Source organism: Coturnix japonica, chromosome Z, assembly GCF_054131305.1.
Source record: "Coturnix japonica strain WE chromosome Z, WE-NBRP24, whole genome shotgun sequence".
NCBI classification, from domain to species: domain Eukaryota; kingdom Metazoa; phylum Chordata; class Aves; order Galliformes; family Phasianidae; genus Coturnix; species Coturnix japonica.
Window position 1 is genome coordinate 69,736,397 of NC_140702.1, and position 70,070 is coordinate 69,806,466.

Sequence of the window (70,070 nt, forward strand, 5' to 3'; positions counted from 1 at the left end):
GCAAGAGAAGTGGGAGCTTGGCACGCACACCATCCTTCCAACACCCCATCCCAGCAGCAAGGGATCACAGCACTGCCACAGCTGAAACAAAAAGGTTGTGCGAGTTTCCTGCTAGTACTCAGTGTGATCAAATCTACCACTGAGCAACACCGTGAGCCCCCATTCCCCTCAGCAGAGGTAAACCTCTAACCCCAACCTTCCCCTATCTGTGTGCCACCCTGCCTGCTTTGCACACCCCCATGCACGCACTGCATCTTGTGACCTCCTTTGCATTCATAGACATGTACACACCATCCCTGAGAACACATACGTGCCTACACCTACCACAGACATCCCTTTGTGTGCACCTGTGTGCAACCCCAACCCCTGTATGCCACCCTGTCCATGCACTCACCACGGGCCCTCCAGCATCACTGCTGCCTCCTCTGGTACCATAACCGCAGAAGCTTCTTCAGAGCTCATTAGCAAGGACTTCCTTCCTCCTCTCAGCAGCTGCTCCTGCACTCATCTTCCAGCTTCCAGCACCAGCTGACCTGCAAGACAGAGAAAGGAAAGGTGGGATTCATGCAAACGCAGAAGCCCAGGGCTGCAACACCACCACGTATGGCAGCCTCGGGAAGTCAGCTGCAACTACAGCATTTGGCAGCATGGAAACAGGCACTCTAAAGTCATTGCCACAATCAGAAATAGGCACTGAAATCACTCACTTCACTGCAGGTGGTTACCTCCAAATTCTTTTGCTTTTGGGAAAATGTGGACACAGAATTGAAGGACACCAGAAAAGTGACATCTACTTCCCCGCAGGTGGTTAAGCTTGCAAGGAGGACTTGAGCAAGAAAAGCTTCTCAGCTCCTTGTAAGGCACTAAGTGATGGGATGATTACCCATACCTGCAGAAATCCTGACCTCTGACATAGGTAGGTGAGTAACACAAAACCTGTGTCCTTGGTTCTCAGCCTTACCTTCTCATGCTGTTCATCTTGCTCTGCAGCTCCTGCTCTGAATAGTCTTCTAATGTTCCCACGTGACAGGTAGAAAATGAAGACACAGCCCCTGCCACCAAGGTCAGCTCTGCAGCACACATTACCTGAGGAGCACTTGGCTTCTCATGCAAAATGCACAGTGCAAGGAAGATTGTTGCATGTTGCACTTCTTCTCCTTGCTCAGAAATTAATTTTCCTACACAGAAAATGGGAAAAAAAAATAAAAAAAAATAAAAAAAAATAGCCTGACACAAAGCAGACATGATTGTTACTATGGAATTCTGGAGGGCAAGGGATTTGCCCTCTATATGAAGAAGCTGACTGCAAAGGACTAAGAACAGCCATGATCACGTTGAGAACTTCCGGGTAAAATTAGAAACTGAACCAACAATGAGCTTCTGGAGGTGAGGGTCTGCTCCAGGCTGCCTGGTCAAGGGAGCCTGTTGATGGGCCCTGCTTACTGCAGCTACCAGAAGCACCGCGCTCACTGACTCTCAACTTGATGGAGGATTCCAGTCAGGACGAGAAATCAGCATGGCTGGCTGCAAGCTATCTGAGAGACTGCTGGAGTGCACTGAGAATAACTCTGTGGCCCAAGCATTAAGCACACCAAGCGGAAGAGAAGCATTACTGGACATGGTGCACACCAGGGGTTAAGACTGGAGGTGGTCAGGGCTGTAGTGACCATGCCTTCCTAGAGTTCCTCATCTCAAGGTATGTGGGCCTGGCAAAAAGCAAAGTCGGGACCCTGAGCTTCAGGAGAGTCAGCTGCAGGCTGTTCCAAGAATTATTGGAAAAAACCCACTGGAAAACTGCTTTTAGGACTGGAAAAGAGATGGTAAATTTCTCCGAAATACTTTCTCAGAGCTGGAGCTCCAAGCTCCATCCTGAACACACAAAATCCAGCAGAGGAGGCAGTAAAGAAGCATTGCTGAACTTGCTGGTTACAGGGAGCAACAAGAAGGAAATGGAGAAACAGTGAAAACAGAGACATCCAGCCCGCTTGCTTTGGTGGCCTTCTACAGTGGAGTGACAGCATCAGCGGGGAAAGGAAAAGCAACTGACATCACTCAGCCAGACTTTTGCAAGGCCTTCATTATTGAGTAGGTTACCTGATAGCACTCAAGGTGAAAAAATCTACCACTGAGCAACACCGTGAGCACCCACTAACCCCAGCCTTCCACCTATCCATGTGCACATGCATATACGTGCACCACTCTGCTGCTTTTGCACACCCATGTGCATGTGCTGCATCATGTGTCCTCATTTGCATTCACAGACATGTGAAGACCATCCCTGGGAATGCATATGTACCAACACCCACCAGAAAACATCCCTTTGTGTGCACCTGTGTGCAACCCAGCTCCTCAGCACACCCCTGTGCAAGCATACATTTTTGCCACCGCGTCCACACACTATCCATGTGTTCACACACACTAACGTGTCCACATCCCTTAGTGCAGCCCTGTGCGCACACACACAGGCACATGTGTAACCCCTTCCTTTCACTCCCAAAGTGCACGCACACACCGGTACCACAATATCCTTGCGCAACTCCAACACTCTGCACACCCCTGGGCACGCACATATATGTGCATGCTCATCCTTGCACACATACACACTAACCTTCACACACCTGAGCAACCCCAATGGTTTGTACACTCAGAAACACAAACATGTACAACAACACCTGTGCACAAATCCACACACACACACACACACACACACAGACTCGTGGAACCCCACTGATTTGCTCAATTCTGTGCACACTCACGTGTGTCATGCAATGATTTCCCAGCCAGTCCTCGTGGGGTCTCTTACTTAGGACGGGAGTGCAGGCGAAAAGCCAGAAGCTGTCTGCATTCCATGCTGCCTGCTGGGCAAGTTTGTTGGCGATGGCTGGGTTGCTTTGCTTTTCCTTGGGAGGTGGAAAGGAGCTTTGGGTTGGAGGCGTATCCCATGCCAGAGCATCCCGATGGCACGCGTGGGATCAGCAGGTCTGTCAGAGAAGTGGGTGAGGTTGCACACCAAACTGCAGCAGAGGAAGGGGAGGAGATCCCAGTGCAGTACTGCACCATGCTGAGCCAAGCTGGGCAGCTTGTTCCTGGCTCAGCAGTGCCAGCAGAAAAGAAGCAGGGAAAGAAATCAAGGAGGGGGGGTACCATCAAACGCAGTCGGTGCATGCCTGTGCAGACCCGAAGACCCAGAGCTTGCGGGTTGTTTCTGCTTTTGTAGCATTCGTGTGCTGTAGCTGAGCAAAAGGTTCCGCTGCCTGAATCTTCTTCTGCAAGAGCCGCCTAACGGTAAATGACTGCAGGGACGGAGGATGTGACAGAATGCATTTGCCTCCACGACAGCGTAGTTACACTTGGTCTACAGTGTGAGAGAGGCAGGCAGTACTGCCTGATGTTGGTCAGGGTGAGCTCCTCCTGCAGCAGCGTAATGATGGCAGGGCTGGAGATGATCTGCAGAGCCGGCTCAGAGGTGGGAGCTGACACGGCGGGAGGACAGAGGTGTTAGTGAGCAGCCACAATGTCAAAGAGCATCAAATGCCCCTGAAAAGCATCACAAAGCCACAGCCAGGAAGCTTGGGGTTTCCATGAACAGAATCCAGGATGCTAGAGATTATTTGCACCCATACACAGCGGTAGCAGAGCTCTCGCTGCAGGCATCCCAAAGTCAGGCAAAATGGGAACACACCCAGAGCTCTGCCGCATGCACCCCACAGCCAGAGCGCTGCAAGCTGAGCTGCCTTGCCGTTTCTTGCACTCATCCCAGTCACTGCGAATGAAGATTCAGAATGCAATCAAGGCGTTGACTGAGAACGAGTGTGCCTTTATTCAATAGGAGAAAGGAGGGGATGATGTGTGAGGTCTGGAGGAATGATGGGACTCATCCTTTCTTGTCATCATGAGAGTGGCTCTGAGCTCGTGCTGTTGCCCGGAGCCTCAGACTGTTGGCCTGATTCTACTCCCCCCTCCAAGACACTTGGCTTCTCCTCACTGATGCTGACCTGAGCCTGCATGGTGGTGCTGCTGTCGGGGCACTCGGGTTGTGCTTGGGCTGGGCTGCAATCTAAAGGCATTGGGTCCGGGCTGGTGCCTGTGGTGTCTGGCAGGCCCAGGTCAGCAGCTTCAGCAGGGATGGGATGAATGAGGGCTTCCACTTGGATGACATTCTTCTCTCCATCCCTGCTGTCACATGGAAGGCTGTCGTTTGAAGTGCAGCAACCCGTGCTTCCTAACAGTTCTCCATTGATGGAAGCACAGGATGCATCATCATCACATGCCCTGCGTCTTCGTGGTAGACGAGGGCTCGATTCACCTAGGAAAGAGTACATGTACAAGGGTTAGTGTCCAATGTTCACAAGATGAATCATGAAAGAGGTTCTTGACATTTGGCTATGTAGTAGTGATGGGCAGAAGCAAATAGGCTTCTAGCAACAGTGTCACTGTCTTGAAAGTGAGCCTCGTGCTGGTCCAGCTCGTGTGTTGACAAGAGACTCATTTGGGAAAGACGGGGGTCAACTGAAGACGTCAGGCACGGGCCTGAATGCCAGAAGGAGGTATGTGCTCACTGAAAGCATGAATTCTACCTGTGTTGCTGACAAGCAGTGATTTGTAAGCTGGATTTGCACCCTTACCTGCCAGGACCACGACTTCTGCTTCTGAGGCACTGCGCTGCAGTTGGCGTTCCGCCACAGGGGATGATGGTTTGCCCAGGCAGAAGCAGGAACGCCAACTGCCAGCTCGTGACTCCTTCCACTTGCAGGGCACACTTGGTCTGGAGAGAGAAAATAGATCATGATGTCAGTCATGGTGCAGGGAAAGGGAAGAGCTGCACCAAGCCCTTGCCAACAGTTGCCCGTTCCTGGCACTGCCTGCACTGCACTGCCTGGTTTCTGGTGAAACAAAGCTTAGAAATGCGCTCTTTTTCAAACAGCAGAGGACGCTTCCATTCCCACAGCTCAGCCCTGAAGTCCTGCTGGCTACATTCCTCACAACCATGTCAAGCAAGATGCGGAGCATGTGAGCAAAGGCTCCACAGCCGGACAGGACAGGAGTCATAATATCAGGCAGACATAATATCTTTCTGAGGAACCGTGCAGCCATAAGGGAAGTTCAAAAGCATCTCTGACTCTTAACGCTAATAACTCCTCGGCCTCAGCTCACTGCCATCTTTAATTTCTAATGCCAGCAACTCCGACCAACAGGTCTGCTTACAGGAGAAATGCAATTGATTTCAGGCACGCGGCCTGGAAATCTGGAAATCCCCAGTGCTTTCTGATACAGCCAGCACAGGCCAGGAAAGACGTCAGAGTGGCTGTCTGCATCTCGTGACTGCCTGCCCAACCAGGAAGGAAAGGAACCCTTGTGTGGCTCCGTTGACCCCCTCGGGCAACTGTATGTTTGTTGAGTCCTCGGAGATATAATGGAGAAAAATTAAACCGATAAAACCCACCCGACCAATGATGATAGGGGCTGGAAAGGGAAGTCCTCTTTACCTTTCAGATGGAAAATCAATGACCGTGTGGAATCTCCCCGATACAGCTGCGGGCCCTTCCTCCACCTCAATGTCATCGCAGTTCTGTGCCACAGCAGGAGAGCTGCTCTGGCCTCTTCTCCGAGCCTGTGCCTCCTGCAGGGTGAGCAGTTGTGTGACAGTAGGAGACTCCCACGCAGACTTGGACCCCGACAGAGAACTGTGCCCTGCAAGGGAAAACCACAGGTAAGACAGAGGATCAGAAAGCAGCAGCACAGCCACCCCAGTTCTGCATTTTTCCCAGACTCGCTTATTCGAACCACTGGAAGAAGAGGAGCTCAAAATAACCGTGTGCTCAGAGTTATGCTCGCGGCAAAGGACACAGTCATAAATAAGAGCAGCTCACTGTATCAAAACAGGCAAACAAAAACCCTAGAAAAACTAGGGGGCAAGGAACTCAGAAAGCTTTGCTGCCACACTTCAATCAAGCTTCACCTGCTTGCAAAGCACCTTAAGGGCAGTATCAATTTTTTCCTTGTAAGGTTTGGGTTTGGACACACTCAGGATCAAGTAACAGGCACCATATTCTAATCTAAGTCCAGAAGTTTGTTGTCTCCTCAACAGTAAGAGCATTTTCAAAGGCCTGGATTGGATCAAGGTGTCATATCAACTTCAAGATAATGGAGGAAGACTCTCACCTGCTCCCTCTCCCTTGGCTGGTGTGGATTTGGAGCCGAAGAGAACATCTGCGTGGCTTATGAGGAGTTCCACAACAGCTGTCTGTGTCTGCAGCTCCATGCAGGCAGCTTCTCCACTGGTGGTCACAGACTGGCTCCGCTGGGATCTGAAGAAAAGACAGATCTCACAAGTCATTTCCCCAAGATCATTTCTCCAAGTCTGAATTTGTGCATCAAAAAACTGTCAAGTTGGGCTCTGCAGACTTCCGCAGTGGGCAAACAGCCATGCCACTGACAAAATTCTCCTGGATGATCAGGGGGACAACAGACCCATCTAAACATGAGAGCAGAAATTGTCATCTAGAGATTGTGCCCCTGGGGTTTAGGGAGAGCAGAAGTAACGATCGTGTTGAAACGGGAAAATAAGTTTACCTTAAGAGGTTTGGAGCCCACACAATTGCTAAATTCTTAGCATGCATGTTGGTGATAGAGCAGTTCCTGGCCAGAGACAGCAAGTGCCTCATGAGATACTCCAGTGTCCTGGAAAACAAGAGAGGCAGATGTTCAGCACCAAAAAGCAAGCCGTGCTGCCGTGCACAAAACAAACCTCAGTTCTTGCTAGTGGTTGTCATTGCTACCATCCCTGAATATGAAGGAGGTAAAACATTCCCAGTGCCACCATGCTGCAGCACCAAGCCCCGCAAAGCACAGCCACAGCCATCGGCTGCACCAACCGTGCCCCCGTGCCAAGGAACTGACCCAATCAATTGACCCGATGCAGCCTTCAGCCGCTTCAGCGTGCACAGGCATGATGTTGCCAGTGTGAGACAACACCTGGAATTGCATCATCAGCCTCTGAAAGGCAGCAGGGTTGAGCTCAGCAGACCAAGCACCGCACTGACCTGTAGTGAGGAGCGGGCAGCTGCTGGATGGCGTCCTGCATTCTCATCAACCGCTCCTCCTCTGTAGTAGCACAAGCAGCGTCCTGGAAAAAGGCAGCAAGGGACTCAGACACCAGTCAGGCTGGATAGCAGCCACAGTCTTGGGAATCATGGGGGCAGCGCAATGGTGGTCAGCACTGAGGCAGACTTGACGCCTTCCAAGAGACACGCAGCCTGTGCAATCAAGGCCAAGCAGTGCAAGCTCTGGGGGGCTTTACTGCCTGATTGCACAGTGCAGCTCCTTGCAGCAGGCATTCGTCTCCAAGTCCACTTTGCTATTAACCCCATTCTACCAATAGTTGGGGAGCAGCAAAAGAAAGGGAATTCTCACAAGCATTGTGAATAGCTTAAATAAGCACCTCCTGGCACCACCAAAAGTGGCATCAGTGAGAGGCGGGATGTGGCAAAGACATGCCTCATGGGGCTAACAGAAACAGGACCTCAGAGCTGGGGCACAGCTGCAACCACTAGCCAGGTCGCCCAGGGAAGAAGTACAAGCCACTTCCAAGACACTGCCCTGAGCTTACCGAGAACTTGTCATACATCTGGTCGGTCAGCAGAGGGTTCGGGAGCTCCCTGAAGTACATCTTGCAGAGGGAGCTCACACTGTGAATGTCTCGGATGCTTAGCTCGGGAACCTGCTCCGAATCAAATTCATGGCTGCAGAGAAGGACACAGAATTGGGCAGAGGGCTTTGAGAAAGACAAAAACAAGTCCAAAGCCACACAAAATACAGGCAGGAAATGGAAGGGGTTCCTCCGAACGCCTGCAGCATGGCACGTGCCCCTACTGACAGCTGCGTCAGTTGCAGCACTCTTACCGTAGTTGCTGGATCTTGGACGCGACGCCGGAACGACGGTATATTCCCTGCACCACGCCATGCTGCTCGATGAACTGAGCGCAGCTCTGGAGGACCTGGGGGACTACAGAAGAAGAGCCAGCGGTTAGCTGAGCTTCTGACTCAAGTCCTGGTTCAGGCCGTGCTCTTCTCACATCCCATCCTCTAAGCCCAGCCGGGCTACCGCTTGCTTCCTCCTTAGAGGAGAAAGCTGGCAGAGACAGCTGTGAGAAAACTGCACAGAGATGTGTTCTTGGCTTTCCAGAATTGCCACGACCTATCAACAGCCTGGAGAAAGAAATTCTGGCAAAGCTACAGACACTGCAAGTCCCATCACAGCTCCCTCGGGAATGGAGGAATCCAGTCTCACATCCAGAAGAGCTAGGAAATGGATGCAGTGTGCTCTTGTTGGCCAGAAGGCTTCCTACGTTTTCAGGCTTACACAATTGCTGGATATGATCTCCCTTTCATCTTTAGATGCCCAACGGAGGAAGATCTCAGGAATGGGCTGCTCCTTACCATCACGGCCAGAGCGGAGAAGGTGCTCCCCCAGGTCGCACCCAAACACCCCTTCCTTCTCTGGCTCCGGCTGCTTTGCTCTCCTGGGACGGGTTTTCACCACAGAACGAAGAAAGGTGTTGAACTTGCCCCGTTTCTTTGGCACTGCGCAACAAAACAAAGAAACCAGTTCATTGCAGGCTTGGATCAATTGGACGAGGCCGAGTGTAACAGATTCAACAGAGCACGTAACAACGGGAATAACATTCCCAACAAGAAATACACGCAAGAACGGATTTTCCCTGTCCCTACAAGTGCCCAAGGCCAGGTCGGAAGGGGCCCCGCACAGCCTGCTCTCGTCTCCTACAAAATGCAGAGGCTGGTGACCCAGACTTAGGCAGGGGCCTTGGAGCCTAAGGATCCTTTAGGCCCCTTTCCAATCCCAAGCCATTCAAGGAGGATTCTGTGACTTCCCCAAGCCCAATAATAAACACAGTGGGATTGGGCCAGATCTCTGTGTGTTCCAATGCAGCTTAATGCAGTCCTCTTGCTAAGCTTGCTCAACTCGGGCGTTGACGAACATACTGAAAGCCACGCTCTGACCCCATTTTACTAACCCGCATTATCAAATGTAACATGTGTACCTGGCTTTGGCAACGAATTGACCAGGGACTCGGGAACTTTTCCGCTAATGAGTTCCACGCACTCACAGGGGAAATTTCCAACCTGTAACAAGAACAAAAAGACAGATGGACATTAGCCCGAGCCCAGAGCCAAAGGGAAAGTCCTCTGACATCGACACAGGGCAACCATGCCATCCCGTGCAGGCAGAGCAGCTCCAAGCTGAGATTCTTGACTCTACTGAAGTTGCGCTCTCTAGTCGGAAGCATGTGCCTACCTCAAAGCCACGCTTGCCTCTCCACCAGGGACTCATCTCCTTTGGTGGCATTGCAATAACGCACACCAAGTCTCCTACCTGCAAGAGATTGAAACGTCAATCCCAGCTTCAGCACAGCTGGCAGGAAAGCACAACTCAAATAACTGCCTTCTTCTGCGCCGCAGAATATCCTAAAGCTTGACAGCAATTGCACCAGTGCTGCCCCCATGGCATTTTCCCTTCCAAAACTGAACTTGGAGGTACAGGAGTTACACAACATACACAATGCAGCCGTGCAGTAGGAAACGGGTCTCAAAAGCAGCAGGCTCTCTGCCAAAGGCAATGGAGAGCTTCAGTTTAACCACGGGCATCTGTTAGCAGGGCTGTCTGAACACATCTGCACACTTCACACACCGGTCTGCTGTTGCTCAGAGACCAGGCTCCCATAACTGGGCAGCATCTGCTTGATCAGAGAGTTCAAATGCCCAATCAAACCATATTTGAGAGATGGCCCAACTCCTCCCAACCCAGCCCAAGTCTAAGCTGGAACCAAACCTTCCGAGCTTCACCTCACGAGACATTCTCAAGGTGGCTGAGAATATTCCTGAGGCGTTCACACCTTCTACCCTCCTGTGCATGACAACAAGGAATGCCTGTAACTGCTTACCTCCAGGGAGAGTTCCTCTGGCGCCTGGGCGACGTAGCGCTTAATAACATGGGCTGCCGCAATTGCTGGAACGTTAAGAGATGACACCGCACGCTCCAGCTGCGGCTTCCTCATGTTATCAGCCTGCAAAACAGAGCACAGGCCGTGGTCAGGTGCTGAACACTAAAAAGGAGGATTTCAAGGTGAGGAGCACATCTGCAGAGAAAGTTGCAGGAAATGCGCTCCGTCCTTATCAGGAGCACTTCAGAAAGATCTGCATGTCTCCTAACAGTTCTTTCTCTTCCTGCTGTGCAGCGGGATCGCCAGGCCATGCAAAGATGCATCTCTCTCTACACAGACTAATCAGCAATGGCGCTGGCGCAGACAGGTGACCTGGCCCTCTTTTTGGCCCATTCTTTCCTGCAGGGGAGTACATCTACAGCTCCCTCTGCTGGCTCAACACAGGGAACAAAGACCAGCTAGAGCTTCATACTGTACCTCCGTTCCCACCACGTCAGGCTCAGGGCTGATCTTACTGCACACAGCGCCCATCACAGCACGTGTGACTAGCTGGAACAGAACAGAAACACACTTCTGTTTTCTCTATTCACACAGCACATTATGGAGAGACTTCTTCACAACTACCCTTGCATACCCTGCGGCACAGGCAGGTGTTTGAGAAACCACCCCTTGCTTCAGTCTATTCCAACATGCCAGCCTATTAGGCAACACTGTACCAAGTTGCAATCCCTCTGCCAGCAGATGGGGACTCTGGCATAGAGCAGCAGACGCATTCGTCCAGAGTGCTCTGACAGTGCGATAGCGGGGCATTAGACAGCACCCTTCTGAGGGCTGAGCTGGAGGGCAGTGAAGAAACCCACTGCATGCAAAACGATGTGGGGGGACAAAACATGGCACGTACCTGGCAGAGAGATCACCACAAGGTATCTGCAGCAGTTCCTTGTCACTTTGCTCAGATGTTCTGAGAGCCAAAGCTGCTCCAAGGCAGTGGGTGGAGAGTGGGGAGAGAAAAGAGCAGGTCAGTGACCAGGGCTAAGACAGCCATGCAGGAACGCACACAGCACAACCGTCCCTTCCACTTGCTGTAAGACATGCTAAGTCTCAGGCTACGTGATGCCTGTCTGCCCAGCAACTTTACGATGCTTCCACGATTGAGCAAAGACGACGACGGAGGAAGCATGGGATGGGTACTGCCTTTACGGATACCCCCTTTGGAACGTGTGTGCTGGGGGAAGATTACTTCTGATGGTCAAGAGTAAGCAATAGGGTGCTGTGAGCTCTGACAGCCAGCAGTTCTCAACACCTCACTGCCCACCCCTCCATCCCATGCTAGCTTAGCTTACCTACAAGATGCTGCACAAGATGGTGTGAAGACAAAGGTACTCAATCAACAGTCAAGAGCAACAAGCCAACCAACCACTCCAACCACTAACTCGCCCACAAAGGAACACGGAACACACCGCTCCTCCCCTCATTCCAGCCGCTTATGATGTCACCAAGGGCCACCAGCCTGGTCCACCATGACCCCCCACAAGGGGGGAGGCAAAACCACGTGGTCACATCTGATTCCAACACAGCACCACAATATTCCCGAACTCAGTGTGGGGTTGGCTCCTGACTGAAGATTCACCCAAGTCTGTGTTCCACTCCGCTTCACCTCAGGGTCTAAAAGAAGCACAGACAGATATGATTAGAAGATCCTTTGCGCAGATGTAAGCGCAGGGTGCACGCATATTCTTTTTAGCAAGAAATACTACTTGAGAATCCACAGATAGTTTTTTGAGAAGTAGTATGAAAGATGAACAGAAAGTAAATAGATTCATTAAAATAACCTAGTTAATCCTCTCCCCATCAAAAAGGAAGCTTTCTGGGCACTGTAAGCAGCAGTTCTGAGAACACTTTGCACCACAAATTGCAGCACATACATTTTTGTCCTACGGGCCCCTCGCTTCTATCATTAGTGTCAGATTCAGTCAGGTTAAAATACATGGATCAGAACAGCCATTCAGTTCTGCTGAGGCAGGATCCCACTGCTGGGTTGTCCCCCAGTCCCACTCCCTGTTTTTCCTAGCACGGGTGGGGAAAGGAACTGCAAGTGGTATCACCTACCCAGACTTCTGCAGGGCCTTCATTCAGTCTCCCATTACAGGGAGAAGCAGGAGAGCTCTCATGGCACAATGCTCGAGGCTGGAGAAATCAAGGCTGCCTCTAAGATGGTGCTTTCAAGCAACACGAGGAATTGGACGTAGGACTTGAAACACAGGGTAACGTGAAAAAGCCACCAGTCCCCATGAATGTGGCTGTTCACAGAGAAAACAGCTGCGCGCTTTCCATCAGTGTGATGTTCACCCAACAAAGCACTCAGCCAGCAGATGCATCCAGCATCTGAGCACCCCTTTGGAGATGGTTTTCTTAACATTGAAGCTGAATCTTCCCTCATACAACCTGCAGCAGCGTAATGATGGCAGGGCTGGAGATGATCTGCAGAGCCGGCTCAGAGGTGGGAGCTGACACGGCGGGAGGACAGAGGTGTTAGTGAGCAGCCACAATGTCAAAGAGCATCAAATGCCCCTGAAAAGCATCACAAAGCCACAGCCAGGAAGCTTGGGGTTTCCATGAACAGAATCCAGGATGCTAGAGATTATTTGCACCCATACACAGCGGTAGCAGAGCTCTCGCTGCAGGCATCCCAAAGTCAGGCAAAATGGGAACACACCCAGAGCTCTGCCGCACGCACCCCACAGCCAGAGCGCTGCAAGCTGAGCTGCCTTGCTGTTTCTTGCACTCATCCCAGTCACTGCGAATGAAGATTCAGAATGCAATCAAGGCGTTGACTGAGAACGAGTGTGCCTTTATTCAATAGGAGAAAGGAGGGGATGATGTGTGAGGTCTGGAGGAATGATGGGACTCATCCTTTCTTGTCATCATGAGAGTGGCTCTGAGCTCGTGCTGTTGCCCGGAGCCTCAGACTGTTGGCCTGATTCTACTCCCCCCTCCAAGACACTTGGCTTCTCCTCACTGATGCTGACCTGAGCCTGCATGGTGGTGCTGCTGTCGGGGCACTCGGGTTGTGCTTGGGCTGGGCTGCACTCTAAAGGCATTGGGTCCGGGCTGGTGCCTGTGGTGTCTGGCAGGCCCAGGTCAGCAGCTTCAGCAGGGATGGGATGAATGAGGGCTTCCACTTGGATGACACTCTTCTCTCCATCCCTGCTGTCACATGGAAGGCTGTCGTTTGAAGTGCAGCAACCCGTGCTTCCTAACAGTTCTCCATTGATGGAAGCACAGGATGCATCATCATCACATGCCCTGCGTCTTCGTGGTAGACGAGGGCTCGATTCACCTAGGAAAGAGTACATGTACAAGGGTTAGTGTCCAATGTTCACAAGATGAATCATGAAAGAGGTTCTTGACATTTGGCTATGTAGTAGTGATGGGCAGAAGCAAATAGGCTTCTAGCAACAGTGTCACTGTCTTGAAAGTGAGCCTCGTGCTGGTCCAGCTCGTGTGTTGACAAGAGACTCATTTGGGAAAGACGGGGGTCAACTGAAGACGTCAGGCACGGGCCTGAATGCCAGAAGGAGGTATGTGCTCACTGAAAGCATGAATTCTACCTGTGTTGCTGACAAGCAGTGATTTGTAAGCTGGATTTGCACCCTTACCTGCCAGGACCACGACTTCTGCTTCTGAGGCACTGCGCTGCAGTTGGCGTTCCGCCACAGGGGATGATGGTTTGCCCAGGCAGAAGCAGGAACGCCAACTGCCAGCTCGTGACTCCTTCCACTTGCAGGGCACACTTGGTCTGGAGAGAGAAAATAGATCATGATGTCAGTCATGGTGCAGGGAAAGGGAAGAGCTGCACCAAGCCCTTGCCAACAGTTGCCCGTTCCTGGCACTGCCTGCACTGCACTGCCTTGTTTCTGCTGAAACAAAGCTTAGAAATGCGCTCTTTTTCAAACAGCAGAGGACGCTTCCATTCCCACAGCTCAGCCCTGAAGTCCTGCTGGCTACATTCCTCACAACCATGTCAAGCAAGATGCGGAGCATGTGAGCAAAGGCTCCACAGCCGGACAGGACAGGAGTCATAATATCAGGCAGACATAATATCTTTCTGAGGAACCGTGCAGCCATAAGGGAAGTTCAAAAGCATCTCTGACTCTTAACGCTAATAACTCCTCGGCCTCAGCTCACTGCCATCTTTAATTTCTAATGCCAGCAACTCCGACCAACAGGTCTGCTTACAGGAGAAATGCAATTGATTTCAGGCACGCGGCCTGGAAATCTGGAAATCCCCAGTGCTTTCTGATACAGCCAGCACAGGCCAGGAAAGACGTCAGAGTGGCTGTCTGCATCTTGTGACTGCCTGCCCAACCAGGAAGGAAAGGAACCCTTGTGTGGCTCCGTTGACCCCCTCGGGCAACTGTATGTTTGTTGAGTCCTCGGAGATATAATGGAGAAAAATTAAACCGATAAAACCCACCCGACCAATGATGATAGGGGCTGGAAAGGGAAGTCCTCTTTACCTTTCAGATGGAAAATCAATGACCGTGTGGAATCTCCCCGATACAGCTGCGGGCCCTTCCTCCACCTCAATGTCATCGCAGTTCTGTGCCACAGCAGGAGAGCTGCTCTGGCCTCTTCTCCGAGCCTGTGCCTCCTGCAGGGTGAGCAGTTGTGTGACAGTAGGAGACTCCCACGCAGACTTGGACCCCGACAGAGAACTGTGCCCTGCAAGGGAAAACCACAGGTAAGACAGAGGATCAGAAAGCAGCAGCACAGCCACCCCAGTTCTGCATTTTTCTCAGACTCGCTTATTCGAACCACTGGAAGAAGAGGAGCTCAAAATAACCGTGTGCTCAGAGTTATGCTCGCGGCAAAGGACACAGTCATAAATAAGAGCAGCTCACTGTATCAAAACAGGCAAACAAAAACCCTAGAAAAACTAGGGGGCAAGGAACTCAGAAAGCTTTGCTGCCACACTTCAATCAAGCTTCACCTGCTTGCAAAGCACCTTAAGGGCAGTATCAATTTTTTCCTTGTAAGGTTTGGGTTTGGACACACTCAGGATCAAGTAACAGGCACCATATTCTAATCTAAGTCCAGAAGTTTGTTGTCTCCTCAACAGTAAGAGCATTTTCAAAGGCCTGGATTGGATCAAGGTGTCATATCAACTTCAAGATAATGGAGGAAGACTCTCACCTGCTCCCTCTCCCTTGGCTGGTGTGGATTTGGAGCCGAAGAGAACATCTGCGTGGCTTATGAGGAGTTCCACAACAGCTGTCTGTGTCTGCAGCTCCATGCAGGCAGCTTCTCCACTGGTGGTCACAGACTGGCTCCGCTGGGATCTGAAGAAAAGACAGATCTCACAAGTCATTTCCCCAAGATCATTTCTCCAAGTCTGAATTTGTGCATCAAAAAACTGTCAAGTTGGGCTCTGCAGACTTCCGCAGTGGGCAAACAGCCATGCCACTGACAAAATTCTCCTGAATGATCAGGGGGACAACAGACCCATCTAAACATGAGAGCAGAAATTGTCATCTAGAGATTGTGCCCCTGGGGTTTAGGGAGAGCAGAAGTAACGATCGTGTTGAAACGGGAAAATAAGTTTACCTTAAGAGGTTTGGAGCCCACACAATTGCTAAATTCTTAGCATGCATGTTGGTAATAGAGCAGTTCCTGGCCAGAGACAGCAAGTGCCTCATGAGATACTCCAGTGTCCTGGAAAACAAGAGAGGCAGATGTTCAGCACCAAAAAGCAAGCCGTGCTGCCGTGCACAAAACAAACCTCAGTTCTTGCTAGTGGTTGTCATTGCTACCATCCCTGAATATGAAGGAGGTAAAACATTCCCAGTGCCACCATGCTGCAGCACCAAGCCCCGCAAAGCACAGCCACAGCCATCGGCTGCACCAACCGTGCCCCCGTGCCAAGGAACTGACCCAATCAATTGACCCGATGCAGCCTTCAGCCGCTTCAGCGTGCACAGGCATGATGTTGCCAGTGTGAGACAACACCTGGAATTGCATCATCAGCCTCTGAAAGGCAGCAGGGTTGAGCTCAGCAGACCAAGCACCGCACTGACCTGTAGTGAGGAGCGGGCAGCTGCTGGATGGCGTCCTGCATTCTCATCAACCGCTCCTCCTCTGTAGTAGCACAAGCAGCGTCCTGGAAAAAGGCAGCAAGGGACTCAGACACCAGTCAGGCTGGATAGCAGCCACAGTCTTGGGAATCATGGGGGCAGCGCAATGGTGGTCAGCACTGAGGCAGACTTGACGCCTTCCAAGAGACACGCAGCCTGTGCAATCAAGGCCAAGCAGTGCAAGCTCTGGGGGGCTTTACTGCCTGATTGCACAGTGCAGCTCCTTGCAGCAGGCATTCGTCTCCAAGTCCACTTTGCTATTAACCCCATTCTACCAATAGTTGGGGAGCAGCAAAAGAAAGGGAATTCTCACAAGCATTGTGAATAGCTTAAATAAGCACCTCCTGGCACCACCAAAAGTGGCATCAGTGAGAGGCGGGATGTGGCAAAGACATGCCTCATGGGGCTAACAGAAACAGGACCTCAGAGCTGGGGCACAGCTGCAACCACTAGCCAGGACGCCCAGGGAAGAAGTACAAGCCATTTCCAAGACACTGCCCTGAGCTTACCGAGAACTTGTCATACATCTGGTCGGTCAGCAGAGGGTTCGGGAGCTCCCTGAAGTACATCTTGCAGAGGGAGCTCACACTGTGAATGTCTCGGATGCTTAGCTCGGGAACCTGCTCCGAATCAAATTCATGGCTGCAGAGAAGGACACAGAATTGGGCAGAGGGCTTTGAGAAAGACAAAAACAAGTCCAAAGCCACACAAAATACAGGCAGGAAATGGAAGGGGTTCCTCCGAACGCCTGCAGCATGGCACGTGCCCCTACTGACAGCTGCGTCAGTTGCAGCACTCTTACCGTAGTTGCTGGATCTTGGACGCGACGCCGGAACGACGGTATATTCCCTGCACCACGCCATGCTGCTCGATGAACTGAGCGCAGCTCTGGAGGACCTGGGGGACTACAGAAGAAGAGCCAGCGGTTAGCTGAGCTTCTGACTCAAGTCCTGGTTCAGGCCGTGCTCTTCTCACATCCCATCCTCTAAGCCCAGCCAGGCTACCGCTTGCTTCCTCCTTAGAGGAGAAAGCTGGCAGAGACAGCTGTGAGAAAACTGCACAGAGATGTGTTCTTGGCTTTCCAGAATTGCCACGACCTATCAACAGCCTGGAGAAAGAAATTCTGGCAAAGCTACAGACACTGCAAGTCCCATCACAGCTCCCTCGGGAATGGAGGAATCCAGTCTCACATCCAGAAGAGCTAGGAAATGGATGCAGTGTGCTCTTGTTGGCCAGAAGGCTTCCTACGTTTTCAGGCTTACACAATTGCTGGATATGATCTCCCTTTCATCTTTAGATGCCCAACGGAGGAAGATCTCAGGAATGGGCTGCTCCTTACCATCACGGCCAGAGCGGAGAAGGTGCTCCCCCAGGTCGCACCCAAACACCCCTTCCTTCTCTGGCTCCGGCTGCTTTGCTCTCCTGGGACGGGTTTTCACCACAGAACGAAGAAAGGTGTTGAACTTGCCCCGTTTCTTTGGCACTGCGCAACAAAACAAAGAAACCAGTTCATTGCAGGCTTGGATCAATTGGACGAGGCCGAGTGTAACAGATTCAACAGAGCACGTAACAACGGGAATAACATTCCCAACAAGAAATACACGCAAGAACGGATTTTCCCTGTCCCTACAAGTGCCCAAGGCCAGGTCGGAAGGGGCCCCGCACAGCCTGCTCTCGTCTCCTACAAAATGCAGAGGCTGGTGACCCAGACTTAGGCAGGGGCCTTGGAGCCTAAGGATCCTTTAGGCCCCTTTCCAATCCCAAGCCATTCAAGGAGGATTCTGTGACTTCCCCAAGCCCAATAATAAACACAGTGGGATTGGGCCAGATCTCTGTGTGTTCCAATGCAGCTTAATGCAGTCCTCTTGCTAAGCTTGCTCAACTCGGGCGTTGACGAACATACTGAAAGCCACGCTCTGACCCCATTTTACTAACCCGCATTATCAAATGTAACATGTGTACCTGGCTTTGGCAACGAATTGACCAGGGACTCGGGAACTTTTCCGCTAATGAGTTCCACGCACTCACAGGGGAAATTTCCAACCTGTAACAAGAACAAAAAGACAGATGGACATTAGCCCGAGCCCAGAGCCAAAGGGAAAGTCCTCTGACATCGACACAGGGCAACCATGCCATCCCGTGCAGGCAGAGCAGCTCCAAGCTGAGATTCTTGACTCTACTGAAGTTGCGCTCTCTAGTCGGAAGCATGTGCCTACCTCAAAGCCACGCTTGCCTCTCCACCAGGGACTCATCTCCTTTGGTGGCATTGCAATAACGCACACCAAGTCTCCTACCTGCAAGAGATTGAAACGTCAATCCCAGCTTCAGCACAGCTGGCAGGAAAGCACAACTCAAATAACTGCCTTCTTCTGCGCCGCAGAATATCCTAAAGCTTGACAGCAATTGCACCAGTGCTGCCCCCATGGCATTTTCCCTTCCAAAACTGAACTTGGAGGTACAGGAGTTACACAACATACACAATGCAGCCGTGCAGTAGGAAACGGGTCTCAAAAGCAGCAGGCTCTCTGCCAAAGGCAATGGAGAGCTTCAGTTTAACCACGGGCATCTGTTAGCAGGGCTGTCTGAACACATCTGCACACTTCACACACCGGTCTGCTGTTGCTCAGAGACCAGGCTCCCATAACTGGGCAGCATCTGCTTGATCAGAGAGTTCAAATGCCCAATCAAACCATATTTGAGAGATGGCCCAACTCCTCCCAACCCAGCCCAAGTCTAAGCTGGAACCAAACCTTCCGAGCTTCACCTCACGAGACATTCTCAAGGTGGCTGAGAATATTCCTGAGGCGTTCACACCTTCTACCCTCCTGTGCATGACAACAAGGAATGCCTGTAACTGCTTACCTCCAGGGAGAGTTCCTCTGGCGCCTGGGCGACGTAGCGCTTAATAACATGGGCTGCCGCAATTGCTGGAACGTTAAGAGATGACACCGCACGCTCCAGCTGCGGCTTCCTCATGTTATCAGCCTGCAAAACAGAGCACAGGCCGTGGTCAGGTGCTGAACACTAAAAAGGAGGATTTCAAGGTGAGGAGCACATCTGCAGAGAAAGTTGCAGGAAATGCGCTCCGTCCTTATCAGGAGCACTTCAGAAAGATCTGCATGTCTCCTAACAGTTCTTTCTCTTCCTGCTGTGCAGCGGGATCGCCAGGCCATGCAAAGATGCATCTCTCTCTACACAGACTAATCAGCAATGGCGCTGGCGCAGACAGGTGACCTGGCCCTCTTTTTGGCCCATTCTTTCCTGCAGGGGAGTACATCTACAGCTCCCTCTGCTGGCTCAACACAGGGAACAAAGACCAGCTAGAGCTTCATACTGTACCTCCGTTCCCACCACGTCAGGCTCAGGGCTGATCTTACTGCACACAGCGCCCATCACAGCACGTGTGACTAGCTGGAACAGAACAGAAACACACTTCTGTTTTCTCTATTCACACAGCACATTATGGAGAGACTTCTTCACAACTACCCTTGCATACCCTGCGGCACAGGCAGGTGTTTGAGAAACCACCCCTTGCTTCAGTCTATTCCAACATGCCAGCCTATTAGGCAACACTGTACCAAGTTGCAATCCCTCTGCCAGCAGATGGGGACTCTGGCATAGAGCAGCAGACGCATTCGTCCAGAGTGCTCTGACAGTGCGATAGCGGGGCATTAGACAGCACCCTTCTGAGGGCTGAGCTGGAGGGCAGTGAAGAAACCCACTGCATGCAAAACGATGTGGGGGGACAAAACATGGCACGTACCTGGCAGAGAGATCACCACAAGGTATCTGCAGCAGTTCCTTGTCACTTTGCTCAGATGTTCTGAGAGCCAAAGCTGCTCCAAGGCAGTGGGTGGAGAGTGGGGAGAGAAAAGAGCAGGTCAGTGACCAGGGCTAAGACAGCCATGCAGGAACGCACACAGCACAACCGTCCCTTCCACTTGCTGTAAGACATGCTAAGTCTCAGGCTACGTGATGCCTGTCTGCCCAGCAACTTTACGATGCTTCCACGATTGAGCAAAGACGACGACGGAGGAAGCATGGGATGGGTACTGCCTTTACGGATACCCCCTTTGGAACGTGTGTGCTGGGGGAAGATTACTTCTGATGGTCAAGAGTAAGCAATAGGGTGCTGTGAGCTCTGACAGCCAGCAGTTCTCAACACCTCACTGCCCACCCCTCCATCCCATGCTAGCTTAGCTTACCTACAAGATGCTGCACAAGATGGTGTGAAGACAAAGGTACTCAATCAACAGTCAAGAGCAACAAGCCAACCAACCACTCCAACCACTAACTCGCCCACAAAGGAACACGGAACACACCGCTCCTCCCCTCATTCCAGCCGCTTATGATGTCACCAAGGGCCACCAGCCTGGTCCACCATGACCCCCCACAAGGGGGGAGGCAAAACCACGTGGTCACATCTGATTCCAACGCAGCACCACAATATTCCCGAACTCAGTGTGGGGTTGGCTCCTGACTGAAGATTCACCCAAGTCTGTGTTCCACTCCGCTTCACCTCAGGGTCTAAAAGAAGCACAGACAGATATGATTAGAAGATCCTTTGCGCAGATGTAAGCGCAGGGTGCACGCATATTCTTTTTAGCAAGAAATACTACTTGAGAATCCACAGATAGTTTTTTGAGAAGTAGTATGAAAGATGAACAGAAAGTAAATAGATTCATTAAAATAACCTAGTTAATCCTCTCCCCATCAAAAAGGAAGCTTTCTGGGCACTGTAAGCAGCAGTTCTGAGAACACTTTGCACCACAAATTGCAGCACATACATTTTTGTCCTACGGGCCCCTCGCTTCTATCATTAGTGTCAGATTCAGTCAGGTTAAAATACATGGATCAGAACAGCCATTCAGTTCTGCTGAGACAGGATCCCACTGCTGGGTTGTCCCCCAGTCCCACTCCCTGTTTTTCCTAGCACGGGTGGGGAAAGGAACTGCAAGTGGTATCACCTACCCAGACTTCTGCAGGGCCTTCATTCAGTCTCCCATTACAGGGAGAAGCAGGAGAGCTCTCATGGCACAATGCTCGAGGCTGGAGAAATCAAGGCTGCCTCTAAGATGGTGCTTTCAAGCAACACGAGGAATTGGACGTAGGACTTGAAACACAGGGTAACGTGAAAAAGCCACCAGTCCCCATGAATGTGGCTGTTCACAGAGAAAACAGCTGCGCGCTTTCCATCAGTGTGATGTTCACCCAACAAAGCACTCAGCCAGCAGATGCATCCAGCATCTGAGCACCCCTTTGGAGATGGTTTTCTTAACATTGAAGCTGAATCTTCCCTCATACAACCTGCAGCAGCGTAATGATGGCAGGGCTGGAGATGATCTGCAGAGCCGGCTCAGAGGTGGGAGCTGACACGGCGGGAGGACAGAGGTGTTAGTGAGCAGCCACAATGTCAAAGAGCATCAAATGCCCCTGAAAAGCATCACAAAGCCACAGCCAGGAAGCTTGGGGTTTCCATGAACAGAATCCAGGATGCTAGAGATTATTTGCACCCATACACAGCGGTAGCAGAGCTCTCGCTGCAGGCATCCCAAAGTCAGGCAAAATGGGAACACACCCAGAGCTCTGCCGCACGCACCCCACAGCCAGAGCGCTGCAAGCTGAGCTGCCTTGCTGTTTCTTGCACTCATCCCAGTCACTGCGAATGAAGATTCAGAATGCAATCAAGGCGTTGACTGAGAACGAGTGTGCCTTTATTCAATAGGAGAAAGGAGGGGATGATGTGTGAGGTCTGGAGGAATGATGGGACTCATCCTTTCTTGTCATCATGAGAGTGGCTCTGAGCTCGTGCTGTTGCCCGGAGCCTCAGACTGTTGGCCTGATTCTACTCCCCCCTCCAAGACACTTGGCTTCTCCTCACTGATGCTGACCTGAGCCTGCATGGTGGTGCTGCTGTCGGGGCACTCGGGTTGTGCTTGGGCTGGGCTGCACTCTAAAGGCATTGGGTCCGGGCTGGTGCCTGTGGTGTCTGGCAGGCCCAGGTCAGCAGCTTCAGCAGGGATGGGATGAATGAGGGCTTCCACTTGGATGACACTCTTCTCTCCATCCCTGCTGTCACATGGAAGGCTGTCGTTTGAAGTGCAGCAACCCGTGCTTCCTAACAGTTCTCCATTGATGGAAGCACAGGATGCATCATCATCACATGCCCTGCGTCTTCGTGGTAGACGAGGGCTCGATTCACCTAGGAAAGAGTACATGTACAAGGGTTAGTGTCCAATGTTCGCAAGATGAATCATGAAAGAGGTTCTTGACATTTGGCTATGTAGTAGTGATGGGCAGAAGCAAATAGGCTTCTAGCAACAGTGTCACTGTCTTGAAAGTGAGCCTCGTGCTGGTCCAGCTCGTGTGTTGACAAGAGACTCATTTGGGAAAGACGGGGGTCAACTGAAGACGTCAGGCACGGGCCTGAATGCCAGAAGGAGGTATGTGCTCACTGAAAGCATGAATTCTACCTGTGTTGCTGACAAGCAGTGATTTGTAAGCTGGATTTGCACCCTTACCTGCCAGGACCACGACTTCTGCTTCTGAGGCACTGCGCTGCAGTTGGCGTTCCGCCACAGGGGATGATGGTTTGCCCAGGCAGAAGCAGGAACGCCAACTGCCAGCTCGTGACTCCTTCCACTTGCAGGGCACACTTGGTCTGGAGAGAGAAAATAGATCATGATGTCAGTCATGGTGCAGGGAAAGGGAAGAGCTGCACCAAGCCCTTGCCAACAGTTGCCCGTTCCTGGCACTGCCTGCACTGCACTGCCTGGTTTCTGCTGAAACAAAGCTTAGAAATGCGCTCTTTTTCAAACAGCAGAGGACGCTTCCATTCCCACAGCTCAGCCCTGAAGTCCTGCTGGCTACATTCCTCACAACCATGTCAAGCAAGATGCGGAGCATGTGAGCAAAGGCTCCACAGCCGGACAGGACAGGAGTCATAATATCAGGCAGACATAATATCTTTCTGAGGAACCGTGCAGCCATAAGGGAAGTTCAAAAGCATCTCTGACTCTTAACGCTAATAACTCCTCGGCCTCAGCTCACTGCCATCTTTAATTTCTAATGCCAGCAACTCCGACCAACAGGTCTGCTTACAGGAGAAATGCAATTGATTTCAGGCACGCGGCCTGGAAATCTGGAAATCCCCAGTGCTTTCTGATACAGCCAGCACAGGCCAGGAAAGACGTCAGAGTGGCTGTCTGCATCTCGTGACTGCCTGCCCAACCAGGAAGGAAAGGAACCCTTGTGTGGCTCCGTTGACCCCCTCGGGCAACTGTATGTTTGTTGAGTCCTCGGAGATATAATGGAGAAAAATTAAACCGATAAAACCCACCCGACCAATGATGATAGGGGCTGGAAAGGGAAGTCCTCTTTACCTTTCAGATGGAAAATCAATGACCGTGTGGAATCTCCCCGATACAGCTGCGGGCCCTTCCTCCACCTCAATGTCATCGCAGTTCTGTGCCACAGCAGGAGAGCTGCTCTGGCCTCTTCTCCGAGCCTGTGCCTCCTGCAGGGTGAGCAGTTGTGTGACAGTAGGAGACTCCCACGCAGACTTGGACCCCGACAGAGAACTGTGCCCTGCAAGGGAAAACCACAGGTAAGACAGAGGATCAGAAAGCAGCAGCACAGCCACCCCAGTTCTGCATTTTTCTCAGACTCGCTTATTCGAACCACTGGAAGAAGAGGAGCTCAAAATAACCGTGTGCTCAGAGTTATGCTCGCGGCAAAGGACACAGTCATAAATAAGAGCAGCTCACTGTATCAAAACAGGCAAACAAAAACCCTAGAAAAACTAGGGGGCAAGGAACTCAGAAAGCTTTGCTGCCACACTTCAATCAAGCTTCACCTGCTTGCAAAGCACCTTAAGGGCAGTATCAATTTTTTCCTTGTAAGGTTTGGGTTTGGACACACTCAGGATCAAGTAACAGGCACCATATTCTAATCTAAGTCCAGAAGTTTGTTGTCTCCTCAACAGTAAGAGCATTTTCAAAGGCCTGGATTGGATCAAGGTGTCATATCAACTTCAAGATAATGGAGGAAGACTCTCACCTGCTCCCTCTCCCTTGGCTGGTGTGGATTTGGAGCCGAAGAGAACATCTGCGTGGCTTATGAGGAGTTCCACAACAGCTGTCTGTGTCTGCAGCTCCATGCAGGCAGCTTCTCCACTGGTGGTCACAGACTGGCTCCGCTGGGATCTGAAGAAAAGACAGATCTCACAAGTCATTTCCCCAAGATCATTTCTCCAAGTCTGAATTTGTGCATCAAAAAACTGTCAAGTTGGGCTCTGCAGACTTCCGCAGTGGGCAAACAGCCATGCCACTGACAAAATTCTCCTGGATGATCAGGGGGACAACAGACCCATCTAAACATGAGAGCAGAAATTGTCATCTAGAGATTGTGCCCCTGGGGTTTAGGGAGAGCAGAAGTAACGATCGTGTTGAAACGGGAAAATAAGTTTACCTTAAGAGGTTTGGAGCCCACACAATTGCTAAATTCTTAGCATGCATGTTGGTGATAGAGCAGTTCCTGGCCAGAGACAGCAAGTGCCTCATGAGATACTCCAGTGTCCTGGAAAACAAGAGAGGCAGATGTTCAGCACCAAAAAGCAAGCCGTGCTGCCGTGCACAAAACAAACCTCAGTTCTTGCTAGTGGTTGTCATTGCTACCATCCCTGAATATGAAGGAGGTAAAACATTCCCAGTGCCACCATGCTGCAGCACCAAGCCCCGCAAAGCACAGCCACAGCCATCGGCTGCACCAACCGTGCCCCCGTGCCAAGGAACTGACCCAATCAATTGACCCGATGCAGCCTTCAGCCGCTTCAGCGTGCACAGGCATGATGTTGCCAGTGTGAGACAACACCTGGAATTGCATCATCAGCCTCTGAAAGGCAGCAGGGTTGAGCTCAGCAGACCAAGCACCGCACTGACCTGTAGTGAGGAGCGGGCAGCTGCTGGATGGCGTCCTGCATTCTCATCAACCGCTCCTCCTCTGTAGTAGCACAAGCAGCATCCTGGAAAAAGGCAGCAAGGGACTCAGACACCAGTCAGGCTGGATAGCAGCCACAGTCTTGGGAATCATGGGGGCAGCGCAATGGTGGTCAGCACTGAGGCAGACTTGACGCCTTCCAAGAGACACGCAGCCTGTGCAATCAAGGCCAAGCAGTGCAAGCTCTGGGGGGCTTTACTGCCTGATTGCACAGTGCAGCTCCTTGCAGCAGGCATTCGTCTCCAAGTCCACTTTGCTATTAACCCCATTCTACCAATAGTTGGGGAGCAGCAAAAGAAAGGGAATTCTCACAAGCATTGTGAATAGCTTAAATAAGCACCTCCTGGCACCACCAAAAGTGGCATCAGTGAGAGGCGGGATGTGGCAAAGACATGCCTCATGGGGCTAACAGAAACAGGACCTCAGAGCTGGGGCACAGCTGCAACCACTAGCCAGGACGCCCAGGGAAGAAGTACAAGCCATTTCCAAGACACTGCCCTGAGCTTACCGAGAACTTGTCATACATCTGGTCGGTCAGCAGAGGGTTCGGGAGCTCCCTGAAGTACATCTTGCAGAGGGAGCTCACACTGTGAATGTCTCGGATGCTTAGCTCGGGAACCTGCTCCGAATCAAATTCATGGCTGCAGAGAAGGACACAGAATTGGGCAGAGGGCTTTGAGAAAGACAAAAACAAGTCCAAAGCCACACAAAATACAGGCAGGAAATGGAAGGGGTTCCTCCGAACGCCTGCAGCATGGCACGTGCCCCTACTGACAGCTGCGTCAGTTGCAGCACTCTTACCGTAGTTGCTGGATCTTGGATGCGACGCCGGAACGACGGTATATTCCCTGCACCACGCCATGCTGCTCGATGAACTGAGCGCAGCTCTGGAGGACCTGGGGGACTACAGAAGAAGAGCCAGCGGTTAGCTGAGCTTCTGACTCAAGTCCTGGTTCAGGCCGTGCTCTTCTCACATCCCATCCTCTAAGCCCAGCCGGGCTACCGCTTGCTTCCTCCTTAGAGGAGAAAGCTGGCAGAGACAGCTGTGAGAAAACTGCACAGAGATGTGTTCTTGGCTTTCCAGAATTGCCACGACCTATCAACAGCCTGGAGAAAGAAATTCTGGCAAAGCTACAGACACTGCAAGTCCCATCACAGCTCCCTCGGGAATGGAGGAATCCAGTCTCACATCCAGAAGAGCTAGGAAATGGATGCAGTGTGCTCTTGTTGGCCAGAAGGCTTCCTACGTTTTCAGGCTTACACAATTGCTGGATATGATCTCCCTTTCATCTTTAGATGCCCAACGGAGGAAGATCTCAGGAATGGGCTGCTCCTTACCATCACGGCCAGAGCGGAGAAGGTGCTCCCCCAGGTCGCACCCAAACACCCCTTCCTTCTCTGGCTCCGGCTGCTTTGCTCTCCTGGGACGGGCTTTCACCACAGAACGAAGAAAGGTGTTGAACTTGCCCCGTTTCTTTGGCACTGCGCAACAAAACAAAGAAACCAGTTCATTGCAGGCTTGGATCAATTGGACGAGGCCGAGTGTAACAGATTCAACAGAGCACGTAACAACGGGAATAACATTCCCAACAAGAAATACACGCAAGAACGGATTTTCCCTGTCCCTACAAGTGCCCAAGGCCAGGTCGGAAGGGGCCCCGCACAGCCTGCTCTCGTCTCCTACAAAATGCAGAGGCTGGTGACCCAGACTTAGGCAGGGGCCTTGGAGCCTAAGGATCCTTTAGGCCCCTTTCCAATCCCAAGCCATTCAAGGAGGATTCTGTGACTTCCCCAAGCCCAATAATAAACACAGTGGGATTGGGCCAGATCTCTGTGTGTTCCAATGCAGCTTAATGCAGTCCTCTTGCTAAGCTTGCTCAACTCGGGCGTTGACGAACATACTGAAAGCCACGCTCTGACCCCATTTTACTAACCCGCATTATCAAATGTAACATGTGTACCTGGCTTTGGCAACGAATTGACCAGGGACTCGGGAACTTTTCCGCTAATGAGTTCCACGCACTCACAGGGGAAATTTCCAACCTGTAACAAGAACAAAAAGACAGATGGACATTAGCCCGAGCCCAGAGCCAAAGGGAAAGTCCTCTGACATCGACACAGGGCAACCATGCCATCCCGTGCAGGCAGAGCAGCTCCAAGCTGAGATTCTTGACTCTACTGAAGTTGCGCTCTCTAGTCGGAAGCATGTGCCTACCTCAAAGCCACGCTTGCCTCTCCACCAGGGACTCATCTCCTTTGGTGGCACTGCAATAACGCACACCAAGTCTCCTACCTGCAAGAGATTGAAACGTCAATCCCAGCTTCAGCACAGCTGGCAGGAAAGCACAACTCAAATAACTGCCTTCTTCTGCGCCGCAGAATATCCTAAAGCTTGACAGCAATTGCACCAGTGCTGCCCCCATGGCATTTTCCCTTCCAAAACTGAACTTGGAGGTACAGGAGTTACACAACATACACAATGCAGCCGTGCAGTAGGAAACGGGTCTCAAAAGCAGCAGGCTCTCTGCCAAAGGCAATGGAGAGCTTCAGTTTAACCACGGGCATCTGTTAGCAGGGCTGTCTGAACACATCTGCACACTTCACACACCGGTCTGCTGTTGCTCAGAGACCAGGCTCCCATAACTGGGCAGCATCTGCTTGATCAGAGAGTTCAAATGCCCAATCAAACCATATTTGAGAGATGGCCCAACTCCTCCCAACCCAGCCCAAGTCTAAGCTGGAACCAAACCTTCCGAGCTTCACCTCACGAGACATTCTCAAGGTGGCTGAGAATATTCCTGAGGCGTTCACACCTTCTACCCTCCTGTGCATGACAACAAGGAATGCCTGTAACTGCTTACCTCCAGGGAGAGTTCCTCTGGCGCCTGGGCGACGTAGCGCTTAATAACATGGGCTGCCGCAATTGCTGGAACGTTAAGAGATGACACCGCACGCTCCAGCTGCGGCTTCCTCATGTTATCAGCCTGCAAAACAGAGCACAGGCCGTGGTCAGGTGCTGAACACTAAAAAGGAGGATTTCAAGGTGAGGAGCACATCTGCAGAGAAAGTTGCAGGAAATGCGCTCCGTCCTTATCAGGAGCACTTCAGAAAGATCTGCATGTCTCCTAACAGTTCTTTCTCTTCCTGCTGTGCAGCGGGATCGCCAGGCCATGCAAAGATGCATCTCTCTCTACACAGACTAATCAGCAATGGCGCTGGCGCAGACAGGTGACCTGGCCCTCTTTTTGGCCCATTCTTTCCTGCAGGGGAGTACATCTACAGCTCCCTCTGCTGGCTCAAAACAGGGAACAAAGACCAGCTAGAGCTTCATACTGTACCTCCGTTCCCACCACGTCAGGCTCACGGCTGATCTGACTGCACGCAGCGCCCATCACAGCACGTGTGACTAGCTGGAACAGAACAGAAACACACTTCTGTTTTCTCTATTCACACAGCACATTATGGAGAGACTTCTTCACAACTACCCTTGCATACCCTGCGGCACAGGCAGGTGTTTGAGAAACCACCCCTTGCTTCAGTCTATTCCAACATGCCAGCCTATTAGGCAACACTGTACCAAGTTGCAATCCCTCTGCCAGCAGATGGGGACTCTGGCATAGAGCAGCAGACGCATTCGTCCAGAGTGCTCTGACAGTGCGATAGCGGGGCATTAGACAGCACCCTTCTGAGGGCTGAGCTGGAGGGCAGTGAAGAAACCCACTGCATGCAAAACGATGTGGGGGGACAAAACATGGCACGTACCTGGCAGAGAGATCACCACAAGGTATCTGCAGCAGTTCCTTGTCACTTTGCTCAGATGTTCTGAGAGCCAAAGCTGCTCCAAGGCAGTGGGTGGAGAGTGGGGAGAGAAAAGAGCAGGTCAGTGACCAGGGCTAAGACAGCCATGCAGGAACGCACACAGCACAACCGTCCCTTCCACTTGCTGTAAGACATGCTAAGTCTCAGGCTACGTGATGCCTGTCTGCCCAGCAACTTTACGATGCTTCCACGATTGAGCAAAGACGACGACGGAGGAAGCATGGGATGGGTACTGCCTTTACGGATACCCCCTTTGGAACGTGTGTGCTGGGGGAAGATTACTTCTGATGGTCAAGAGTAAGCAATAGGGTGCTGTGAGCTCTGACAGCCAGCAGTTCTCAACACCTCACTGCCCACCCCTCCATCCCATGCTAGCTTAGCTTACCTACAAGATGCTGCACAAGATGGTGTGAAGACAAAGGTACTCAATCAACAGTCAAGAGCAACAAGCCAACCAACCACTCCAACCACTAACTCGCCCACAAAGGAACACGGAACACACCGCTCCTCCCCTCATTCCAGCCGCTTATGACGTCACCAAGGGCCACCAGCCTGGTCCACCATGACCCCCCACAAGGGGGGAGGCAAAACCACGTGGTCACATCTGATTCCAACGCAGCACCACAATATTCCCGAACTCAGTGTGGGGTTGGCTCCTGACTGAAGATTCACCCAAGTCTGTGTTCCACTCTGCTTCACCTCAGGGTCTAAAAGAAGCACAGACAGATATGATTAGAAGATCCTTTGCGCAGATGTAAGCGCAGGGTGCACGCATATTCTTTTTAGCAAGAAATACTACTTGAGAATCCACAGATAGTTTTTTGAGAAGTAGTATGAAAGATGAACAGAAAGTAAATAGATTCATTAAAATAACCTAGTTAATCCTCTCCCCATCAAAAAGGAAGCTTTCTGGGCACTGTAAGCAGCAGTTCTGAGAACACTTTGCACCACAAATTGCAGCACATACATTTTTGTCCTACGGGCCCCTCGCTTCTATCATTAGTGTCAGATTCAGTCAGGTTAAAATACATGGATCAGAACAGCCATTCAGTTCTGCTGAGGCAGGATCCCACTGCTGGGTTGTCCCCCAGTCCCACTCCCTGTTTTTCCTAGCACGGGTGGGGAAAGGAACTGCAAGTGGTATCACCTACCCAGACTTCTGCAGGGCCTTCATTCAGTCTCCCATTACAGGGAGAAGCAGGAGAGCTCTCATGGCACAATGCTCGAGGCTGGAGAAATCAAGGCTGCCTCTAAGATGGTGCTTTCAAGCAACACGAGGAATTGGACGTAGGACTTGAAACACAGGGTAACGTGAAAAAGCCACCAGTCCCCATGAATGTGGCTGTTCACAGAGAAAACAGCTGCGCGCTTTCCATCAGTGTGATGTTCACCCAACAAAGCACTCAGCCAGCAGATGCATCCAGCGTCTGAGCACCCCTTTGGAGATGGTTTTCTTAACATTGAAGCTGAATCTTCCCTCATACAACCTGCAGCAGCGTAATGATGGCAGGGCTGGAGATGATCTGCAGAGCCGGCTCAGAGGTGGGAGCTGACACGGCGGGAGGACAGAGGTGTTAGTGAGCAGCCACAATGTCAAAGAGCATCAAATGCCCCTGAAAAGCATCACAAAGCCACAGCCAGGAAGCTTGGGGTTTCCATGAACAGAATCCAGGATGCTAGAGATTATTTGCACCCATACACAGCGGTAGCAGAGCTCTCGCTGCAGGCATCCCAAAGTCAGGCAAAATGGGAACACACCCAGAGCTCTGCCGCACGCACCCCACAGCCAGAGCGCTGCAAGCTGAGCTGCCTTGCTGTTTCTTGCACTCATCCCAGTCACTGCGAATGAAGATTCAGAATGCAATCAAGGCGTTGACTGAGAACGAGTGTGCCTTTATTCAATAGGAGAAAGGAGGGGATGATGTGTGAGGTCTGGAGGAATGATGGGACTCATCCTTTCTTGTCATCATGAGAGTGGCTCTGAGCTCGTGCTGTTGCCCGGAGCCTCAGACTGTTGGCCTGATTCTACTCCCCCCTCCAAGACACTTGGCTTCTCCTCACTGATGCTGACCTGAGCCTGCATGGTGGTGCTGCTGTCGGGGCACTCGGGTTGTGCTTGGGCTGGGCTGCACTCTAAAGGCATTGGGTCCGGGCTGGTGCCTGTGGTGTCTGGCAGGCCCAGGTCAGCAGCTTCAGCAGGGATGGGATGAATGAGGGCTTCCACTTGGATGACACTCTTCTCTCCATCCCTGCTGTCACATGGAAGGCTGTCGTTTGAAGTGCAGCAACCCGTGCTTCCTAACAGTTCTCCATTGATGGAAGCACAGGATGCATCATCATCACATGCCCTGCGTCTTCGTGGTAGACGAGGGCTCGATTCACCTAGGAAAGAGTACATGTACAAGGGTTAGTGTCCAATGTTCACAAGATGAATCATGAAAGAGGTTCTTGACATTTGGCTATGTAGTAGTGATGGGCAGAAGCAAATAGGCTTCTAGCAACAGTGTCACTGTCTTGAAAGTGAGCCTCGTGCTGGTCCAGCTCGTGTGTTGACAAGAGACTCATTTGGGAAAGACGGGGGTCAACTGAAGACGTCAGGCACGGGCCTGAATGCCAGAAGGAGGTATGTGCTCACTGAAAGCATGAATTCTACCTGTGTTGCTGACAAGCAGTGATTTGTAAGCTGGATTTGCACCCTTACCTGCCAGGACCACGACTTCTGCTTCTGAGGCACTGCGCTGCAGTTGGCGTTCCGCCACAGGGGATGATGGTTTGCCCAGGCAGAAGCAGGAACGCCAACTGCCAGCTCGTGACTCCTTCCACTTGCAGGGCACACTTGGTCTGGAGAGAGAAAATAGATCATGATGTCAGTCATGGTGCAGGGAAAGGGAAGAGCTGCACCAAGCCCTTGCCAACAGTTGCCCGTTCCTGGCACTGCCTGCACTGCACTGCCTGGTTTCTGGTGAAACAAAGCTTAGAAATGCGCTCTTTTTCAAACAGCAGAGGACGCTTCCATTCCCACAGCTCAGCCCTGAAGTCCTGCTGGCTACATTCCTCACAACCATGTCAAGCAAGATGCGGAGCATGTGAGCAAAGGCTCCACAGCCGGACAGGACAGGAGTCATAATATCAGGCAGACATAATATCTTTCTGAGGAACCGTGCAGCCATAAGGGAAGTTCAAAAGCATCTCTGACTCTTAACGCTAATAACTCCTCGGCCTCAGCTCACTGCCATCTTTAATTTCTAATGCCAGCAACTCCGACCAACAGGTCTGCTTACAGGAGAAATGCAATTGATTTCAGGCACGCGGCCTGGAAATCTGGAAATCCCCAGTGCTTTCTGATACAGCCAGCACAGGCCAGGAAAGACGTCAGAGTGGCTGTCTGCATCTCGTGACTGCCTGCCCAACCAGGAAGGAAAGGAACCCTTGTGTGGCTCCGTTGACCCCCTCGGGCAACTGTATGTTTGTTGAGTCCTCGGAGATATAATGGAGAAAAATTAAACCGATAAAACCCACCCGACCAATGATGATAGGGGCTGGAAAGGGAAGTCCTCTTTACCTTTCAGATGGAAAATCAATGACCGTGTGGAATCTCCCCGATACAGCTGCGGGCCCTTCCTCCACCTCAATGTCATCGCAGTTCTGTGCCACAGCAGGAGAGCTGCTCTGGCCTCTTCTCCGAGCCTGTGCCTCCTGCAGGGTGAGCAGTTGTGTGACAGTAGGAGACTCCCACGCAGACTTGGACCCCGACAGAGAACTGTGCCCTGCAAGGGAAAACCACAGGTAAGACAGAGGATCAGAAAGCAGCAGCACAGCCACCCCAGTTCTGCATTTTTCTCAGACTCGCTTATTCGAACCACTGGAAGAAGAGGAGCTCAAAATAACCGTGTGCTCAGAGTTATGCTCGCGGCAAAGGACACAGTCATAAATAAGAGCAGCTCACTGTATCAAAACAGGCAAACAAAAACCCTAGAAAAACTAGGGGGCAAGGAACTCAGAAAGCTTTGCTGCCACACTTCAATCAAGCTTCACCTGCTTGCAAAGCACCTTAAGGGCAGTATCAATTTTTTCCTTGTAAGGTTTGGGTTTGGACACACTCAGGATCAAGTAACAGGCACCATATTCTAATCTAAGTCCAGAAGTTTGTTGTCTCCTCAACAGTAAGAGCATTTTCAAAGGCCTGGATTGGATCAAGGTGTCATATCAACTTCAAGATAATGGAGGAAGACTCTCACCTGCTCCCTCTCCCTTGGCTGGTGTGGATTTGGAGCCGAAGAGAACATCTGCGTGGCTTATGAGGAGTTCCACAACAGCTGTCTGTGTCTGCAGCTCCATGCAGGCAGCTTCTCCACTGGTGGTCACAGACTGGCTCCGCTGGGATCTGAAGAAAAGACAGATCTCACAAGTCATTTCCCCAAGATCATTTCTCCAAGTCTGAATTTGTGCATCAAAAAACTGTCAAGTTGGGCTCTGCAGACTTCCGCAGTGGGCAAACAGCCATGCCACTGACAAAATTCTCCTGGATGATCAGGGGGACAACAGACCCATCTAAACATGAGAGCAGAAATTGTCATCTAGAGATTGTGCCCCTGGGGTTTAGGGAGAGCAGAAGTAACGATCGTGTTGAAACGGGAAAATAAGTTTACCTTAAGAGGTTTGGAGCCCACACAATTGCTAAATTCTTAGCATGCATGTTGGTGATAGAGCAGTTCCTGGCCAGAGACAGCAAGTGCCTCATGAGATACTCCAGTGTCCTGGAAAACAAGAGAGGCAGATGTTCAGCACCAAAAAGCAAGCCGTGCTGCCGTGCACAAAACAAACCTCAGTTCTTGCTAGTGGTTGTCATTGCTACCATCCCTGAATATGAAGGAGGTAAAACATTCCCAGTGCCACCATGCTGCAGCACCAAGCCCCGCAAAGCACAGCCACAGCCATCGGCTGCACCAACCGTGCCCCCGTGCCAAGGAACTGACCCAATCAATTGACCCGATGCAGCCTTCAGCCGCTTCAGCGTGCACAGGCATGATGTTGCCAGTGTGAGACAACACCTGGAATTGCATCATCAGCCTCTGAAAGGCAGCAGGGTTGAGCTCAGCAGACCAAGCACCGCACTGACCTGTAGTGAGGAGCGGGCAGCTGCTGGATGGCGTCCTGCATTCTCATCAACCGCTCCTCCTCTGTAGTAGCACAAGCAGCGTCCTGGAAAAAGGCAGCAAGGGACTCAGACACCAGTCAGGCTGGATAGCAGCCACAGTCTTGGGAATCATGGGGACAGCGCAATGGTGGTCAGCACTGAGGCAGACTTGACGCCTTCCAAGAGACACGCAGCCTGTGCAATCAAGGCCAAGCAGTGCAAGCTCTGGGGGGCTTTACTGCCTGATTGCACAGTGCAGCTCCTTGCAGCAGGCATTCGTCTCCAAGTCCACTTTGCTATTAACCCCATTCTACCAATAGTTGGGGAGCAGCAAAAGAAAGGGAATTCTCACAAGCATTGTGAATAGCTTAAATAAGCACCTCCTGGCACCACCAAAAGTGGCATCAGTGAGAGGCGGGATGTGGCAAAGACATGCCTCATGGGGCTAACAGAAACAGGACCTCAGAGCTGGGGCACAGCTGCAACCACTAGCCAGGACGCCCAGGGAAGAAGTACAAGCCACTTCCAAGACACTGCCCTGAGCTTACCGAGAACTTGTCATACATCTGGTCGGTCAGCAGAGGGTTCGGGAGCTCCCTGAAGTACATCTTGCAGAGGGAGCTCACACTGTGAATGTCTCGGATGCTTAGCTCGGGAACCTGCTCCGAATCAAATTCATGGCTGCAGAGAAGGACACAGAATTGGGCAGAGGGCTTTGAGAAAGACAAAAACAAGTCCAAAGCCACACAAAATACAGGCAGGAAATGGAAGGGGTTCCTCCGAACGCCTGCAGCATGGCACGTGCCCCTACTGACAGCTGCGTCAGTTGCAGCACTCTTACCGTAGTTGCTGGATCTTGGACGCGACGCCGGAACGACGGTATATTCCCTGCACCACGCCATGCTGCTCGATGAACTGAGCGCAGCTCTGGAGGACCTGGGGGACTACAGAAGAAGAGCCAGCGGTTAGCTGAGCTTCTGACTCAAGTCCTGGTTCAGGCCGTGCTCTTCTCACATCCCATCCTCTAAGCCCAGCCGGGCTACCGCTTGCTTCCTCCTTAGAGGAGAAAGCTGGCAGAGACAGCTGTGAGAAAACTGCACAGAGATGTGTTCTTGGCTTTCCAGAATTGCCACGACCTATCAACAGCCTGGAGAAAGAAATTCTGGCAAAGCTACAGACACTGCAAGTCCCATCACAGCTCCCTCGGGAATGGAGGAATCCAGTCTCACATCCAGAAGAGCTAGGAAATGGATGCAGTGTGCTCTTGTTGGCCAGAAGGCTTCCTACGTTTTCAGGCTTACACAATTGCTGGATATGATCTCCCTTTCATCTTTAGATGCCCAACGGAGGAAGATCTCAGGAATGGGCTGCTCCTTACCATCACGGCCAGAGCGGAGAAGGTGCTCCCCCAGGTCGCACCCAAACACCCCTTCCTTCTCTGGCTCCGGCTGCTTTGCTCTCCTGGGACGGGTTTTCACCACAGAACGAAGAAAGGTGTTGAACTTGCCCCGTTTCTTTGGCACTGCGCAACAAAACAAAGAAACCAGTTCATTGCAGGCTTGGATCAATTGGACGAGGCCGAGTGTAACAGATTCAACAGAGCACGTAACAACGGGAATAACATTCCCAACAAGAAATACACGCAAGAACGGATTTTCCCTGTCCCTACAAGTGCCCAAGGCCAGGTCGGAAGGGGCCCCGCACAGCCTGCTCTCGTCTCCTACAAAATGCAGAGGCTGGTGACCCAGACTTAGGCAGGGGCCTTGGAGCCTAAGGATCCTTTAGGCCCCTTTCCAATCCCAAGCCATTCAAGGAGGATTCTGTGACTTCCCCAAGCCCAATAATAAACACAGTGGGATTGGGCCAGATCTCTGTGTGTTCCAATGCAGCTTAATGCAGTCCTCTTGCTAAGCTTGCTCAACTCGGGCGTTGACGAACATACTGAAAGCCACGCTCTGACCCCATTTTACTAACCCGCATTATCAAATGTAACATGTGTACCTGGCTTTGGCAACGAATTGACCAGGGACTCGGGAACTTTTCCGCTAATGAGTTCCACGCACTCACAGGGGAAATTTCCAACCTGTAACAAGAACAAAAAGACAGATGGACATTAGCCCGAGCCCAGAGCCAAAGGGAAAGTCCTCTGACATCGACACAGGGCAACCATGCCATCCCGTGCAGGCAGAGCAGCTCCAAGCTGAGATTCTTGACTCTACTGAAGTTGCGCTCTCTAGTCGGAAGCATGTGCCTACCTCAAAGCCACGCTTGCCTCTCCACCAGGGACTCATCTCCTTTGGTGGCATTGCAATAACGCACACCAAGTCTCCTACCTGCAAGAGATTGAAACGTCAATCCCAGCTTCAGCACAGCTGGCAGGAAAGCACAACTCAAATAACTGCCTTCTTCTGCACCGCAGAATATCCTAAAGCTTGACAGCAATTGCACCAGTGCTGCCCCCATGGCATTTTCCCTTCCAAAACTGAACTTGGAGGTACAGGAGTTACACAACATACACAATGCAGCCGTGCAGTAGGAAACGGGTCTCAAAAGCAGCAGGCTCTCTGCCAAAGGCAATGGAGAGCTTCAGTTTAACCACGGGCATCTGTTAGCAGGGCTGTCTGAACACATCTGCACACTTCACACACCGGTCTGCTGTTGCTCAGAGACCAGGCTCCCATAACTGGGCAGCATCTGCTTGATCAGAGAGTTCAAATGCCCAATCAAACCATATTTGAGAGATGGCCCAACTCCTCCCAACCCAGCCCAAGTCTAAGCTGGAACCAAACCTTCCGAGCTTCACCTCACGAGACATTCTCAAGGTGGCTGAGAATATTCCTGAGGCGTTCACACCTTCTACCCTCCTGTGCATGACAACAAGGAATGCCTGTAACTGCTTACCTCCAGGGAGAGTTCCTCTGGCGCCTGGGCGACGTAGCGCTTAATAACATGGGCTGCCGCAATTGCTGGAACGTTAAGAGATGACACCGCACGCTCCAGCTGCGGCTTCCTCATGTTATCAGCCTGCAAAACAGAGCACAGGCCGTGGTCAGGTGCTGAACACTAAAAAGGAGGATTTCAAGGTGAGGAGCACATCTGCAGAGAAAGTTGCAGGAAATGCGCTCCGTCCTTATCAGGAGCACTTCAGAAAGATCTGCATGTCTCCTAACAGTTCTTTCTCTTCCTGCTGTGCAGCGGGATCGCCAGGCCATGCAAAGATGCATCTCTCTCTACACAGACTAATCAGCAATGGCGCTGGTGCAGACAGGTGACCTGGCCCTCTTTTTGGCCCATTCTTTCCTGCAGGGGAGTACATCTACAGCTCCCTCTGCTGGCTCAACACAGGGAACAAAGACCAGCTAGAGCTTCATACTGTACCTCCGTTCCCACCACGTCAGGCTCACGGCTGATCTGACTGCACGCAGCGCCCATCACAGCACGTGTGACTAGCTGGAACAGAACAGAAACACACTTCTGTTTTCTCTATTCACACAGCACATTATGGAGAGACTTCTTCACAACTACCCTTGCATACCCTGCGGCACAGGCAGGTGTTTGAGAAACCACCCCTTGCTTCAGTCTATTCCAACATGCCAGCCTATTAGGCAACACTGTACCAAGTTGCAATCCCTCTGCCAGCAGATGGGGACTCTGGCATAGAGCAGCAGACGCATTCGTCCAGAGTGCTCTGACAGTGCGATAGCGGGGCATTAGACAGCACCCTTCTGAGGGCTGAGCTGGAGGGCAGTGAAGAAACCCACTGCATGCAAAACGATGTGGGGGGACAAAACATGGCACGTACCTGGCAGAGAGATCACCACAAGGTATCTGCAGCAGTTCCTTGTCACTTTGCTCAGATGTTCTGAGAGCCAAAGCTGCTCCAAGGCAGTGGGTGGAGAGTGGGGAGAGAAAAGAGCAGGTCAGTGACCAGGGCTAAGACAGCCATGCAGGAACGCACACAGCACAACCGTCCCTTCCACTTGCTGTAAGACATGCTAAGTCTCAGGCTACGTGATGCCTGTCTGCCCAGCAACTTTACGATGCTTCCACGATTGAGCAAAGACGACGACGGAGGAAGCATGGGATGGGTACTGCCTTTACGGATACCCCCTTTGGAACGTGTGTGCTGGGGGAAGATTACTTCTGATGGTCAAGAGTAAGCAATAGGGTGCTGTGAGCTCTGACAGCCAGCAGTTCTCAACACCTCACTGCCCACCCCTCCATCCCATGCTAGCTTAGCTTACCTACAAGATGCTGCACAAGATGGTGTGAAGACAAAGGTACTCAATCAACAGTCAAGAGCAACAAGCCAACCAACCACTCCAACCACTAACTCGCCCACAAAGGAACACGGAACACACCGCTCCTCCCCTCATTCCAGCCGCTTATGACGTCACCAAGGGCCACCAGCCTGGTCCACCATGACCCCCCACAAGGGGGGAGGCAAAACCACGTGGTCACATCTGATTCCAACGCAGCACCACAATATTCCCGAACTCAGTGTGGGGTTGGCTCCTGACTGAAGATTCACCCAAGTCTGTGTTCCACTCTGCTTCACCTCAGGGTCTAAAAGAAGCACAGACAGATATGATTAGAAGATCCTTTGCGCAGATGTAAGCGCAGGGTGCACGCATATTCTTTTTAGCAAGAAATACTACTTGAGAATCCACAGATAGTTTTTTGAGAAGTAGTATGAAAGATGAACAGAAAGTAAATAGATTCATTAAAATAACCTAGTTAATCCTCTCCCCATCAAAAAGGAAGCTTTCTGGGCACTGTAAGCAGCAGTTCTGAGAACACTTTGCACCACAAATTGCAGCACATACATTTTTGTCCTACGGGCCCCTCGCTTCTATCATTAGTGTCAGATTCAGTCAGGTTAAAATACATGGATCAGAACAGCCATTCAGTTCTGCTGAGGCAGGATCCCACTGCTGGGTTTTCCCCCAGTCCCACTCCCTGTTTTTCCTAGCACGGGTGGGGAAAGGAACTGCAAGTGGTATCACCTACCCAGACTTCTGCAGGGCCTTCATTCAGTCTCCCATTACAGGGAGAAGCAGGAGAGCTCTCATGGCACAATGCTCAAGGCTGGAGAAATCAAGGCTGCCTCTAAGATGGTGCTTTCAAGCAACACGAGGAATTGGACGTAGGACTTGAAACACAGGGTAACGTGAAAAAGCCACCAGTCCCCATGAATGTGGCTGTTCACAGAGACAACAGCTGCGTGCTTTCCATCAGTGTGATGTTCACCCAACAAAGCACTCAGCCAGCAGATGCATCCAGCGTCTGAGCACCCCTTTGGAGATGGTTTTCTTAACATTGAAGCTGAATCTTCCCTCATACAACCTGAGACCATTCCCTCCAGTCCTGTCACTAGTTACATGGGAGAAGAGCAGGACAACCCCCGCCCCCCCACACACATAACCTCTCTTCAGGTAATCATACAGAATGATAAGGTCTTCCCTGAGCCTGAGTGATAGGACTAGAGGGAATTTCTTCAAACTGCAGCAGGGAAGATTCAGGCTGGACATTAGGATATATTACTTCTCAGAAAGAGTGGTTGGGCACTGGAATGGATTGCCCAGGGTGGTGTTGCAGTCATCAGCCCTGGGTGTGTTTAAGAAATGATGGGATGTTGTGTTGAGTGACATTGTTTAGTGGAGCTGTTGCTGATAGGTGAACAGTTGTACTGTATGATCTTTTAGGTCTTTTCCAACCTTGGTGATTCAGTGATACCATAAATCTCTCTCTCTCTAACCCTAGCTCCTTCTTTGAAGAGAACTGAAGAGTATACCACTATCTCAGATATGAGTCCAGGATGAGTACTGTCTGAAAAGATCCCATTTATATCCATCGAGTATAAGGGAATCTTGGAAAGTAGCTCAGATTCAGATGTATACATGTAAACAGAACTATCTCTGTATTCTGCCCCCCAAAAAACCACAAAAAACTCCTGATGTTGACAGTGAGAAAGAGGTGTTTTGGTTTTTTTTTCTTTTTTCTTTTTCTTTTTTTTTTTTTTTTTTGTTTTTGTTTTGTATGTTTGTTTGTTTTGGTGGCACGTGTGATTACATTCTACCTTTGAACTGAAGAAAAACTGTACACATTTGTGAATTTACTTGAGGCAAAAAGTCACCCAACAACTGATAATCACTGCCCTGGAGAATGAAAGATGAAGTGGAAAAAATATTTGGTGAAGCCAGAAAGATGTGTGATTTCTTCTCATCAAACAGAGTTGGAAGCAATAGGAAAATCAGGAAAGCTGCAGAAATTTGTGTAAGCTGAGAAAATAACCCAGATCCTTGTTTTCATTCCCCCTCCCCTCCCCCCCCCCCCCCCCACACACACTTTTAATAACTTATATAAGCTACAAGAGAAAAAATATTTCCATGTCTCCTCTATTGTGTGACACTGAATAAATATTCCTGAAAATATTTTTACATTGCTTTAACAAGTACATTTTTCTCAGATCCCTACAGAAAATTTTGAAGATGTTGGCTGCTGGGAAGCTCACAGCATCTATGAAATAGTTGCCCATGAAATTGGCCAGTGGCAAGAGAACTTCACTTGAATTAGAGGAACTTTGTGGAGAGGGTCCATACAAAGAAAGGCATTTTATGCATATATCAAACATTTTCACACTCACACTGAAATAATTACTGCTAGTCCCATACTTGATCCCAAAATACCTAGAAGATTCCATGAAAAGAACAGGATTAATACACATCACATTTATTCTATATAGAAATAGTTTTTTGTTGTTTTATTTTTGTTTGTGTTTTTTTTTTGTTGTTGCTGTTGTTGTTTTTTAAGGACTTGTAATGAAATAGCTAAAATAGCTAAAATATCTTGTCAGAAACTACTGCAAATTAGATATTTCCACAAAAAGGTTATTTATTTGTAAATTATCATGAAAATTCTTAAAATTATATTGGAAAAGTGTCTGTAGTAAACCAGAGGTTACAAATCCCATTTTCTTCAGTACTCTGATGTCCTGTCTCTTTCTACTTAGAGATGACTTATATCATTATCAGAACATCATTTCGTAATCATACTGTAAGGCACAATATTATTAAAAAGAAGCAAAAATTTGCCTGAATTAAGCCATCTTCATTTCTAAACATTTTCCCTTCTTGAAAGGTAGATACTTCCTGCAAACATTCCTTTCAAAATGCTTTATTTTTAACATCAGTGTTGAATGATAGCATTTTTAAATGACTATCTATAAGCAACAGTAGTTGTTGATTTTTTTTTTTTTTGCGGTAAAAGAGAAGGACTTGTCAGGATACCAGCAGAAACCACCTTAAGGTTTTACTGGGATATATGTCAGGTCTTCTTTCAGCAGAGTTTGGCACTGGGGACAGAAAGGATACTGCATAGTGTCCTGATCCTGGACACAAAAAGTGTCCTCTTTGTTTTGTAAAGGCTCTATTTGCTTCTGGCCACTTGTCTACTGCCTATTTAGAGAATTATAGATTTGAATACCCCTTTCCATACATATTCATAACCTAAGCTGTGGACTTTCACCCTACAGTTCCTGCCTGTAGTGATTTTAACTAAGTGAAAACAGAGGAAAGTAGAAAAGAAAACAAATTATTCCAAAACACTAAATGTAGAAAGAAACCAAGATCTGCCAGAAGTTCAGTTTTATTGGGGAAGACCTCCATAACACCTGGCTTATTGTTATTGTATGTCCCTGACATTACTTCGCAAGTTTCATGCAGAGTGCAAATCTCCACAGATCAACTGTTTTCAAGATTATTTATTTGGTAGTTTGTTTGTTAGTTTGTTAATATATATTATATAATAAATCTATCACAGAATCACAGAGTGGCTGAAGTTGCCCAGGACCATGTCCAGATGGCTTTTCAAGATATCCAAGGTGGAAAACTCCACAACATCTCCAGGCAATCTGTGCCAGTGCTCAGTTAGCCACAAAGTACAGACATGCTTCTGGACAGTCATACAGAATCTCCAGTGTTTTAGTTTGTGCATATTGCCTGTTCTCCCTCCCATGACTGGAAATAACCTTGATCTGTTTGCTTTGCACTCTCCCTTCAAATATTTGAAACTATTAATAAGATACCTCCTGAACCTCTTTTCCTCCAGGCTGATCCGTCCCAGCCTCATAGGATAAGCACCTTAATCATCTTGGTAGCCCTATGTCAGTCTCTTTCTATGTCTATAGTGCCCTGAGGAGCTCCAAACCAGATGCAGTACTTCCAAGTGTGGCTTGTCAATACATATTAGAGTGGAAGGATCACCTCTCTTGACATGGAGTCAACACAGTGCCTAAAGCAGCTAAACATATCTTCAGCTTTCTTAGCAGCAAGTACACTCTATTGGCTCAAGTTTAACTGGGCATCAGCCAAGGCACAGAGATCTCTTTCTACATAGGTGGTTTCCAGGTGGGTAGCATTCAGCATGTACTGCTGCCTAAGGCTGTTCCTCACTAGCTACAGGACTTGGCATTTCTACTTGTTGAAATTCATGCAGTAGTTATTAATGGAGTCAACCACTCCACCAGTTTGTATCATTTGCAGATGTGGGGGGAAAAATAAAGAAAAAAATAAAAAAAGCAGAAGGTTACAACTTTATAGATTATTGGTATTAACAATTAGCAATCTATACTAGATATCTGCAGCCAACTAGGGTTAAAGATGGTAATATAAAACTTTAGAAACTACTTCTGAGTCTTGGGTTGTCATGTGTTAAAGTCTTGGCACCTGATGAGTACCACGTGTCTGTTGTTGCAAAACATTGTGCATTTTCAGCTCTTCTTTCACTTTTGGTAACACACTTTTCTTAAATTTATCCTTTCTGTTAAAATGCCTTCAGTACCATAAATCACATTTTGACATACTTTCAATGAAGTACACTTCAGTTTTATTCTGAAATGGTTTTTCATGTTGGATTACTATCTTTGTAATTTTGCATGAAATAATAAATATTTCAGTCAAAATATTTTTGAAATGAGCTTTTACAAAATTTTTTAAGATCTTTCCCTTGGCAGGGAGTTTCAAGATCTTTTGATTTTGTTCCAATGATCTCTATCCTTTTTTCCTGCTTCTTCATAGATGATTAATTCTCCATAGAGAATTCATAGATGATTAATTTATTAGAAAATAGCCCTCAGTTTCCAAGTCTTCTGAATTTAGTGAGGATACATTAATATCAATAATTCTTTCTGCTATTTCATGACTAGGAAAACCTCAGTCCTTACACAGCAGAGCACAGTACATAGCAGAGTAATATTTTCATGAATTAGCCAGCAGTGATAAAGCATTTTGAAGTGGTTTAGTTAATGGAGCAGCTACAACAGTTGAGCATTTTCCCTTTTCCATCAAAAATGATTATGTGTTTGCACATGTGAAAGACAAATAGAAGTTTACTCATGGTTGAATGAATGGAACGATATGCTGTGATTTTGAAGACTCTTTCCAATCTGCATGCTCTAACAAGGTCAACACCTGCATTTGTAGGCACACAAAGAAAAAAAGAAAATAATAATAATAATAATAATAATAATAACAATAATAATAATAATAATAATAATAATAATAATAATAATAATAATAATAATAATAATAATAATAATAATAATATAACAATAATAATAATAAAGAAGCATCTTTGTAGGGCTTAACAGAATTTTATGTGAATCTTAATCACTGAACTAGCACATAACAGATCTTTATTAATTCTCAGACCTGAGCATTACCAAGTTTAGAAAAAATGGTGAACAGCAGAAGGTTCAGCTAGATGGACAGTGGAAAGGACAGAACAATTTCAATATGGATTATCAGTATGACTTTCAAGCTTTTCAAAGTAAAGGACAATATGTCTCATACTGCCTTATTTCCAACCTTAAGTTTCTCATTAATTTTGACACAAGTGGCTTTTAAGCCATATGCTCTACAACTCCTGATTTGGAGAAAACAAGAGAAAACAGTTTTTACTCTGTACCTAATAAATCAGCTCTGAAAGAAAAACAGGATTGTTTACTTCTTTTGTTGTTGTTGTTGTTGTTTGTTTGTTTTTCTCCACTATTTAATTAAATTATTCATGTTTATTTTCTACATAAAAAAGGAACAAAAAACAATTTGATATGATGTAAATTTTGCTGAAATACATTTCCATGGGGAAAGAAGAGCCAAGTACAAGTGAAGGAAAACTACTCCAGACTTCGGAGATGGGAGAAATTAATAAATAAAATAAAGTAGAAAAAAACATCAGTGAATTCCAATTTTACGCTAAATTATATTGATTTTGTTATGGCTAAAGATTGAGGTGTATGTTAATGACACAAAATATACTCAGATAAGTAACATGCACAGATATTTTAAGAAAAAAAATATCACTGACACTTTCATGTGTGAGTGCCTTTTAAAATGGTGTTTAGTTCTCTTTGTGTATCATTTCTTTGTATCCTGTAAATTGGTAATGTTCTACCAGCTTCGCATTCTAGCAGGATGTTTCACAACATGAGGCCCTGGATTTAATACCTCAAGTTACTACTGCGATGAAAAAAAATTTGAAAAACAAAACAAAACAAAAAAAAACCATCCAGTTTGGAATTTGCCTTATCTATTTTCTTTCTTTTTTCCTTTGATTCACATAGACAGGAAGGATCGTTTATCTTCTAGCAGAAATTTTGGAAACTTTTTTTTTTTTTTTTTTTCCCCCTGAAATATCTTTCCATGTTTTTGCTTGCATGTAAAAGTCATGGCCAAAACACTTGTGTTGATAATTCTGTGAGACCTTCAAATTCTAAATATAATGTAGAAACTATCATTATTACTACTTCTTCTACTACTATTAACTGTAGTATTGATGTAAGTGATTTAGCTTTCTCAACATGGACATATAAAACAAATATAGAAACATAATTTCAGACTGGTTTTAATTTTACACTTACTTGTGGTTTTGAAATACATATTGGCTTGTGTCTAGAATCTCATTGATAGTCTACTGAAATGAGGTTAAAAAGATAATGAAAAGAAAAAAAGCATTGAAGAATAAAGACAAAGAATGCTACAAAATACTAATATACTATTTTTTTTTTTTTAAAAAAAGGAAAAATAGAAAAGTCCAATATTTTGAAATAAGCAATTGTTAGGAACTCATGCTGAGATTTTTGCTACAGAACGAAGAGCCTAGAAAACAAACACAAGCATAAAGTCTGATCTCAGTGTGTGCCTTTAAGCCATTGGCATTAATTAAGATTCTATGGCTTACAAACAATTATGACATAATTAAAGTGAGATCTTTCTAGAGTAAAACAATAAGAAATAACTTTTAGAAACCATGGGAACTATTAAAACAGCACATCAGTACCAAAATGAGCAATATTTACTAGTATTAGCACTATTAAAATGCCTTTTGAAGACTAACTTAGGCAATTATTACTTAGAAAAAACCCTCACACTTTGAGATATAGAACAATGATAATTAAATCCTGCTATATATATCAATGTTTTTGGTGTTTGACAGAATGAAGTCTTTAGGAGAATCTATTTTAATGACCTTGAATTAGCAAGGTTTTCAGAGAGACTGCACTTAGCAGGAGACCGATTTTAGTTTATGTTTTATTATTGGCATTATTTTAAAGGTTAAGCAGCTGTTTTAAGGGCCCATCCTATATGGAAACATATTGATGATTGTAACAGCCTGCAAATTTTCTGAAGCTGGGTATTGTCTTCACTACCCTTACCTGTTGCAGGAGTATTAGTACACAACATGAATTCTTCTCACATTCCTACTGAATTCATTAAAATACTAGCAAGAATATGTTACTTTTATCTTTTGTTGTTGCATAGAAATGATCACTGCAAGTCATGCCTCTTGTGGGAGTTGGAAGGTGTCACCATATGCCTTTTAACAACTGTGTCTCAACGGGTCAGACTTCTTGTTCATGTAGCCAAATTGTAGTAAAGCAAAGCTAGCACATACTTGAACAATAGATATTACCATTCATTTTCATCTGTCCTCTTTACTTTTTTTTTTTTTTTCCCCTCCAGTCATCAGGGGCATCACCTGATTACAACAGCTTTTCAAATATTACTGAGAGTGTCTTGGCAACTACATTTGCCAGTTTCCTCAGGACTCTGGGATGCATTTCATCGAGACCCACAGACTTGTGGATGTTCAGTTTTCTCAGGTGGTCATGAACATGATTTTCACTTATGGTGCGAGGGGCGCTGCTTACCCAATCTTCTTCTACCCAATCAAACATCTGAAGGCTTTGTGGCAAGCAGTTAACACAGAGGCAAAAAATGTTAAGTACCTTAGCCTTCTCTTTGTTGTTACTGGCTTGTCTGTGCCACTGACTGGGGGGAGAATGCTCTCCTTTTCTGGTTGTGGAAGTCTTTTGTTCTTTTAGACACACCTAGCCAAATTTAGTTCAATCTGAGCTTTGGCTTGCCTGACCCTATCCCTACACAGACTAGTAGCTTCCTAATACTCTTCCCAGAGTACCTGTCCCTGCTTCCACTTCCTGTATATTTTCTTCCTGCTATTCAGTTTGACCACTAAGTTCCTGTTCAGTCTCTTGCATTCCTTTCCTGATGTTCTCCACGTGGCCATAGAAAGCTTTTGCACGCTGAGGAAAGCTTCCTTAATGATCTTCCAGCTCTGCTCTTCACCTTTATCCATGAGGACAATTTCCCAGTGTGTTTTGTTAACTAACTCCCAGAAGAGCTGGAATTTAGTTTTCCTAAAAGCTAGCATGCTAATTTTATTCTTTACCTGTCTCATATTCATTTACTCAACCATAGCATGGTTACTACAGCTCAGGCAGCCTCTGGCCCTTATATCACCAACCAGTTCATTTGCACTGGTGAGGAATGGATCCAGTATTGCATCTCCCAATTAAAAATAATAAAAAATAATAATATCAAGGAAAGGCAAGATAATGATTCTTGCTTGTGATTGACAGTAGAGGAATATCTCTATTAGTCTTATCTCAGGGAATTTGGCACCAGGTGCCATGGCACAGTCTTTTCATGACAAAATACAGTCCATGATGCTGTTCATATATTCCACATAAATGTAATTAAAGAGAACTATACTATCTTTATATAAGGTGATGCAAATTTAAGTTATTTAAAATAGGTCAAATTTTGCTGTGAATAGCACTATTGTTATTAGAGCATAAATGAGAACGAGAAATGTAGATAACCATGATTATAAAATATGAAAACGTTATTCTGGTGTGAAACAAGTAAAATATCTGATTAGTATGATTTACTAAAAATAGCAATGAAAAATGATCATATGCAAGTGTGTGGGTCATCTGGATTTGTGTTTTCATGCTTTTCCAAACAAACTCATTTCAAAGTAAAAAATCATGAGGGCTGCTCTGAAAGTAATGCCTCCTATTTTATTATGCTGGCTCACAATGTAAGAAAAGTCGGTGAGTTACATTTCCATTATATTTTATTTCCATGTGACATACAGCAGCAGAGGGACAGTATGACAAGGCGATGCTTGTCATGGAAATGTTTCTGAAGCAAATCTTTGCAACTGAATTTGTCTGTGAGGCAAAAATGACACCCACTGACATTCACTGATACTTACTAAATGTTTATGGAGACCAAACAGTGTAGGTTAGCACAATGAGGCAGTGGGTGGTGTGTTTCAGCACTGGCTACAGCCATGTGAAAGACAAGCCACATTCTGGACTGACATGCAGATTTTACAAGCACAGCATGCAGGCTCTGTTTCATTGCCAAGAATAATATATAGCCAATAGTAGCAACTCGTTAGGAAGGTGGTGTTTTGTAGCTGAGGATTTGCTAAATTGTGTTATTGCATTCTTCATAGTTATTGTAGTTTCCATGGAAATAAATAGGAGACATCACTTTCAGAGCACTTCGATATCAGCTGCTCTGTAAGTAATAATGGTCAGGCACTGGAACTGCCTCCCCCCCTCCAAAAAGTGATCATGGCACTGAGCTTCTCAGAGTTTAAGAAGTATCTGGACAATGCTCACAGGTAAAAGGTCTGATTTTTGTGTGGTCCTCTGTGGAGCCAAGAGTTGAATCTAGTGAACCTTCTCAACACAGAAGATTGTATGTTTATACGATTTTAATCATTGGAAAGTTCATGACAATTTTAAATAAGAATCGGGAGGAGGAAAATCTACCTGCTGTAAGTGAAGATCAGGTTCAAGACCATCTAAAGATGCTGAAGGTGCTCAAGTCCATGGGACCCGCTAAGATCCATCCTTGGGCTCTGAGGGAACTGGTAGATGAAGTTGCCAAGCTGCTATCCTTCATATTTGAAAGACTGTGGTAGTCTGTTGAAGTTCCCACTAATCAGAAAAGGGGAAACATAATGCCCATTTTCAAAAAGGGAAATAAAGAGGATCCAGGGAACTTTAGGCCAGTCATTCTCACTTCTGTGCCTGGCAAAATTGTGGAGCAGATCCTCTTGAAGGCCCTACTAAGGCACATGGTAAATAAAGATCAGGTGATTGGTCATAATCAACATGACTTCACCAAGGGCAAGTCAGAGATGACAAACAGTGGGGCCTTTTATGATGGAGTTAATGTCAGTGGAAAAAGGAAAAGCAACTGATGCTATCTGCCTGGACTTGTGCAAAGCATTGGATACTGTCTTGCATGACATCCTGGAAGGAGATTCAAGAAAAACTATTCAGAGCACTAGCTGTGGAGCAAGATAAACAACATGAGAGAGGAGTGCTGAGAACAAAGGATATCTCCAGAAGAGAAAAACATAGTCAAATAAGCTGCATGGTCACTGCATGATAACAACCTGGATTGGAGGAAGAGTGTATGTCTAGGAATAACTCATAACTCTGATTGGATAAGAACCTGCATGCATGGTTAAAGAGTGGAATGTTTTGTTGATGTGTAAAGGGGGGATGGGAAAGCTACAAGAAAAAACTTGGAAATCTATAGAAGGGATGTTAGAACTTGCAATAAACAATTTGGATTGATCCATGCCTCAGACACTACAACATCCTGGTCACCAAACTGGAGAATGGATTTGATGCATGGACCACTTGCTGGATATGGAATTGTCTGGATGGTCACACTCAGAGAGTTGTGGTCAATCAAATGTGTCAGTATTCAAGTGTAGACTGATCACAAAAGGTATTCCTCGGGGATCACTGCTGGGACAGATGCTGTTTAATATCTTTGTATGCGACATGGGCATTGGGATCGAGTGCACTGCCAGCAAGTTTTCATATGATGCCAAACTAAGTGGTGCAGTTGACAAACCAGAGGGAACAGAGGGACCTGGACAGGCATAAGAGGTGGGATTATGCCAGCCTCATGTGGTTCAACCACACAAGCAAGGTTATGAATGCCCCTTCCCTGGAGGTGTTCAAGGCCAGGATGGATGGGGTTTCAAGCAACCTGGTCAAATGTCCAAGTCTATGGCATGGGGTGTTAAACTAGATGATCTTAAAGGTTCCTTCCAACCCAAACCATTCTATAATTCTGTGATTCACACTTTTCATATTCCAGGCAATAACTGAGAACACTGACATCATTTTTTTCTGGTCAATTCTTCCCTTCTTCAGATACAGATCTGCCTTAGAGCTGCACCCATACCAGGGAGGTTATGTTTGTTCTTCACAGATATGAAAAATGTTTATTTCAGTTCTGTTTCATGTCTGTGAAACAAGGAAATTTCTCACACCATCAAAGTACTTGGCGTAATACAATTTTATCTTTCACCAATATGTCTTAATTATCTGTTGCAACTCCTTTTTTAAAGTGCTAATCTAGCAAAAGTATTACTACTTTTCAAGCAAGTTTTCTTATCTTTTTATAATTTAGTTGGTCTCATAATTGCAAAAATGAAAAAAAATAAAATCTGCTTACTTTTTTTTTTTTTTTTTTTTTTTTTCTTTCCCCTCCTTTCCCCCTGGCTGAAGCAGCAGTCTTGAAAATTTGTTTATACAAGTAGATTATCTCTTAGATATTCTCTTTTCTTATTAAGGAAGAACATGTCTTGCACAGAGTTTCTTATATAGCAGGATATTTCTGCAAAAATTCAGTTGTAATGTCTGGCATAGTAGTGTAATAATGGCAATAATACAGATTGTTTGGATCTGAGTAAGTTTGGGACTTCTATCTTCACATGAACACTATTATTTTCTACCATGTAACAACCAGATTTTCCAAGAATTCTCCTGATTTTCTTAACACGTTTAATCACTAAAAGTCACATTATATCTGAAAGCAAGGTAGGAAAAGTTCAATGATCAAAGAAGCCAGCCTTATAACTGAAGGACATGATGGCCAAAAAAGAAATCCCTTGCCTATCCTCCCCTTAGACCCTCAGTCATCTCCAGCCGAGACTGAGGCATGGTGAGAATTCTTTCCAAGTTCAGACCTGTCTGAATCACACTCTAGCACAGATTGCTTAAACACAGTTGTCTTGTACCTTGACTGTTCTCATTGTGAAAATTTTGAATGACAGCTAGCATGACAGTTGCTTCTATGCAGCACTGTTTGCTTACGGGCTGAACTGAGCTACCTTCCCCATGTTTGCAAAGCATCACAATTATTTTCTGAATTATAGAATGTAGCTCAAACACAGATTTCTTAATGTTGGTTTGTCTCTGAGTAGAGCTGAGGTTTTTTGTTTGTTTGTTTTTGTTTTGTCATGAAAATAAAATTTAAACAAAGAATAAAATAATAACTTAAAAACCCTATTGTTCCTCATGAGGATCATCGGAACATCTAGTCTACAGGAGTTCCTCCATAGCAAGGATTACAGTTTATATCTAAGGACCAATTGTTATTAAATGTTAACCATGATTTGGCTTTTCCCTATATAAAGCCATATTTTTAAAGCATTCACAGAAATTAGAAAAACTAGTTATATAATCAAATAGTGGCTACTGAGTAGACTTTACAAAACCTTCGTCACAGTTCTTTGGCTAGCATGCATGTATTTGTGCTATGAAAAAGAATGCACTACTAAATTTAGATCCAATTAGTAACCTAGAAAAAAAAATATATTAAGACATAAAGACAGGGAGAAAGAAAGGAAGAAAGGAAAAAAAAAAAAAAGAAAAAACAAAACAACAAACAAACAAGCAAATAAAAAACAATGTGAGAAAGAACTGAGAGAAAGGATGTGGAAATAATGCAGGCAGAACGTAAGGTACCAGTCATTATCCTTCAGAAACCACATTCTGAAAACCTTTCCCAGTCATCCAACACAAATAAAACATACAATGTACACACCCCAGCTCTGCACAGAGCATAAAAGTATGGGAAATGTGGTGGCAAGGTGGTATACAATTTCATCTATCATCCCAAATATACAGTTATTTCCAGATGAAGAAAGAAACTGGTTACTGAAGAAAGGCAACAGATCTCTTATTCTGACTGTACCAAGTGACATGAGCCTTGCTGATGGAGGAACAGGCATTCATCACCTGTCTAAAAAATAAGAGGAAAAGGATGAAAAAAGACATTTGAAAAGTGAAACAAATCAGTTTGACTCACTTGATCTTTTTTTTATCTTTTGAAAACAGCTTTACTTACCATGAATTTGTCTGGATAGATGAAAAGTGTGTTAAGTATCTTTGTGATTCGTATTATATTTTGATAAGGTCTGAGGGACTGTTTAACTAAGCATTTTCAGCCTGAATATTCCATATTCCTGGTGCCTGAGGTAGTTCACAACAGTTCTCTTTTCCTCAAGTACCCAAATCAGACTTAATGATTTAATAATTTATGGATTTTTAACAGATATATAGGAGATATTAGCTCGGATTCTAAAAGTATGTGCTGTGGTTTAATCGAAGTGGATAGCTCAACAACATCCAGAGATCATGAAGAGCTCATTCACTCTCCTCAGTTGGGATGTGGGAGAGAATCAGAAAAATAAAAGTGCAAGAATTCTGGTGGAAATAAGGACAGCTTATATGTAAAGCAATCATCATGCAACCTTCCACAAGAAAAGATAACTCTATCCCAGCCAAAATTATGACAATATGCTAGCACTAGACTAGTGCTAACATCCACTTAGCCTGAATACCTATTTGGGGAACTAGTGCACATTCAGATTTCAGTTGCTGTGAGAGTACTGGTGTAGTCAGTTCTACAGTTTGCTGATTTTACTTGAATTTATGCATCAAATGCCTGTGTATGAAATGTGTTACTATAACTCAACTTTGCTCAAAACTGTAGCTTCACTGTGAGGATGGTAAAAGCACTTTGTTCAGACACAGACAGTGAGAAGTGAAGTGGTGTCTGTGAGTTTATGAAGAACTGAGTGTATCAGGGACATAGTTTAGTGGCCATGGCAGTGATGGGTTGATGATTGCGTGAGATGATCTTTGAGATTTTTTCCAAGTTTAATAATTATATCATTCAGTCTGCGCAGAGAGATGAAGAAAACTATTAGTTCTGTAATGAGGTTGGCAGAATGGCTTAATATTGCATGATGTCAACAAATCTGCAAGGTGTACAGATTCTCTAAACTTCTCCAGTATATTTTCCTTCTGCTTATGTTCATCGCTAAACTAATCCAGTCAAGATGCTGGATGTATCTGAATTCCTACTTAGAATTTCACAGACCCTTTCAAATGAAGCGTATATCAAGGTGCTCTAATGTAAGGTTTGTGTATGTGCATGTTTTTACTATATAAATTTATTCTATAACATCAATGTTATATATATTTATGTATATAAATATATATATGTATATGTTTATATATGTATATATTTTATATATACATATATGTATAAATATATATATTTATATATATATATATATTATATATTTATATATATATAATAAATATATATATATATGTATATATTTTATGCACTGGAAGAGGCTTCCCAGGGAGGAGGTTGTGTCACCGTCCCTGACTGCGTTTAATTTGGATGTGGTGCTCAGTGATGTGGCCGCAGTGGGATGTTAGAAGTAGGGTAGTATGGTTAATTTGCAGTCAGACGTGATGATCTTGGTCTTTTTCAGCCTGAACAATTCTATGATTCTGTGATTCTATGATTCTGTATGTAGGATGTTCACGTGCACAATGACAAACAAACAAATAAACAAGTGCAAGTACAGTTATAAAATGTGAAGAAATGAGCACATATTACAGAAGAATGAAAATGGTAGAAGATCAGATACAAGCTCTTACTGATATCTGTGTTTTTCCTGAGCATACAGTCATGAGTATGCTGTAACTACCAAGTGGGAGGCTGGCAGTGGAATGTTCCACTCTGCTGTGATTCCTAAGTTTTATCACTGAAACTGAAATCCAAGAAGATACAGAAAAGAAACACAAGAAATTTAAGGTGGAGGAAGAGATGTGTGTTTTTACTTCAAGGGTCCAGACTGTTAAACTTGCTGAGAAGATCTGCCATGCTTACATTTAGTTTAAATGTATGACTCCATGAAGATATCCTGTCCCTTCAGTTTTCTTCCTCTGTTTCCCTTTCTCTCGCACATACATGAAACAAAAGCCTATATTAAAATAACATCATTAAGGTTGTGAAGTCAAGCCTGTAGAAATTAAAGAATGTGAAAATTAAGTTTTCCTGTGTATTTTAATTAGCTGAAGGTGGCAGACACCCCATGGAAAAAAATACCATGTGATCATGCAATTAAAGACCGTGCATAATGCCCCCACAAAAGGGTGCCAAGTTAATGTTGCACAGGCAAACTTAATTTGAGCATTCCCTAACTTGCTTTGAGTGCTTGACTTTGCAACCTTAATAATGTTTCTTTAATGCAGTTTTGTATGTGCACATTTTAAACAGAACTATCTTAAAGCAGCTTTTGTCTGAAATATTACTGTCACTGAATCTTATTTAGACTCTTATTGTATTATCATAATTTCATGGCATTTTAATTTATATTGCATTATTGGACTGTTAACTTACTTTTACTACTCAATTAGGCTGGTAATATTGTTTCACTTCTAATATGCTTTTCTTGCTGTTCAACATACTGCAATTATTAGAATGCTATTTATATTTACCTAGTGACAGTTTTTCTTTCAGGTAAGCAAGATTATGATAAGTGTCACCATAGAAATGAAATTATCTTAATACAATCATATAAAAATACTTACAAACTTCTCATGCTTATAACTGGGACATAATAAGACAAATAAAAGTAACATGAATAGAAATATAGTGCAAGACAACATTTACCATAAATAATGCCTGATATTGATTAAATAATTTGATGACATGTATTTGAACATATTGCATGCCTGCTTCTTTTGGCATCCCCTACCCCATTCCTCTATCCCCTATCCATCCCCTATTATCCCATTCCTCTCAGAATGCCATGACCACTACATAGATTTATTGTTTATTGAGTATTTTTAATATGAAAATAGTCTTATATGTTTTACTAATATATTTCTTGTGGTTGTTCAAAACAACACTATTAAAGCCAGAAAGCTGTACAAATCAAAACTCAATGATACGTAAACTCAGAAAACTGCACTTGCATTAATAGTTGTGCTTTATTATTATTATTATTATTTTTAGTAATTTTAGATGCTGTGAGCTGGAGATAACTAAAATAACACACACAAGCATATGGTTTTTATAATGCCTATGTCTCTCTATTGATTGCAAATGGTACCGAGACAATAAAATTAGTAACTACTGCTGGGATCCAAGCTTATTAGCTTTTTTTTCTTCTCTTGAAAATTGATTCCTAATACGCATCATCCATTAAAACTAAATATTAAGTTCAGCCCCTTTCCATTTAATCTTAAATTAGTAGTTTAGGCAATGAGCAGGTCTGCTACAGGTATTTTTCAAGAATAGTGGTTATGCCATCCCTCCTGATGCCTATTTCCTGAGCAAGGACTGCAAGCAACAGTTCCACAGAAATGAACAAAATATTGTTTTACCATTTTTGGGAGATCTCTATTGAGTTCAGCAGATTTAAGCATCCTGGAATATAATAGAGCTCTAAACTGGAGCTGCACCTTACATATGCGCTGCGAGTTAAGAAGTCAGGAAATACACTGCAGGTAGGTAAATGTCAGCAATATCATCATCTGTGCTCACTTTGTATGTGGTTAGGTTCACTTCCTGGGATGCGCATGAGTTTTTAAAAGAATAAGACAAAATACCTTGCAGGACTTAGCCCAAAACTTTTGCGACACTTTTGTTAAACTATTCATTTCTCTCATTATTTATATTAGTTTTAGTAATGCCTTTAGGAACCAAAAGTGATTCAGTCCTTCCCTTGAGTTTAAAATGTACACTGTGTATATAAGTAATGATTTCAGGTGCCTTCCTCAGTAATCAATTAGCTAAGCTGTACCTGTCTGTGGGAGTGTGTGAGAGGGAGCTTAACTCACCTAATTTTAAAACACAAGTTAATAGCTTTCCTCCTCTAATTAATTTGTGCTGCTAATCTGAACTCACTGTAATTGGTATATCCAAAACCAAGGATTAGTAGAGTGGGTAAGACTGTTGGCCTAGTTAGCACCTTGCTTTTGACAGTACAAGACCACAGGAAGATAGAACCTGCAAACTTGTGATAGATAGCTGCAACATGATGTCCTGTACAGCTCCTATCTTCCTGATGCTTCTTGGATTTGTTTACTTAATATTTTTCAAGCAAGAGGAAGCTTGGAATTCTTGTGGTCCAAATATAACCAGTTCACTACCAGAATCTTAATAACAATTTATTTGCACTTACACAGCTTGAATGCATATCTGCACTGAACAAGCCTGCACGGCTACTCCTTCTGGACAATTAAAATTTGTTACTTTAACATCTAGACCATGTTTTCTTGGATCTGCTTGGAAAATCCTATCGATGTATGCTCTTCTTGTATTCATTTATTCTTTGAAGCATTCTTACCAGTATCTCACTATTGAGATGCAACATGGAAGCACAGTGAATACTAATCCTCAATAGATGAGAGATAAATGTGTAGCTGGGAAAAAGAGACAGGGATTTTAGGCTTTTTCATGTAAACAAATACACCTTCAGGACAATTCACCAATGATGCATAAAGATCAGTACAAAAAAGAAAGCACATGGCTAAGGGGTTACTTAGATTTACCTATGCCCGTGACAGGGGAAGCCACCCCGTGGCCCCCCCCCGGGGCCCGGAAAGGAGGGGGAAAAGGGGAATGGGATAAAAACAGCGGCAATCTAAGGAGGAAAAACTTATTTTACTAAATATGATATCAAAATACAAGATAACACAATATAATATAATTGAGGCCAACAAATCGAACAAACAGAGAGAGAGAGTCCCTGAAAACAGAGAGGCCTACTGTGAACTCTAGGCGACACGGCTGGAACGCTTCCCACTCTCTGAGAAGTTTGAGAGAAGAAGGAGGGCACTCCAGCCTGGGAACGAGATTATATAGCGTCCTGGTCCCGTGACTTATCATTACCCCTGTTGTTCTCTGGGATATGTAGTCTTCTTCTGTGGACTGCACATTCAATAGAAGTATCCATACTTTACATGATGTTATGATGTGGAATACTGATAGCAAAATTACAAAATTACAAAACCATGACAGTGAGCTAAGCTGGTCTTGAGGAGAAAACACGCAAATGTAGCACCTTAGAATAGGTGAGATCTAAATTATTTTATTAACATTCTATTTTGTTACACTTTCAGAAGAGGCAGAATGTAGGCCAAAATCACTGGACAAGAAAAATTCATTTGCTGTGAGGCTGATTAATAAGTAGATAGATGGGTAAGTTTCCTCTGATATTTCTTAACAGTAAAAGGCCGTCTCAGGTTAAAGTTATGTGCTTGCTTCTATGACAGGGCTCTCATCTGCAATCTGCAAACTGCTGGACCAAATTCTCTGTTGTGATTCCAGCAGGGTTGTAAGAAAGGAGAATTTAGCTTCCTGTTGATAGATGGCTGGCTGTGAATGTGGGAGGGGGCTGAGGGGAGCTTTTAATTAAATTTGAATGCAAGATTCTGCTCTTTGCAGCTGAATTAAAAATAAAATACCAATTGAAGTTTAATTACTGTCTTTGCTTACTTGTGCATTCAAACTTGAAAGATGACTTCACACTCTGTTTTTAAGCTCCTGTGGCTCAGAGATGATTATGGAGTTTGAGTGCTATGTGACACACAGCCTTATCAAATACCCCATGCTACCACAGAAGCATTTATGCAGCTGATAAGGGAGGGAGTAAGTAAAGTCTATGGGCCAAATTGAGAAGGATGTTATCCTGAAGCATGCAAACAAGAAGGGGGCTTGCTTTAGGAAACCCCAGACTCCCATTCGCTTCAGTTAAGGTAATGATTACTCATTAACCAGTAGCACTTATTCATTACATGTTAACTATGAGATAACTATTGCTGTCCTGCAGTGGGAGAAAACATTTAATCAAGGCTAAGCAAAGGAAGAACCTGAAAATGCTTCTGGAAAATAAATAAAATCTATTTCTGCTTGTGAAATAGGCATAACTTTACATGATAAGGACTGGGCGAAATATAGAGAAGATCATGCTGTTTCTATTAGAAAATGGAGCGTGTGTAGCTGTGTAACAACTATCTGTTTTGTGTTAGCTCTTGCTAATGAGTAATATCTTGGTAGTGCACTTTTCCTTCTTCTTTAATCTAAATCCCAAATCTGATGTTTTAAAAAGTATTGATCAGTATTCTGAAAGTATTCTGTACAGATTTTACCTGGAATAAAGCACAGGTTATTTTATTTTATTATTTTATTTTATTTTATTTTATTTTATTTTATTTTATTTTATTTTATTTTATTTTATTTTATTTTATTTTATTTTATTTTATCGTGAGTCTTAAGGAGTTTTAGGCTCTCAAGTAAGAAGAAAAAGGAATGATAATTACCTCTGAGTCTTTTCAATGCAAAACACTCTAGGATACTGCTACCTTTGAGTACAGGTATCAGAGCCCAGACCTTGTTACACCTTGTTACTTCCCCAGATGCTTCTGGTTTTTTGCTTCTTCTTTTCAGTAAATCATTAGAAGCTCAGGTAAACTTGATGCCCAGTAGATACAGTAAATCAAACTAATTACATTTTTACTAAAACTGAAATAGTCTTCAGTAAACGTGGTTTTCTTTGTTTTCTTGTTTGTTTGTTTTTAAAGTAACAACTGTATTTCTTTCTTTTTCTTTCAAGATTTCAGTACCTTTTATAGTGCTGAATCTTTCTCTCTTCATCTGAGATCTTAAAAAGGGGAGCCAGTGTCAAGGAGGACAAGTACATGACAGTGGATGACAAGAGCCACCCTAAAGGCTTATAGAAGAAAGACAGCTTCCACCAAGGTGTCTAAAATGACAAGAGGTATCTGTATTTTGCCATATAAGCAATGGTTTTTGGACCTATTCATTTTACCCTGGGGTTCATATATGTTTAGTCATCAGAATAGCTCTCTGGCACTCATTGACTCTACAAGGCCGGATTTATCTGTGCATGGGCAGAGGTTTTGTACCTCTCCAGATGTGACTGTTTGCTCTTTCTGTTCCCAGATGCTACTCCAGGAAATCACAGCTCATGTCTTGTGTCTGCATTACATGACTTGCAGGTCAGCAGTGAGCTGCTCGCTTAGCACTGGGTTTCTGGGGCAATAATAATGACAGACACCTACATATAGCAACTGAACTGAACTGATCAAAGATTTCTTCATTAATGAAAAACACAGAGAAGAGTAGGAACCAAAACTGAAATACTGCAATCTCTGAAATTAACATCACCTCTTCAGAAGGCTTCTTCAGGTGTCTGAGCCAGTGGCTATTTTTCTGAAAAACAGAGACATAGAACTTCGTAATTCCTGTCATTTGCAGAACTTTGACGCTGTTTTTAGAGACAGAAGCCTATTCCCACCATTGAACTTCTGCTCCTCTTTTGGACAAAGTCTTAATGGGCATAAAGATCGTCTTCAAAAAATCTCCTTGACTAATATCTTTTAGCATGTCAAACATACAAAGTGCACCCAAACCATACATTTCTGCTTTTCTATGAAATGGTTAATGCTTGAAGCAGGGAAGATAATAAAAACAAAAACTATTAAGCAGAGTTAGTTTAACGATATGCAGATTGAAAATATAGCAATTGTTTTTGGTCAGTTTCTAGCAATCTGCAAGGTAATTTTTTTCAATTTACTTGGAATTAGTCAAGTGCACTGTTGAAAAGGCAGAGTGAATTGATGTTAAATACTTTTTGGAAGATGTAATTGTCTGATGATTTGTAAATAGCCAAGCTTATCAAAAAAGTAATTTAAATGTTATGCTGACAATTTTGCTCAGTTTGGTGTACTCTGTAAACTTGTGAATCCAATTTTTAGCCCTCATTAGCATCAGAATTCTCTTTGCACTGCTAAATGATTTCAGGTATTTTCTTTGTATGCCCTAAGCATTTGGTGCTGAACTTTTACTAATGTTTAACTGGAAAAGGCTAATAGTCAGGTTGTAATCAAAAGTGCTTCATTTTCTAGACACTGTGATACAGATATTCTATTTGCACAGGAAGGGATGGGAGAGAAAGGGAGGACCTAGGATGGGAGAGGAGAATTTAGTCAATTCTAATTATTTATCATCATATAATATAAGCCACTGTAATGAATTCTCCTCAAAATAAACCTATCTATAAAATGTCCCCTTGCATTCACTTTTTAGCTGGTTAGTGCTTTTTTTTTTTTTTTTTTTTTTTTTTTTTCTCCAGTATGTAACATCTGAAAATATACTTCCCTTCGCCTGAGACAGTGTTAACAGAACACCAACCACCAACTTTTCAGTTGTTGCTGAGTGTTGGGTGTGTGCCTAGGGCCAGGCCAGATCACTTGCTAGGGAAAGGACTACTACCATTATGTCACAGCAGCAGGGTGTGGTGGAGCCAGAACATCTGGTCTGAATTAAGCAAGGTGCTATTTCATACCACATGATGCCATGCAGTTTAATATACTGGTCCACAACATCAGGTGTATATGTTGGTGGTGTGGCATTACGGGTTGAACCTTCCTAGCAGTATTCAGTTATATTTTATTGTTGTGCAACACATGGCAACATGGCAACAGAGGGGCAGTCTGACAAAAAGGACACATAAAGCAAAGGTGTGTATTTGCATTCCCATCTGCAGAAAATAAACAAACAAACAAACAAACAAACAAACAAATAAATAAATAAATAAATGTTGGTACCTGATGCAATTCACTGACACTTACTGAATGTTACTGGAGACCAAATAGTGGACAAAAGCACAGCAAGGAAGTAGGTGGTATGTTTCAGAAGTGGCAACAACAAAACCGAATCAAGTCTGTAGGTACAGATTTACATGAGCGTAGCATGCAGGCTTTTGTTCACTGCTGGTAGAAATGTACAGAGAAGGTGTTGACAATGTTGAAAAATTGTGTTTTGTAGCTGAGAATTTACCGTATCAAATAGTGTTGGTGTGATCTTTACATCCATTGCAATTTCCATGGAAATAAATGAGGGGCGTTACTTTCAGAGCTACTTGTATGTGCACGTGTGTGTGTGTGTGTGTGTGTGTGTGTGTATAGTTATCATTATATTTTTGTTTCTAGTCTCCTTTTTCTGTCACAATTTTTTTTTAATCTCAATTCACAGGTTCTAATTTGTTTCCATCTCTCTCCTTCATCCCACTGTGATGTGGGGTAAAGTGAATAACTTTGTGGTGCTTAGCTGCCTGACAGGTTTAATCTAAACACTTTCCCTTTCCCTCACCTTTACCTTTTTCCTCAGCTTTGCTCTTTGCTACTCCCTTACATTTACTTTTTTATTCCCTTTCCCTCACCTTCACCCTCTACTCTCTCTGGAGAAAGTTGTCAAGTTGTTTTATGTTCTTTCGTTTTTGTCAAAAATGTACTAATATTTTGCCAATAAGTCTTATGCTTGTGGAATTCCAAGTTCTTGATTTTAAAAAATTTGCCAAAAGAGTAAAATACTTTCATCTATATTAAAAGCAATAAATTAATAAATGCAATGAAATGCTGTTCATATTTATCTTTTCCACCAGCGCCTGACATCTAAAGGTTGTCCTGGGTGAATCTAATGAGGTTCAACAGAACAAAGTGAAAGGTTTTGCGCTTGGGCTGGAGGAATCCCAAGAGTATATACAAACTGGAAGGAGCAGTCTTTGAGAGTAGAGAAGGATCTAATGGTCCTAGTGGATGAAAAACTTAAGGTAAGCTAGCAGTGTGCTCTTGCAGCTAGAAAGCAAATAGTATCCTGGGCTCCATCAGAGCTGTTGTGGGGCCCCATCTGGAGTACTGTGTCCAGGTATGGAGTCCCAAGAAAGACAGAGAACTGTTGGAGAGGATCTAGAGGAGTGCCACAAAAACCATCACAGGGCTGGAGCACCTCCCCTGAGAAAGCAGGCTGACAGATCTGGGCATGTTCAGCCTGGAGAAAAGAAGGCTGTGGGGTGATTTTTTTTTTTTTTCCTATTATCATGAAGATGCCTAATGTCTTTGTAACCTATGGTGTAGTGGACAGATACTTTAATAGATGTGTCTGTATGCCAAACCTTTAGAGTTAATGTGCACGAATGCATCCTGAAAGAATTAAGGAATAAGTCAAATTTATAACATTCAGAAAACTTATAAATAGATAAATAAAACACAAGTGGGGTAATTTCCTTACAATCTGTGTATGCCTTCACAGAAAATAAATAAATAAATACCCCCCACCATAGTAGCTAGTAACGTGCACTTTAATTTACAGGAGAGAGATGTAAAGAAGTGCTGGGAGTCATACCAAGTGTGAAAGCAGGTTTCCAGCAGAGAGAAAGACTCAAAATGCTGCAGTAGTGCTAGGTAATCCATCACTGATGTTTCCACATAAGGAACATAAGATTTATTGGAAAAGAAGCCAAGCACATACAGAAGAGTTAAAAATTAAGTCAGTTGTATTAAACAGAGAGTAATTATCTGAGATTCTTGAATAAGTATATGAAAATCTATTTCTAGTCAGTTTTCTTCCATGTATATCTTCTTTATGTAATATTTTCAAGTTGGTGTGGAACTTTTTATTGTTCCATGCATGTAATCAAAAACTTGATATCCTTACTGATATGTGGTCTTACTTTCAACATTTCAGAATAGAACAATAAAATGGAAAGTTGAAAGTAATATTCAATAAGGGTAAATACATCTTAAGCACTGACAGAAAGCAGTGGTATGTCAACCGCCTCTATAGAAAGCCCACTCCAGTGTCACTCTCATATTAAAGAAATGATTTTTATTTTGCAGTTGGATCATTCTCTAGTGCAGCTTTGTCCCATTGCTTCATGTCTGGCCATCAGTTCCCAGTAAGCTGAAACATGTATCTTCCTCTCCACATCCCCTCCTCATAAAGTTTCAGAAAGCAACGAAGTTATTCCTTGGCCTTCTTTTCTAGACAGCCTAAGTGTTCACAGCTTCTCACAGGTCATGACGTACAGACTCTTTGCCAGAATTCTTGCCCCTATCTGGACACTTGGCCCTCACCATTTACATTTGGTGCAAATTGTTTGTTATTCCAACCTCAGTGCTTTTTCCTAAGTTTACACTGTCTCTTTTGAAAATAATGCTAGTACTTCAGGACATCACTGCAATTTTATTTTATTTTATTTTATTTTATTTTATTTTATTTTATTTTATTTTATTTTATTTTATTTTATTTTATTTTATTTTATTTTATTTTATTTTATTTTATTTTATTTTTGGAGCTGGCTAAATCTTTCTTTCCATTCCTGACATTTTTTTTTCTCTAATTTCTCTACTTCCCCCCTCCTGATGTAGCAGAAGGAGAGCACATGCAGCACAGGTATAAATATACTTCAGGCACCACTGCTCTGCTGTTATGTTCTACTCCATTGAAGAAAATGAATCTTTTCAAACAGGTGAATTTTCCAAAAGAAATGGACCAAACAGACTCAGTTCACTGAATAGAAAATGTAATGGTGATCTGAACGTATTACCTTCAATAGAGTCCATGACATTTTCTTCAAGCATATTGATCTGCTGGAGAGAGAGGTGGGGGACTGAAGGAGAAAGGGAACTTGATTTTTTTACTTACCATGTTGCATCAGTCATTGTAATGCTAGTCACAATGTATAAATGACTCATACAATCAACAGGGCTAGTTGTTTTGTAGGAGCTGAAACAAATGCTTCACTGAGGCAGAATTAAAAGCTGCTTTAAAATCTACTCTATACGTATTCAAAATTTGCTAAGACTAAATGTAGTTTTCCTGTGTTCTCTACCAGCGTTGTCTTTTACAGAGCATCCAAAGTGATTTCAGCAAAGCACACATAGCACTTGACCAGTGGTCCATTCTTCTTTTGTAATTTGTAAAACTTTTCTGATAGTTAATGACATTTCTTCCTGTGCATATCTGTTTCTACTAAGTTATTAATAAAAACTAAACTGATTTCAAATCTTATTTAACCTGACTTGCATTGGAAACATGTCCCCTAGAAAGGAAAAACAAAAACAAAAAAACAAACGAATCTAAAAAAAAAAAAATTAAAAAAAAAATAAAACAAAACAAAAAAACCCAAAACATAACCAAGGCAACATCAGCTTTTTCTTGTGTATTTTCCATGTTTTGTTTCTCCCCTTTCCCCCCGTTTTGTTTTATTGCAGAATCCTGTCTCCCGAGATTGTCAAAACAGCAGAGAATTACAGATGTGACATTTGTGCTGTTGCAGTTAGGTTTATGTCAGTGTTTCTATTATAGTGTAATTCCCTTGCTTTGCTGAATGAAATGTCTTCATATTTGGAATTTTTTACATCAATATAGTGAACTCAGGTTTTGTTTCTAGACTTGTAGCAATAGATATGCTATCATTCCATTCTACAGATCTACTTTTGAATATCCTGAAAGTAATTTTGCACTTAAAAAATATTAATAAGTCCTTCAATTTAATACTTTGCAGGCACCATAACTGTTGCAGATAGAAGAGACATTAAAATTCCTTGGCAGGATTACAGTGCTAGTAAAATATTTTTTAATATTAACATAATATCGAGTCTATTTATTTTAGTGTTATCTTAATTTGATCCATTTTGTACCTTGTCCGTGGTACATGTGTATTTTTCTTTGTGCCAATGCATAAACCTATTGCATTTTGTTGTAATCTGAATTTTATAATCTTGTCTATTACTTACAAGCAATCTGCTGCTACAGTTGTTCCTAGGTGTTTTTATAAACTAATTTAACATCTGTTTGTACTACATAACTGTATCAACTTACAAATAGGCAATAGAACTTATCACTGTTAAGAATTACTGAGCAGATAGATAGAGTTAGATTAGTAAAAGTAAAAAACACTTAACCACTTTGGCTTTTATTTTAAGTTCCTAATTAAGTTTTTCTTTTGTTTTGTATTGTTTTAAATCAGGATTGTTTTATCTTCAGTAGGGCCTTATGAATTCAATGGCTAGGTAATTTATATTCAACTATCAGCCAATATGTTTTATTTAGAAATAAATTAAAACCTTAAATCTTTGTTTCATTGAGTTTTAAATTTCCAAAACACTCTTTAGCCATAATGTAATTCTGGAATCTGAAATCATATATACAGTTCATTTTAGCAAGTGAATAGATGTAAAATGGGAGTAAAATTTATCTGAATCATTAGAAAGATTTAATTAAAATATAAAATCTGTAAACTTGCCTAGACAGAACTGGGATCAGAATTTAGACCCAAAAATATCCCCCCAGAGTACTGAGCACACATGTTATAAACACCTCCATTCAAATCTATTTGCTTACTTTGGCATATTTAATAGGAAAACACTGTATAGTGCTACTTATTCTTTTTGTATCCCTACCATGCTTCTCTTTAAACATTTGACAAAGCTGTTCATACTGCACATGTTAAGAAATGTATCATTAGCAGAGACAAGATAAAAGCTCATGTATGGCTGCTAAGATTGAAGTCTTGTTTACAAATGTGTTGCACATGTGAAAATAAGGCTGTGCCCAAAGACGTGAAAGGAGATAGTAAATGATTCTAGTCTTTTGGTAGATAAGGTCTGATGTGCAGAGAAAGGTGTTTTGTCAAGTATCAGACTTGACTGTAGGGCAAAATTTATGTTTTTCCTGAACACTTTTGTTCTGAAATTCAGAGACTGTGGAGAGAACCTTAAAAAATCACTGGTCCAACTCAGCCACCCACATTCCTGTGATCCTAAAATGTCTAATGAACGTTCCCAGTCATTAGAATGTAGAAATGTCAAGGCTAGAGTATTTTTGGAGATGAGATGGAGCAGTTACTTAGAGCTGCACATAGATATAGCTTGGAAAGTATCTCTATACGTTATGTTCAGATTTGTCTCTAACATTACAGAAAATTAAGACAACACTGGATATCCAATGTAAAATGTCTAGTTGTGTAGATTTTTTTTTATTTTATTTTATTTTAATCATATTCTGGGGGCAAAAAAATGAATAGAAATCCTTTTTTGCTGCAATTTGTATTTCACTTTTCATTGTTGACTATTGTCAGGAAAAAAAATGTTTTAGGTAAGGTATGTCTAAAAGATGGTGTTTATTATTAGAAAATGGGAAATATGAGTTTATTTGCTTTTGTGTTGGGTACAATTGTTTTTCTTTTCTTTTGTGTTTTTGGTGTCTGTTTGTTTGTTTTCCTTGCAGGTGAGGCAAAGATAGAAGAATATGATAGAGGAGAAGGAAAAAGAAAAACTCTGCTTTTGTTTTTATGTCTTCATTTGTTAGTTTGTTTTCACTCTGTCCTTTGTTTTCTACTTTTCTATTGTTCAGAATGAGGACAGTTTGTTTTTGTTTTTGTTTTCCAGGGACAATAAACATCTAGATGTATTTAAATAATTCTTGTGATAAACCAAACAATAATTGCAGTAGAACGGGAAACATTTCTGATATTATTGTTCAGTGTTATTCTACAATGTTCTTTAAAGTACTCTTAAGAAAATGGTTAAATAAATGTTCTAAGTCAATAACAAATGTGCTGAATATCTACCAGTAGGGAGAAATTTCCCTTCACAGATTTTACATCAAAAAGATGACCACAAGAACCACTTCAGATGGTGTGACAAGCAAAAATGTTCAAGGAAATGGGTAATAATGGATCAATAGCTAAACTTGTGTAGGGGTGTCTTGACTATTACACATACAGGTGGTTTGCTTTTTCTCATCTTTGCCCAGACACGTTCTCAGAATCTGAGATAAGTATATTGTCATAATATGATAAGCACACCTCCAAAGAAGTTCAGGAAAATGCAAGATTAGAAATAACAGAAAAGAACGTATCCATTAGAGACTGAATTGTATTGGTTTTAATGTATCATTTTGTATTTTCCTTTCTTTAAATGTAGATGTGACTATCAAGTGCAATCTGATTAGCCTCACTATCAAAGTGAGTTGAAAGAGGGTTAAAAGACCTTGTGAGGCTTATTCCAACTCAAACTGTTCTGTGAAACTAGAAATATCAGATATCGTTAATGCCTGTAGGATGGGTAGTAATGTCAATTAAGATGTGTTGACAGACTTTAACAAGAACTATCAATCTTAATACTGTTATCAAGTCCAACAAGAGTTGATTGCTGTATACAGTCTTGTCTGAAGTCTGTGCTGCTGCAAATCCACTAATTAGAAAAAAGGCAGATAAGTATGTTTTACATCTTATTTTAATGTAGACATACACTTTGCCTTTTGTTCGCCAGACTTCTTTATTTTCCAAGATTAATAGTGATAACTGTCAACTGGTCTAGCAAACCAAGTAAATTCTTAGAGAGGCATGTGGTGTGATCCTTTACTATAATGGCACAGATTGACATGCAGCTGTAAAACAAACTGTGTGGTAGCTCATTCAACATTTCTAGAGAATAAAAGGTACATTTGTCACTTTACTCTCCATTATTCATAATGTAATAGTTTGTAGGACTCTCATTCATGGACTGAAGCCCAGTTATGTTAGATTTGACATTTCTGCAGAAATTACTTAGCAGTTTTGCTTGTTTGTTTGTTTGTTTTATATGCAGCCTCACAAAGAAAGTATTTCTCATTGTCAATGAAACATAACCAGTCTTCATACGAATCATGTCCAGATAAAATAGCTTGAAAATTTTGTCCACTTACGGATCATATACGAAACTGTAAAAATCTTAAACATTTGTAATAAAATAAATAGCTTTGCATGTGTGATATTGAAGCTCTTCTTTGGAACGCATTGAATTTTATGAAATGTTTTCTCAGAAAATGTTGAAGTGAGTCATTTATGTACACCTAAAGTTTTGTTGTTGTTGTTTGGTTGGGTTTTGTTTTGTTTTGTTTTTTGGTTTTTCTTTGTTTGTTTTTTAAACTTCACACAAATCCAATTTTATTTCATAACAGTAGGTGTGCAAATATAATTACTATTCAGGTGTATGTATAAATATCTAAACAGCTATAAATACCTGAGTATCAGAAGTAGAAATAAAATTATTTAGCCAACTGAAACAAAAGTATTTGACTATGTGGAAATCTACACAAATTTATCCTCCAGTTTCTTACACGTTTTCCTGAAATTGATGGAATTGCATTGTAGAAAAGTAAACAAAGAGGGAAACAGTCACAGGAACCGTTCATGTGAGTGAATCACCATTGAACTTTTCAGAAAGTGATCTTATGATGGAAGGATTTCAGTATTCTATGTCATAACATCACATAGTGCACTAGGACTTAAGAGTTAATAATCTAATTCTGGGAAGAACTACTACATTCCCCAGAAATCTGCTTGCTGCTCTGTTATCACTTCTGGTTAGGGGAAATATCACGCCTTGGCAGGTCACCTGATGTTCTCCCTTTTCTTCAGCTCTCCTTCCAGATGCTCGAGCCAAATGCATCTCACCTCAGCATGATTGTGATGTCTTTTAACCTTTTGGACACTCCCTCATTATGTTTGATTCATTAGCTTCAATTCTAATTATGCTGTATTATGTGTGTAATCTTGCACTCTGATATCATATTTAGTAAACTAGTTTGTTTCTCCTCAGATTGTTGCTGCTGTTTTTAATTATTTTGGTGTCCCCTGTTTCCCCTTCCTGGAGGTGTAGATCTCTCCACTCTGCTAGTCACAGAACTGGGCCGAACCAGCCAGTAAACCTCTATATGAAACAACAACAGAATCCTTAATATAAATGAAGATAAGCAAATTTCAGATGAAATGTGAATTCATGTGGAGGAAGGAAGAAGAAGCCTGAAATTTTGCCAAGGTTAGTAAGGAAGAGTAACAGAACTAACACTGACTACATACAATATGTTCAAAGTAATAGTGTTATTAAAAAAACAATTGTTAAAAAAACAATAGTGTTATTAACAAGTAGAAGCTTGTGATAATGTTTCATTCACTCTAATATGCAGAAGCAGACAATTGGGACAAAGTATAAAAGAACTGTGTCTAAACAGCTTTCTGAGCAGCTCTTAGATCTTCGTATACCACAGAACTCAGTAGTATCTTTGAAAACCAACTTTTGTGTTTCACTGAAAAAATATGTTCCTCTTGCTAATGGAAAACAGCTAAAGGTAAAGACAATTGCTTGAATTTTCAGCTCTTGCCTTGCCTGCCTCCCCTTTTCTTTCCATGAGAAGATAAGGAGACAATTCTACACATTCATCAAAGAGATTGCAGAAGTCGGTGGAATTTATTTCCCATTGAAGCCCTGAACATTTCTAACTATGCTTTTAAAACTGATCTATAGTTATTTGTTTCATCATGCTACATAGTTCTCCCCCTACCCTCATGTAGTCATTTGTGCAAAGGGTCATTCTATTTTATTTTCATTCCACCTGTCCTTATTTTTATTCTCTTTTTTTTTTCTTTTCTTTTTATTTTTTTTTCCCCATTTTTTTTCCCCCCATTTTTTTTCTTATCCTTATTTGAGAAACAACCTGAGATTTGCCTAGTACTAAGGGCACTAAAGGAAATGCTAAAGTTGTTCTAACACATTTGTTTCTTGACTATCCTCAGACAGCAGGGGGCCTTTGTCATGTCAGCCATATTTTAAAGTTATGACAACATTAATCTTGAAATTGAATCATAATTACTCCTCAGCTGGGGTTTGATGTACCCTGAATTGCCACTTGCTGCTGTGAGGAAGTGTTTCACATTAGCAGTGATATAAGCCCAGGTATTGCTTAAAGTAGGAGGACAGGGGAAATGGTTCTTGGTAATTTACTAAAGCATTTTATGTAGTCTTAATAATGTAAAATGCTGACCTGGATTTCAGTAGACAGCATACACTGAATTGCTACTGCTGTGAATGTAGTGGTCTTATAGTACCAGCTGACTTCCAAATCAAATAGACAACAACATTTTGTAACGTAAATGAAAGAACTTTTTTCCTCTGTGCTGATCAAAAGATAAAAAACTGCACTCTGAGCAACAATTTTTCATATGTGTAGAATGCTTTGTCACTCTTCATTCACACATTTGTCCTTATTTTCTTTCTAGATCTGTGCCAGTTTTGGCTGAAGGGAAACTTCAAATATTCCTGCTCTGTAAGAGCAGCCATGAAAGTATGCAAACTGAGTCAGGAAGATACTGTGTGTGTGCATGTATGTGTGTGCACATGCATGTACATGTATACATGTGGAGGTAGGTTGAAATTCTGTTTTAACTCTGAGCTGACTTTGAATTCCTGTTCATAAGAAAGTTCTTCTGTGACTTTCAGCACTCTGAGTTACTGATCTCTTGGCACACTTCACCTAACTTTAAGTATTAAAGTCTTACATAAAGAGCACCTACATCTGAAAACTTGTTCGCTCTGGTTTTCCCCTGCAGTCAGTTGACAAAGATGGAAAACTCAAAGAAGTGATTCAGATTACAGGTGGCCTGACTCCCCCTCTATCAGGAGCTTAAGCGTGTCAGTGGAATGCCTCAGCTTAGTTCAATGCATCAAAGACTTAGGACCCAATGAGATATAGGGTCTTGAGTATCTAATCTAGGACTTACACAAAATGTACACTGAGTACTTAAACTGTCATCCTTAGCTGACCCCTCGTGTTCAAAGAGCTTAAAATCCTTTGCCACCTGACTTCTTTAGTTTAAAGTTCCCCAGGTAAC

The 70,070-nt window shown here is 44.6% G+C and overlaps 4 protein-coding genes and 2 long non-coding RNA genes across 6 annotated transcripts; all 6 read right to left on the minus strand.

Annotated features, from left to right (window-relative positions):
* Positions 1-3,796: 3,796 nt before the first annotated feature.
* Positions 3,797-10,081, minus strand: LOC107305730 (rho GTPase-activating protein 32-like). The gene is made up of 12 exons (XM_085528692.1): positions 9,963-10,081; positions 9,317-9,394; positions 9,063-9,144; positions 8,440-8,583; positions 7,903-8,005; positions 7,610-7,742; positions 7,044-7,126; positions 6,574-6,681; positions 6,163-6,308; positions 5,487-5,691; positions 4,626-4,765; positions 3,797-4,306 (listed from the first exon to the last, which is right to left on the minus strand). The coding sequence occupies exons 1-12, from the start codon at positions 10,074-10,076 to the stop codon at positions 3,891-3,893; spliced, it is 1,752 nt and encodes a 583-aa protein (XP_085384818.1). The 5' UTR covers positions 10,077-10,081; the 3' UTR covers positions 3,797-3,890.
* A 2,711-nt stretch (positions 10,082-12,792) lies between these two features.
* LOC146754184 (rho GTPase-activating protein 32-like) lies at positions 12,793-19,731 on the minus strand. The gene is made up of 14 exons (XM_085530098.1): positions 19,675-19,731; positions 19,436-19,507; positions 18,959-19,081; positions 18,313-18,390; positions 18,059-18,140; positions 17,436-17,579; positions 16,899-17,001; positions 16,606-16,738; positions 16,040-16,122; positions 15,570-15,677; positions 15,159-15,304; positions 14,483-14,687; positions 13,622-13,761; positions 12,793-13,302 (listed from the first exon to the last, which is right to left on the minus strand). Exons 1-14 carry the CDS (start codon positions 19,729-19,731, stop codon positions 12,887-12,889), a joined length of 1,890 nt encoding a protein of 629 aa, XP_085386224.1. The 3' UTR covers positions 12,793-12,886.
* A 2,057-nt stretch (positions 19,732-21,788) lies between these two features.
* LOC146754185 (rho GTPase-activating protein 32-like) lies at positions 21,789-28,068 on the minus strand. Its single transcript, XM_085530099.1, has 12 exons — positions 27,955-28,068; positions 27,309-27,386; positions 27,055-27,136; positions 26,432-26,575; positions 25,895-25,997; positions 25,602-25,734; positions 25,036-25,118; positions 24,566-24,673; positions 24,155-24,300; positions 23,479-23,683; positions 22,618-22,757; positions 21,789-22,298 (listed from the first exon to the last, which is right to left on the minus strand). Exons 1-12 carry the CDS (start codon positions 28,066-28,068, stop codon positions 21,883-21,885), a joined length of 1,752 nt encoding a protein of 583 aa, XP_085386225.1. The 3' UTR covers positions 21,789-21,882.
* Positions 28,069-28,425: 357 nt separating this feature from the next.
* On the minus strand, positions 28,426-29,380 carry LOC146754186 (uncharacterized). The gene is made up of 3 exons (XR_014939705.1): positions 29,298-29,380; positions 28,856-28,928; positions 28,426-28,503 (listed from the first exon to the last, which is right to left on the minus strand). It is a non-coding gene; the product is annotated as an uncharacterized LOC146754186 (long non-coding RNA).
* Positions 29,381-30,784: 1,404 nt separating this feature from the next.
* On the minus strand, positions 30,785-37,069 carry LOC146754187 (rho GTPase-activating protein 32-like). Its single transcript, XM_085528639.1, has 12 exons — positions 36,951-37,069; positions 36,305-36,382; positions 36,051-36,132; positions 35,428-35,571; positions 34,891-34,993; positions 34,598-34,730; positions 34,032-34,114; positions 33,562-33,669; positions 33,151-33,296; positions 32,475-32,679; positions 31,614-31,753; positions 30,785-31,294 (listed from the first exon to the last, which is right to left on the minus strand). The coding sequence occupies exons 1-12, from the start codon at positions 37,062-37,064 to the stop codon at positions 30,879-30,881; spliced, it is 1,752 nt and encodes a 583-aa protein (XP_085384765.1). The 5' UTR covers positions 37,065-37,069; the 3' UTR covers positions 30,785-30,878.
* A 352-nt stretch (positions 37,070-37,421) lies between these two features.
* LOC146754188 (uncharacterized) lies at positions 37,422-38,376 on the minus strand. The gene is made up of 3 exons (XR_014939163.1): positions 38,294-38,376; positions 37,852-37,924; positions 37,422-37,499 (listed from the first exon to the last, which is right to left on the minus strand). It is a non-coding gene; the product is annotated as an uncharacterized LOC146754188 (long non-coding RNA).
* Between the last annotated feature and the right edge of the window lie 31,694 nt (positions 38,377-70,070).

Excerpts from the sequence above, each read along its gene's own strand:
- LOC146754184 (XM_085530098.1), bottom strand. The coding sequence starts at position 19,731 with ATGCGTCTGCTGCTCTATGCCAGAGTCCCCATCTGCTGGCAGAGGGAT. Across the intron at positions 19,508-19,674 it reads GGCAGAGGGATTGCAACTTG|CTAGTCACACGTGCTGTGAT; the intron begins GTACAGTGTTGC and ends GTTCTGTTCCAG. Across the intron at positions 17,002-17,435 it reads TCTCCGCTCTGGCCGTGATG|TCCCCCAGGTCCTCCAGAGC; the intron begins GTAAGGAGCAGC and ends CTTCTTCTGTAG.
- LOC146754187 (XM_085528639.1), bottom strand. The coding sequence starts at position 37,064 with ATGAGGAAGCCGCAGCTGGAGCGTGCGGTGTCATCTCTTAACGTTCCA. Across the intron at positions 36,133-36,304 it reads GAGGCAAGCGTGGCTTTGAG|GTTGGAAATTTCCCCTGTGA; the intron begins GTAGGCACATGC and ends TTCTTGTTACAG. Across the intron at positions 33,670-34,031 it reads CTGCCCGCTCCTCACTACAG|GACACTGGAGTATCTCATGA; the intron begins GTCAGTGCGGTG and ends CTTGTTTTCCAG.
- LOC107305730 (XM_085528692.1), bottom strand. The coding sequence starts at position 10,076 with ATGAGGAAGCCGCAGCTGGAGCGTGCGGTGTCATCTCTTAACGTTCCA. Across the intron at positions 5,692-6,162 it reads AGCCAAGGGAGAGGGAGCAG|GGCACAGTTCTCTGTCGGGG; the intron begins GTGAGAGTCTTC and ends TTTCCCTTGCAG. Across the intron at positions 4,307-4,625 it reads AGAAGTCGTGGTCCTGGCAG|GTGAATCGAGCCCTCGTCTA; the intron begins GTAAGGGTGCAA and ends ACTCTTTCCTAG.
- LOC146754185 (XM_085530099.1), bottom strand. The coding sequence starts at position 28,068 with ATGAGGAAGCCGCAGCTGGAGCGTGCGGTGTCATCTCTTAACGTTCCA. Across the intron at positions 27,137-27,308 it reads GAGGCAAGCGTGGCTTTGAG|GTTGGAAATTTCCCCTGTGA; the intron begins GTAGGCACATGC and ends TTCTTGTTACAG. Across the intron at positions 22,758-23,478 it reads ATTGATTTTCCATCTGAAAG|ACCAAGTGTGCCCTGCAAGT; the intron begins GTAAAGAGGACT and ends TTCTCTCTCCAG.